This window comes from Oncorhynchus mykiss, chromosome 4 (assembly GCF_057628025.1).
Source record: "Oncorhynchus mykiss isolate SJ-2025 chromosome 4, ASM5762802v1, whole genome shotgun sequence".
NCBI lineage: Eukaryota > Metazoa > Chordata > Actinopteri > Salmoniformes > Salmonidae > Oncorhynchus > Oncorhynchus mykiss.
In genome coordinates, this window is record NC_143025.1 from 15,928,304 (window position 1) to 15,989,251 (window position 60,948).

Genomic DNA, 60,948 nt, shown 5'->3' on the forward strand with positions numbered 1-60,948 from the left:
GTGAGAAACATAAATATTAGGACGAGCAATGTCAGTGGCATTGACTAGAACACAGTATATACATATGAAATGAGTAAAACAGTATGTAAACATTATTAAAGTGACCAGTGTTCCATTATGAAAGTGACCAGTGATTCCATGTCTATGTACATTGAATAGAACATATCGAGAGAACAGGTTCAGAATTTTAGGGATCAAAGAAAGACATCTAAATATATGTCTCAGTTTCAGCACCAATTGGTAGATTTAAAAAAAATACTCTGATCTTGTAGGTTTAGAAAAGTAAAAAAAACAGGTATGGAGAGCCTCAACGCACGAAAGAAAGAAAACGGTGGTTTGATTCATTCTAAAAATTTCCACATTCAGTTATTCAACCCATGTTAATCTTGGAAGATTAGTGCACATAGAATTATAATAGGGAGAACAGTGTAAAATAGTAGGCTATACACTCGTCTATTGCCTGCACTAACCATGGAACTGTGTGATGACACAGCCAAGTATTGTGCCATGCATGGTTCAAACTGTTAAGACACTGTCTGCACTCCACTCCAAAATGATTGAATTAGCCTACATGTCTTTTTTTATATTATCAACTGTAACTAATGATCCTCAGGAACAACCATATGTCCCTGGCGGCATTTACAAAGGAAACAAATTAAGGTAAATGAAACAATGTATTTAAATGGAATGATAATGTAGGCTATACCAACTGAAGGTAGCCTAGTGGTTAGACCGTTGGCCCAGTAACTGAAAAGTTGCTGGATCAAATCCCTGAGCTGCCCAGGTAAAAATCTGTAGTTCTGCCCCTGAACAAGGCAGTTAACCCACTGTTCCCCGGGCGCCGAAGACGTGGATGTCGATTATGGTAGACCCCTGCACCTCCGATTCAGAAGGGATGGGTTAAATGTGGAAGACACGTTTCAGTTGAAGGCATTCTGTTGTTCAACTGACTAGGTATCTCCCTTTCTAACAGTAAATTGGCAGTTTATATGTTGTTTTTAGGCCTACTGACATTCTATACAGACAGTGGCTAATATTTAACATGGTATTAATACGAATCAGAGAATGTTGAGGTAACCTATATAATTAAGACATTCGAGAGTGCCCATTGCTGCAAGTTAAAAGGCAATTACAATAAATTCTGCATAATGGCACAGCATTTCATAAACTTTACAGTGGGAAATATGTTGATAGGCTTCAGTTTGCTGCCATATGACTGGTTGTACATTTGTCTCCAGCGATTATCTAAAACAAGTGTAATTTATGTTTACAATTCCCTTATCCAAACGGATTACTCATTTACCTAGCTCTTATCAAAATCTCTTATCAAGTTGTACATTACATGTTGCATGGTGAATGTAGAAAGTAGATGCTTTTTCCACTTGGAACCCTAAGGTCTATGTCCGCGCGGAAATCTAATGAGCATAATAAAGTCCCCATCAAAATCAATCAGTTTAAACTAGAGATATTACTTATTTTTAAATGGTCTGTAGCGTCCGAACGGTTTGGCATACAAACTATTTTGGAAATATGAGACTCTCATGGTGTTCTCGTTTTTCTCTATGACCCCCACAAGTGTCTTGGGACTTGTCTGAAGTCGGTACAGCTGATCTGCCAACTGTTTGGTCTACACACTAATAATGTTTTGCTATAAAACGAACACAGGCCTCACAATAATCATCTGATGGTCCCCCGGTACCAGTTGAAAAAATGAATGGAAGTATATAAGGAAAGTGTTTACTGCCAAAAATAAGGGGCTAAATACATACCTCTAAAATATAGGACCAAAAAATTACCAGATTATTCTTTGGAGATTATTTGTTGTTTCATATAGTGACTGTGTTATTCAATGTGTTTGTGTGGGCTAATATCAGTATGGCCAAATAAAATGTTTCATCAAATATTATTATTATTTTTATTTTTTTATCGTTCAAGGGTTCTTAATAAATTCAAAATGAAAAAACTAAATAATCCTTGGTATGACTTTAAACAATTCCATATAGTTTAGTAGAACCTCCCCTCCCCTGGCTTAGACAGGGCTTAGACGATTATGGGCTACTAGACCTTATTCACGGTTTCCTCGTGCTTAAAGGTGGTGGAATTATTAGGGAATTAAATCAAGGTCAGAATACGGAGCATCTATAGACCTATCTCCGCCACACCTTAATTTATTCAATCTCCACCTAAAATGAATAGCAGGTGAACATCACGCTATTTTCATGCTTAAATTCAAGGTCAGAATATGCTAGAGAGAAAAGTAAGGAAAAGTAAGGAGTCTTAGCATTCTGTGAACTCCCCTTGTCCTAAGGGTCAAAAATGACCCGCCTTCACTAAACCCCTAAAATGAAGCAGCTTAATTGAATATTAAACCCCAAATCTATTTTGCATGAAGAAACAACCTGTCATTCATCACAAACTTTGTGAATATCTGGGTTTTCCCTCTTCACAATGCAGAAAGACTGCATTTAATCAGTGGACACCACACGTTTTTATTACAACACACCTGTCATAATTGATTTCTTTACTAAAATAGAGGTTTATTATTATTATTGCTAAAGGTACCATTTCCCCCACCCAGAAGGTGTATAAACAACAATAAATAATAATAAAATAAGATAATAGATACAAAACAAAAACGTGAAAAACATAAATCAATCAACTCTAATTAGCACATGTAGGACAGTATGCAAGTGTTGTGTTGATGGACTTTGCAGATGTATTTCTCACATGTGCAGCACATAGTATTTATTTTACAGTCCTTCTTTGGGGGGCAGAATTGTCATCTCCTCCTCTTGCCTGCCCCAGCAGCAGCTTCAGGTGGATCAGGACAAGATTCAGCCCCCTGAACAGCTTTCACAAGCGCTGCAGAGGTTGCTGTGCGGGGAGGCACTCCCTTCTTTGAATGTGTGGGGTTACAAGGGCCTTTCCCAGCTGCTCCAGGAATACCATTCTCTTGTTCCGCTTATCAGGCATCCAGGTAGGGTTGATATTGTTCCATATCACAAAGGAATTGTATGAGGACACGTCAATGATGTTATGGAAGATGACCAGGGGCCAGCGGGCAGTCTTCCTGCAGCTGTAAGTTCCAATCACCTTGATCAGTTTGTCCACACCTCCTTTGTTGTGGTTGTAGTCCAGGATGAAAGCTGGCATCCTGTCCTCACGATCACTGATTTCAGCCATTTTGTGCAGTGTGCTCAGGAGGACCACGTTTTTGTTCCTCTTTGGGAGGTAAGAAACTAGAGTGGTGGTGGGGGTGAAGGCAAACTTTGATGAGAAGGCCTCTCTCCCCCTTGTTGCGAGGAGTGCAGGGGGAGCTCAGGCTTGTTCTTTCTAACTGTGCCAACCATGGTGATCCTCCTCTTCAGGAGCTGCTGGCTGAGTTCAATCAGTAGCTCACATAATCAACATTTCTTGTGTGTGTGTGTGTCTTTGTGGCTTTTGTGGTGTGTAAACTATTTTATAACTGCCAGGTCAATAATGACCCTAAGACAATCTTTGTACCCTGGAGGTGTACAGCTTTCATGTAAATACGAATAAAGGCAATGTTTCGCTTTTTCTAATGTTGGGGTCACTCTAGGAAAAGTCATTACATTTCAAGTTGAAAAAGTAACATTTAGGGGGTTTTCTCTACTGTTAAACATAGTGGTGGGTCATTTTTTATCCTTAAGACAACACAAGGGTTAACTCAGATCGCAATCAGGCCCTATGTGCTCACCAACAGCAAATCCAACAGTGTTCCCAGTGTTTCCAAAACACTTCCAAAATCTATGAGGACTGCTTGTTATTTATGCATTAGCATCCAAAATAAGTAATATACTGTACAGTGCCTTCAGATAGTATTCACACACTTTGACTTTTTCCACATTTTGTTGTGTTACAGCCTGAATTTAAAATGTATTATACTGAGATGTTTTGTCACTGACCTACACACAATAACCCATAATGTCAAAGTGGAATTATGTTTTTTTGAATGTTTACAAATTAATTACAAATTAAAAGCTGAACTGTCTTGAATCAATAAGTATTGCACCCCTTTGTTATGGCAAGCCTAAATAAGTTCAGGAGTACACATTTGCTTAACAAGTCACATAATAAGTTGCTTGGACTCACTCTGTGTGCAATAATAGTGTTTAAGATGATTTTTGAATGACTACATCATCTCTCTACCCCAAACATCCAATTATCTGTAAGGTCCCTCAGTTGAGCAGTGACCTTCAAACACAGATTCAACCACAAAGACCAGGGAGGGTTTCCAATGCCTCGCAAAGAAGGGCACCTATAGGTATATGGGTAAAAAAAATATCCCTTTGAGTATGGTGAAATTATTAATTACACTTTGGATGATATATCAATACACAGTCACTAAAAAGATACAGGCATCCTTTCTAACTAATTTGCCAGAAATGAAGGCAATGATGACTTTAAAACAATTACAGAGTTGAATGGCTGTGATAGGAGAAAACTGATGATGGATCAACAACATTGCAGTTACTCCACAATACTAACCCAATTGACAGAGTGAAAAGAAGGAAACTTCCAAAACATACATCCTGTTTGCAACAAGGCACTGAAGTAATAGGCGAGAAATGTGGCAAAGGAATACACTTTTTGTCCAGAATACCAAGTGTTATATTTGTGGAAAATCCAATACAACACATTACTGAGTAGCACTCTTCATATTTTCAAGCATAGAGGTGGCTGTATCATGTTATGGGTGTACTTGTAATCATTAAGGACTGGGGAGTTTTTCAGGATAAAAAGAAACGTAATAGAGCTAAGCACGGACAAAATCCTAGAGGAAAACCTGGTTCAGTCTGCTTTCCACCAGACACTGGGAGATGAATTCACCTTTCAGCAGGACAATAACCTAAAACACAAGGGCCAAATATACACTGGAGGTGCATACCAAGAAGACAGTGAATGTTCCTGAGTGGCCGAGTTACAGTTTGGACTTAAATCTACGTGAAAATCTATGGAAATACCTTAAAACATGTTTTCACTTTGTCATTACGGGGTATTGTTTGTAGATGGATGAGGAAAATAATTAATTTAACCCATTTTGAATTCAGACTGCAACACAACTAAATGTGGAATAAGTCAAGGGGTATGAATACTTTCTGAAGGCACTGTACATCATCTTTCATAAAATCAACACGCTGTGTTGCAATTATTTTATAGACAGCTCTTGTTCTATGTGGGCAAATTGTTAAATGTCTCCAAATTCATATGAGTACTTAACACATGTTGAGCACTCTGAATGGCCTAGGTGTGAAGTTATTGATGGCAGAAACTTGGCTGCTCTCAATGGAAGGCAGCCTGGGCCTGGAGGTTCACCTCACAATGCAGGACAGACGGAGGCCATATTACTTGTCACATCAGTCCTCCACCGGTCCACCAGTCCGGCTGTGTCAATGACACAACCACCAGGAACACATCTGGATTCACTTCACTTCTTTATTTCTCTCAGCATCTTGAACACGGGCCAGATCACAGCTGAGACGGATGAATAGAAGCCTTTAGGTTTATACTGACAGACATGTCAGACCAGACAGACAACCATGTGAGAAAATAATCAATGTCATTCTATTCCACACAGGTATCCACTACCTGGCTAATTTAGTAGACATTTAAATTCTAGACCGTAAAACTGTTTCTGGTAGTCACATAGAATTTATGTCTGATTTGAGTTATTGTTCAGTTTACACGGATCACTGGGGTGCCAGAGTCATAATTCTCTCTATGTTTCTCTCTTGCCCACTCTCTCGCTCTCTTTCTCTCTCTCACTCTCTCTCGCCTGCTCTCTTTCTCTCTCTCTCGCCCTCTCTCTTTCTCTTGCTCTCTCGTCCGCTCTCTCTCTCTCAGGTAATAATAATATGAAGGGGACATAATAATGGAAGGACTGGTCCCTCAAGGATTGTGAATTGTTCTGTATAAACACCAGGATATTAGACACCTGGTCCTTTTCACTAGACTAATCGATTTCTGTCTATCTACCTATACGGCCGTGAGGTGAGAAAATATTAAACGGGATAAATCTACTGCAAGGTTACTTACTGTAAAGTAGAAATAATCTGCTGCGATAATATAGACTTGGTCAAAGGTATCAGACAATTTAAATCTGCTGTTATATTGCAATAAATATGAACTGTATGAAAAATGGGTGAGAAATAGATCATGCTTTCAGGGTTTGCAATAAAATCTCCCCCAGATTGGCCAAGAGCCTGGTTCTAACATGCAGTCATTATCCTGAACACATTCTGATTGTGCCCACATTTCTAGACAAGTGTAGACGATTAATAGACACATTGTGATCTGATTGTGATTAGATATTATAAGTGTAAACAGACAAGTTCAGGTCAAGATCAGGACAAGATCAGGGCGAAGGACGCATGTTTAACAGCAGTTATAAACAGCGCTAAGGTGTCAAGATTGTGTAAGGTTGGGATTCAATCTGTGTTGTAGGCCATTTCAGACTAAACTGACGTATGCAGCGTTCACTGTGAATGCGATCAGATCCTCAAATGCTGGAACATTGCCTTTTAAAGGTCCATTGTCAACAATGCACGATCGGATTGAATCCTGGCCTTAGTATCCAGTGGCGATTTAAGCATGTAAATCTTGGTGAGCTAAACTCCCCCAAAACATTTTTTGATGCATGCCAGCAAAGCCACTACATGACCCAACACTAAACAATACATTAATTGCACTATAACGGTGACAAACCGTGCCCATAAACTGTTAGGGCCTACATAAAGCTGTCCCAACAGCAGAGTCCCAGCAGCAGTCCCAACACCTGGCTATCAGCAGAGCCTTGTCTTGCAGCAAATCAGTTCATTCAGCCTAATTTAATTCCTTTAAAAAAACATAGCTGATATGGCTGACTTGCTTTAACAAATATGGTTTATGAGTTCCCAGTTGTCTTGAACTCACTTAAGTCAGATTTCCCAGTTCCGAGTTTACAATTGTTTTGAGAGCGGCAGAAGTCATGCTGGATTGACAGCATGGCCAATGTTGAATGTTTATCCTTTTAAGCGTGGGACCACACACCCACTCCACTGAATAGCAGGCTAGTGATTGCTTTGCAATGTTTGCCGTTAGCCACTGATTCATTCCAAACCCCTCATTGTTGAATTTGCGATTTCCAACTTGTTGTGTAATGTTTATGTCCAATGGCCGATGAGCACTGATACTTTTATCTATAATTTCTCCTCATTATTTCTCTTCATATGACAAGGATTGCAAATGATTGCCTGTAGATTGTCAACTTGATTCATGATGATGACTGCTAGCTAAGATTTTGAAAGTATGATGTTGACCAGTCCAATCAAAGATACTGTAGATATAACGTCATTTGATGTCATTTTATCTGTGGCCAGTGACCTTGAGCCTTCTTGGATGGGTACTTCTAATGTAACTCTATGGCAGCACCCAAGGGACTTGAATTTTCGAGCTCTACCCTTAGATTTTGTGATGACGTAGTGTCCCCATGAGTGACAGAATACTGAGCCAATCACGGCGCAACTAGAGAACATTACCAACCCTTACGCTCCGTATTTTCCATTGGCTGCCCCACCACCACAGAAAGCACTGAGCTAGGCTGAAACACCTGCATTTTAGAACTGCCTTACTCAAGAAAGCAAAAAAATAACAAGTTTGTATGCGGCTTTATTAGCTCAATTATTTTATTTTTATTTTTTACATTTGCAAACTAATACGTATTAATGCCAAAATAACATGCAAAACTGTCCCCCCCCCCCAAAAAAAAAGGTTGTACACAGCTACTCATTGTAGAATAATAGTGAAGACATCAAAACTATGAAATAACACATATGGAATCATGTAGTAACCAAAAAAGTTTTAAACAAATCAAAATATATTTTAGATTTTAGATTCTTCAAAGTAGCCACTCTTTGCCTCGATGACAGCTTTGCACACTCTTGGCATTCTCTCAACCAGCGTCATGAGGTAGTCACCTGGAATGCATTTCAATTAACAGGTGTGCCTTGTTAACAGTTCATTTGTGGAATTTATTTCCTTAATGCATTTGAGCCAATCAGTTGTGTTGTGACAAGGTAGGGGTTGTATACGTAAGATAGCCCTATTTGGTAAAAGACCACATCCATATTATGGAAAGAACAGCTCAAATAAGCAAAGAGAAATGACAGTCCATCATTACTTTAAGACATGAAGGTCGGTCAATCTGGAAAATGTCAAGAACTTTGAAAGTTTCTTCAGGTGCAGTCGCAAAAACCATGATACATTTTATTTGCTTAACAGGTGGGGCTCAAAACAGGTGGGACTCTGCCCCACTCTTGGCCCACTCTGCCCCACTCCCCACCTGATGTTTCAGCAGCTGTCAGCTCTCCCACAGAGATTTATTTCTATGTTTGATAAAAAGAGATAACTGCCAGAGACAGGTTAGTAAACATTACATCAATAAGACAGGTGTTTGCCTGCAGCTAATTCTTCATACCTTGCCATTAATACTGGTTTCTATCATAGGAGATATCTTAGTCACTTTCTGTAAACATGATCTTTTTCCAACCCCTAAACCTTTTGGCTGCGTGACCTTTTCCCAACCCCTAAACCTTTTGGCTGCGTGACCTTTTCCCAACCCCTAAACCTTTTGGCTGCGTAAACCCCAACCAGGTTGAGGCTTGATCATTCTGCTCATGTTCTTCTCTTGAAGGGGACAGGAAGAATGGAGGATGACTTCTGCTGGAAAAACAGGTGTACTTTTGTGCCCTCTTAACTCAACGAGTGTGTGTTCAAACTGTAGGCTACTGTACTGTATGTGTGTTGGTGGGGTTGGTCTCTATAGAAATGGAAGTGCCACTGATAAGTTAAAAAGGGTTCTAATATATTACTTTGACAAAGAGTCCCGATAACGCACACAACCTGTAATAACAATGTAGTCAAGGCCCATATTAATATACATTTAAATGTGATATTTCAGTTATTATTATTTGTTATAAATTTGCACAAATTTCTAAAAACCTGTTTTTGCTTTGTCATTATAGAGTATTGTGTCTATATTGATGGGGGGATAAAACGTTTTAACACATTTTAGAATAAGGATGTAAGGTAACAAAATGTGTAAAAAGTCCAGCGGTCTGAAGACTTTCCGAATGCACTGTATGACGTTCAAATAAAATTGTATTTGTAACTTATCATTCAAAATGGTGATGGACATCCACAAATTAAAATATACCATACAAAAGTTAACAGATCTCTGTACAGATATGAGTGATTTTACGTACAGAATCATATGAAATGCTCTGAGACCAGGTTGTTTCACAACCTGTCTCTGTCCCTCTCCTCACTGTGTTAGGTAAGCAACATTCCTCTCTCATACAGTCTATGCGGTCGGTGCGCATCTAACCTAATAAGCCCATAGAAGTAGAAATGCACAATACATATAACTAGGAATAAAGTGGCAGATAATAAACATAAGCAGCAGCATATGTGATGAGACAAAAAAAATTGTGCAAAAAGGGTCAATGCAGATAATCCAGGTAGCTATTTGGTTAACTATTTACCTAACTATAAAGCTGAGCGATTAGTGCTTTTTAGGTCGGTTCGGTTTCGGGATCCATTACTAAAAAATAATCACAATTTTCAAATGTATTATGAAATATTGATCTTACAATGATTTTTGAGCTTTTTAATGGACATTTCAAAGCCAAAATAGTGTCCATTCAATTGCCAATACATAAAAAATATGCCATTGTCAGGTCCACATTGGGTAGAAATCAATAGGAAAATAGGAAATTACTATGAAATTATAAAATATTTCAGTTGTGTATATGAATTAGTTTTAAACTGATGACATGATTATTTTTAATTCCTTATTGTAATCATCTAATTTCTGCTCAGGCAGTAGCAGTCAGCCAGCCAGACCATCTAACATTATTTGCTCCCCATACTGTACTGTCTTTAGTCATCCTATTAAATAGCTATCCTGCCTAAGTATGCTGCAGAGCTTTCTGACACAATCATTTCACTAGCTCTTCAAAGAAGATAAGGTATACTTCCACGCAGCCTGGTCTCATAGACTAGACATCACATAGTAAACGTAAATCCGGAAAGCTCAAATTTGTATGATATGTTACTTTTGGTATGTTCACTTAAGACAACCTTTTTAGCTAACCTTTCCCCTAACCATAACCATAACACTAACCTTAACCCTTTAACCTAACTCCTAAACTTAACCCTAACCTTAACCATAACCCCTGGCCTAGCTAAAGTTGGTGCAGCAGTCTAAAGCCCTACATCTCCATGCAAGAGGCACCACTATAGTCCCTGGTTCAAATCCAGGCTGTATCACATCTGGCTGTGATTGGGAGTGCCATAGGGTGGTGCACAATTGGCTGTCATTGTAAATAAGAATTTGCTCTGACTTGCCTAGTTAAATAAAGGTTTGATTTTAAAGGTTGGATTTTTTTATTAATTAAATTAAATGTAAAAAATCTAGTTTGTCCTCCGGTGATTGTACTTTCGCCAATAGAACAGAGGCCGTTTATGTACTTCCCGACATAGTTTAGGCCCACACGTCAGCCTCTATTATGCTGCCTTTTTCCTTTTCGTGTCTCGGGATTAGGACTTGGTCCGGGGTGAGGGCTTGTCCTGCGCCTTCTACTCGTTGAAGTAGAAATATTCATCCAAATTGATGTTAGTGATCGCTGTTCTGATGTTTAGAAGCTCTTTCCAGTCAGAGGAAACGATGGTGGAAACATTATATACAAAAAAAGCTAAGATCGGCACAAAAAAACACACAAAAGAGAAGAATTGGTCAGGAGCCCGTAAAATCGCTGATTGTTATTGTTGCATTGTAAAATTGTTGTTAATAAAAAATATATTTAAAAAATCTAATAAATAAAAAAGTACACTATTTCATGATACACCTGCGACTGAGCTGCTACCAATGTTGGAAGTAACAGCTTTCCTCGCCAGGGATTCATCCTAAAACCCCAGTTGGATCGAGTTGGGATTTAAGAGCTGAGAGAAAATCCATTGCACTGTGTTGAACTTATGCCTCTTCTGTCACGTCCTCTGGCACTTCAGTTCAGACATGTGGGGGAGAGCGTTGAGAAAGTTCCATTGCCTCAAGCATTCTTTCGTTAAAAAGATTTAACATAGTCCTTACAAGTCTTCTCTAATAAACCTTTAAACATGAAAACCATTTAGAACATTAATCTCAGAGGAATATATAAAGTCGATGCTAATAGAAGTTGAAAAAATAACTTTGGGTTACTCTGAGACATAAACTATTATTGACATTTCACTCCAAGATGAATAACCATATGTGTGGTTTATCAGAATCCGCCCAACATGCTGCCAATGGAAAACTTTGAACAGGTCGAAAGGCATTTGTGTTTAACTCCCCCAGCATTTGGTTTGGCACCTGTGAAGACATCAAGTAAGGCTGCTTGGCATTCCCAGTGCTTTCAGAGAAGTAAATTACGACACAGTCAGAGATGTTCATCAAGCCAGATTTGCTGATTGCAGTTAGCCATAAATCAAGTTCCATTCATTCTAGTCAGAGAGACAATGTGCTTCCCAAATGGCACCCTATTCTTAAATAGTGCATTACTTTTGACTAGATCCCTATGGACCCTGATTAAAAGTAGTGCACTATAATAGGGAATAAGGTGCCATTTGGGATGCAGACCCACGTTTCTAGTCAGAGAGGCAGTGAGCTATGAGATAGCTCTACAGTACTGCTCTGTCTGCCATCAGGGAAAGAACGTGACTTCATCGACCACATACCAGACAGGTCAGATGTAAGCTGGGCGCCTTAACATACACTTAACATACACAATTCACCATGGGGATAAAACTGTCGATATATCAGGGATTGACTATAGGTAGCAAACAAATCAGACTCCCCTCAGAGAGGACATATATCAAATATGTTTGCTATGGGTCATGGATGTGTCAGAATGGCAAATGCTCAGAGTTCTATTGCTATGTCTATCTAAACTTTTCCATTTGCTCTCAGGAGTCTATTAGAGAGTCTACCTCTGATATGAGATACATTTCATTATTAAATTATTAAATCAATTATTATTGTCATTATAACATTATTGTTCTATTTCATTTTATGGCTTGATCCTCTTCAGACTGGCTAGGGTACATAACAACAAATCATGTTTGTGATGGATCATGTGGCTGTTAGAGAGAGACCACATCCTCTTATCATGTTTTCACCCTCAGGCTGAATAAAGATGAACAACAGCTTGTTTTCACAACTCCCAGGACCTGTATTGATCTTCCATTCCCCTTTCAACATCTCTCATTCAGCTGGTCTTCTATTTGGTAGACTAACTATGTTGCGCTCACCAGACCTTCTCCTATGGTGCACTATGCAGCATTAGCCCCATAGGTATTGATACTATGTCCATCCATTTTTAGGGTCATTTTTAGGGTCAGAGTGAGTGCAATCAGGGACAGTTCAAGGAAGGGGATATTTCTTAGAAGTGCAGTCTCATCCTCAGCCCTGGTGTCCCTTGATCCTTCACTGTCTCACTGTTGACCATAGCCCTGTTTATAGCTGGTTAACATGCGTCCTTTGTCCTGATCTTGTCCACATTCTAATTGTGCCCAAATCTTTAGACAGGTGTAGGCGATTAAAAGACACATTGTGATTTGATTGTGATCAGATATTCCTGCCCACCTCCGGAGGTAGTCAGACACGCATTGTGTCTGGATATCTTACAAGTGTAGACAGATTTGGACAGTGAAACCATTTAAATCATCATTATTCTGACCACTAAAATCATTGACAGGTGATTTTGACAGGTGACTTATGGCATCAATTTATGTCTTAAAATAAATAATTACACTACCATTCAAAAGTTTGGGGTCACTTAGAAATGTCCTTGTCTTTGAAAGAAAAACACATTTTTTTGTCCATTAAAATAACATACAATTGATCAGTGTAGACAATGTTAATGTTGTAAATGACTATTGTAGCTGGAGACGGCTGATTTTTTATGGAATATCTACATAGGCGTACAGAGGCCCGTCATCAGCAACCATCCTCCTGTGTTCCAGTGGCACGTTGTGTTAGCTAATCCAAGTTTATAATTTCAAAAGGCAAATTTATCATTAAAAACCTCTTTTTCAATTATGTTAGCACAGCTGAAAACTGTTGTGCCGATTAAAGAAGTTCCCGACAATATCCAGCAACTTCGCACAGCCATTGAAGATGAGTGGGACAACATTCCACAGACCACAATCAACAGCTTGATCACCTCTATGTGAAGAACATGTGTCACGCTGCATGAGGCAAATGGTGGTCAAACCACATACTGAAAGGTTTTCTGATCCTCACCCATGCTTTTGTTTTGTTTTACATATCTGTGACCAACAGATGCATATCTGTATTCCCAGTCGTGAAATCCATAGATTATGGACTAATTTATTTATTTCAATTGACTGGTTTACTATTATGAACTGTAACTCAATGAAATCTGAAATGTTGCATGTTGCGTTTATATTTTTGTTCAGCATCGTCAAAGAATCCTCCATTTGCAGCAATTACAGCCTTGCAGACCTTTCGCATTCTAGTAGTCAGTTTGTTGAGGTAATCTGAAGAGATTTCACCCCATGCTTCCTGAAGCACCTCCCACAAGTTGGATTGGCTTGATAGGCACTTCTTACATACCATACGGTCAAGCTGCTCCCACCACAGCTAAACAGGGTTGAGATCCGGTGACTGTGCTGGCCATTTCATTAGAGACAGAATACCAGCTGACTGCTTCTTCCCTAAATAGCTATTGCATAGTATGGAGCTGTGCTTTGGGTCATTGTCCTGTTGTAGGAGGGAATTGGCTCCAATTAAGCAGCGTCCACAGGGTATGTCATGGCGTTGCAAAATGGAGTTATAGTCTTCCTTCTTCAAGATCCCTTTTACCCTAAACAAATCTCCCACTTTACCACCACCAAAGCACACCCAGACCATCACATTGCCTCCACTATGCTTGACAGATGGCGTCAAGCACTCCTTCAGCATCTTTTCATTTTTTCTGCATCTCACGAATGTTCTTCTTTGTGATTCAAACACCTTGAACTTAGATTTGTCTGTCCATATTTTTTTCTAATCTTCCTCTGTCCAGTGTCTGTGTTCTTTGCCCATCTTAATCTTTTCTTTTTAATGGCCAGTCTGAGATATGGCTTTTTCTTAGCAACTTTGCCTAGAAGGCCAGTTTCCCGGAGTTGCCTCTTCACTGTTGACGTTGAGACGGGTGTTTTGGGTACTATTTAATGAAGCTGCCAGTTGAGGACTTGTGAGGCGTCTGTTTCTCAAACTAGACACTTTAATATACTTGTCCTCATGCTCAGTTGTGCACCGGGGCCTCCCACTCCTTTTTCAATTCTGGTTAGAGCCAGTTTGCGCTGTTCTGTGAAGGGAGTAGTACACAGCGCTGTACGAGATCATCAGTTTCTTGGAAATTTCTCACATGGAATAGCCTTCATTTCTCAGAACAAGAATAGACTGACTGGTTTCAGAAGAAAGTGCTTTGTTTCTGGTCATTTTAAGCCTGTAAATGAACCCACAAATGCTGATGCTCCAGATACTCTAAGGAAGGCCAGTTGTATTGCTTCAAAAATCATCACAACTGTTTTTAGCTGTGCTAACATAATTGAAAAAGGATTTTCCAATGATCAATCAGCCTTTTAAAATGATACACTTGGATTAGCTAACACTACGTGCCATTGGAACACAGGAGTGATGGTTGCTGGTAATGGGTCTCTGTATGCCTATGTAAATAGGTCAGCAGCATACCACCCTGCATACCACTGCTGGCCTGCTTCTGAAGCTAAGCAGGGTTGGTTCTGGTCAGTCCCTGGATGGGAGACCAGATTCTGTTGGAAGTGGTGTTGGAGGGCCAGTAGGAAGCACTCTTTCTTCTGGTCTTAAAAATATCAGTGATTGGGGACACTGCCCTGTGTAGGGTAATATCTTTTGGATGGGACAGGACTTGGTCTTCATGAGGAATACTTTTCCAACGGTCTTGAATGGGTGTCCTGGCTCTCTTAGGTCATTAAAGATCCCATGGCACTTATCATAAGAGTAGGGGTGTTAACCCTGGTGTCCTGGCTAAATTCCCAATCTGGCCCCCAAACCATCATGGTCACCTAATAATCCCCAGTTTACAATTGGCTCATTCATCCCCTTCCTCTCCCCTGTAACTATTCCCCAGGTCGTTGCTGTAAATGAGAACGTGTTCTCAGTCAACTTACCTGGTAAAATAACGAATAAAAAAATATTCCATTAAAAAAGCTACAATAGTCATTTACAACATTAACAATGTCAAAAGTTTGTACACACCTACTCACTCCAGGGTTTTTCTTTATTTGTACTATTTTCTACATTGCAGAATAATAGTGAAGACATCAAAACTATGAAATAAGACACATGGAATTATGTAGTAACCATAAGTGTAAAACAAATCAAAATATATTTCATATTTTAGATTTTTCAAAGTAGCCACCCTTTGCCTTGATGACAGCTTTGCACACTCTTGGCATTCTCTCAACCAGCTTAATGAGGAATACTTTTCCAACTGTCTTGAAGGAGTTCCCACATATGCTGGGCATTTGTTAGTTGCTTTTCCTTCACTCCGCGGTCCAACTCATCCCTAACCATCTCAATTGGTTTGAGGTCGAGTGATTGTGGAGGCCAGGTCATCTGATGCAGAAATCCATCCTTCTTGGCCAAGTAGCCCTTACACAGTCTGGAAGTGTGTTTTGGGTCATTGTCCTGTTGAAAAACACATGATAGTCCCACTAAACACAAACCAGATGGGATGGTGTATCGCTGCATAATGCTATGGAGTGTCACGTCCTGACCTTAGTTCCTTTTCCTAGTTCTATTTTGGTTTGGTCAGGGCGTGAGATGGGGTGGGCATTCTCTGTGTTTTTTCTATGTTTTCTATTTCTATGTGTTTGGCCTGGTATGGTTCCCAATCAGAGGCAGCTGTCAATCGTTGTCTACGATTGAGAAGCATACTTAGGTAGCCATTTCCCACCTGTGTTTTGTGGGTAATTATTTTTCCGTGTGTGTTTGTGTGCACCTCTGTTGCGTCACAGTCTTTGCCTGTTTGTTTTTTGGTTATTTCGGTTTCACTTTCATTAAAAGATGTGGAACCAAATGCACGCTGCGCCTTGGTTGATTTATGACAGGGAGTTTGAGAATAGCGAGCGTGACAGGTAGCCATGCTGGTTAAGTGTGCCTTGAATTCTAAATAAATCACAGACATTGTCACCAGAAATGCACCCCCACACCATCACAAGGTGGGAACCACACATGCAGAGATCATCCATTCACCTTCTCTGCGTCTCACTGTTATGGGATTTTGATGAATAATGACTAAATGATGTATACATTTAACTTAAAACTATAACTAAACACAATACTACTATGTTACTGTATGGATGTATGAATCTTATTATAATCATAATACTGAATATAATGTGTGTATTTTTAGTCAAGAATTAGAACAAGGACTTTCTGTTCCTTGTTAGAAACGAACGGAGCTATCGTCAGACCGGCTGGAATGCTGTGTTCCTTACAGGACATTCTGTCTCTACCTAGGGAGGGGAGAGACCTTGGGCTAGTAGTAGATTGAGCTACCCCCTACTTTTTTCAATTTCCGCCTGAAGACATACCCAAATCTAACAGCCTGTAGTTTAGGCACAGAACCAAGGATATGCATATTCTTGGTACCATTTGAAAGAAAACACTCTGAAGTTTGTGTAAATGTGAATTGAATGTAGGAGAATATAACACAATAAATTTGGTTTAGATAATACAATGAAAAAAAACATATGTTTTTTATTTTTATTTTTGTATCAACTTTAAAATGAACTGTGAAAGAAAATGTTCAGTTAGAATAGTTTCACATATGAGCCCTGTATCAACAGGTATAATAAACATATATATATATATATATAGAGTACAGGGAACATAAGGTTGAATATATTATGACAGACCAGCTAGATCTACTGTCTTTATTATATTACAACAGACCAGCTGTATCTACTGTCTCCATTTCACTTTGGCCATTGTTGTGGGACTGCCCTCCCCTCAACAGCTTCAAATAGGCTATTTCATGTGGGTTGGGGTGGAACGGCAGACACACGCATCTCACATTTCATGACATTACATGTTTATATATTGCTTCTAAAATTAAAAAAAAATCACAAGTAATATTTTATATTATTAATTTCAAACAAGGGCATTAGCATGAGAAGAACTTACCAGTCCAAAACGATGTCCTCTCCCGTTCAAAAAATATTCCTCCACTTGGGAATCGCTAAATGAATCGTCCAACAACAATCTCTGTTTCACTTTCCCAATCAATTTATTCTAAAATTGCGTGTACATCTGTATATCTAGACTTAGATTTAGCTTTCCCTGACTTAGTTGCCATAATGATTGATATATAAACAGCTGAATATGCGAAACAATGCTGTGCGTAATATGTGTTGCTCCTTCCGGTATGAAACTTCAATAGCGAATTACTCTCTTTATGCCGGAGCTTACTACATGGGTTGGTCTTGCAACAGATAAACATGACCTATTGCCGTTTACCTCAGCTCATTGTCTATCTACCCAGCTAGATTTCAAGACGATCAGTGGTCATTGGGTTAAAATACAGTCAATCAACGAAACAGCGGGCAAATCATTGGTGCACAATGATGTCATTACTTGTTGTCTTCAAATCGGTTTCTTTCAGTCAATACGTCCCGCGAAATGACCCATCAGGTTTGATTGTGTTACAAACAAACCAGTTGATTGCAGTGAAACCAAACATGACTGGAAAAGTCACGTTCTGTGTGGGTTATTTACCTGGAATGTGTTGTCGAAAATGGAATTCACGACACAAGCGGTTCACAAACTGTTTCGTGTTAGGCTATAAAAACGGATTTGATTAAACAAAGGATCATTCATTGTGTAACAATGAACATTGGGATTGCAAACAGACGAAGATCGTCAAAGGTAAACAATTTATTTTAATGCAGTTTGTGATTATGTTACGCCTGTGCTGGTTGAAAGTTTTGTTTTTTATGGGGCTCCATACTCAGATAATCGCATCGTATTCTTTCGCAGTAAATCCTTTTTTAAATCTGACAACACAGTTGGATTAGCAAGATTCTAGGCTTTCGATACATGTGAGACACTTGTATTTTCATGAATTTTTAATATGACTATTTATGTAGCGATCACTGTATGTTGTGGAATTTCAGCCCGCTACCGGGTTCCGTGCTCAGAGAGGTTAACAGGTGGCAGACAATGTGGGAAGGCTTGTGAACTATATTGCCATTGTATCTGAGAGGAGGAGAGACATTTATGACGAAATGTGAGGTATATAAACTAATGTACATGGTATTATGACCAGAGCTCTCTCAAATAAACGCTACTGATTAATTATGAGACTGGTCTCTGTCCATTTTATGCAAATAAGTATCTTACAAATTCTTAGAAAGGGACAGAGTGTTTTAATTGAACATATAGGAAATAAATTCCTCTAACACTCACAAAGACACAGCGGTTGGAACCAAAAATCTCAAATTTGGACTCATCAGGCCAAAGGACAGGTAGCCACCGGTCTAATGTCAATTGTTTGTGTTTCTTGGCCCAAGCAAGTCTCTTGTTATTATTTGAGTCCTTTAGTAGTGGTTTCTTTGCAGCAATTCAACCATGAAGGTCTATGTGTCCTCTGAACAGTTGATGTTGAGATGTGTCTGTTACTTGAACTCTGTTACTCATTTATATCCTTTGCAGCAGAGGTAACTCTGGGTCTTCCTTTCCTGTGGCGGTCCTCATGTGAGCCAATTTCATCATAGCGCTTGATGGTTTTCGCGACTGCACTTGAAGAAACATTCAAAGTTCTTGACATTTTCTGGATTGACTGACAAAGTAATGATGGACTGTCATTTCTCTTTGCTTATTTGAGCTGTTCTTGCCATAATATGGACTTAGTCTTTTACCAAATAGGGCTATCTTCTTTTTACCACCCCTACCTTGTCACAACAAAAACTTCTTCGGGATCGGTGTCCCTTCCACAGGACGGTTGATCTAACGTTGGCTAATGCGATTAGCATGAGGTTGTAAGTAACAAGAAAATTTCCCAGGACATATACATATCTGATATTGGCAGAAAGCTTAAATTCTTGTTAATCTAACTGCACTGTCCAATTTACAGTAGCTAGTACAGTGAAATAATACCATGCTATTGTTTGAGGAGAGTGCACAATTTTGAAGATGAAAAGTTATTAATAAACAAATTATGCACATTTGGGCAGTCTTGATACAAAAGTTTGAACAGAAATGCAATGGTTCATTGGATCAGTTTAAAACTTTGCACATACACTGACGCCATCTACTGGCCAAAATCTAAATTGCACCTGGGCTGGAATAATGCATTGTGGCCTTTCTCTTGCATTTCAAAGATAATGGTACAAAAAAAATACAAAAGAACGGTTGTTTTTTTCTTTGTATTTCTTTGTATTTCTTTTACCAGATCTATTGTGTTATATTCTACCACATTCCTTTCACATTTCCAGTGTGTTTCCTTTGAAATGGTACCAATAATATGCATATCCTTGCTTCAGGGCCAGAGCTACAGGCAGTTAGATATGGGCATGTAATTTTTAGGCAAAAAAAATGTTTAAAAAATGGACTAATCCTTAATTTAAAAGGAAAGAAATTCCACTAATTAACTTTAACAAGGCACACCTGTTAATTGAAATGCATTCCAGGTGACTACTTCATGAAGCTGGTTGAAAGAATGCCAAGCGTGTACAAAGCTGTCATCAAGGCAAAGGGTGGCTACTTTGAAGATTCTCAAATATAAGATATATTTTGATTTGTTTGACACTTTTTGTTTAATACATGATTCCATATGTGTTATTTCATAGTTTTGATGTCTTCACTATTATTCTACAATGTAGAAAATAGTAAAAATAAAGAAACACCCGTGAATGAGTAGGTGTGTCCAAACTTTTGACTGGTACTTTATTAAAAAGTAGTGCACTAGGCAACAATATTAGTCCAACCCCCTGGGCATGCCCCTGTGCAGGAAGATAAAAACATTCAACTGCTGTGAGAGAGGTGAGTGTAAATGATCAGTGAGAGAGCACGTTAATTGCCTGAAGGGGCATGTTGGAGGGCCCTTGTTACTGTTGTCGCTTACATGCTCCCCAACCACAGACGCTTATATTTCGGGTTCCTCTCCACCTCTCAGCGAGGCATTGTGGTCTCTCCAACTATGCATCGGATTGGTCGCAACATGAGAAAAACAGGCAGCAGTCCCCTGCGAGGTCACATAGCCCTGTTAGAGAATGATGAAGGGTTTTTAATATAATGTATTTTTAATGTACATAGCCACACGTGGGTTTGGCGGGACATCAGTGTGTGGGGGGGAGGGGGGTTGGGTGAAAGCATAACTTATAGATCCATTGAGAAACCAATAACACACAGATCTATTTATCTGGGTTAGTTAGCTGGCTGGTCGCAGGGATACAACCTGTTAGTCAAGCTCCATTTCAGAGCTACTGCAGAGTGAGGAACCCTTCAGCCCAATCTGTCAGTGGTGGCTCAAGCCAACTTGGCCAGATGTGTGTGTGTGTGCGTGTGCGTGCATGTGTGCGTGCATGTCTGGCCAGATGCATCTGTTGTGGATGTGTGTAATGTATTTACATCAACAGTTGTTCCTGCATAATGTGTATGCATCTGTATCCTGGGGCTGTGCGATAAGGACGTAAACAGACATGGTGTACTGGAGTGTTTAGCATTGGAGCGGAGGAGTTCCGGTCCAAGATGACAGTGGGATCAGAGGGCTGGCCGTCCCTTTCCTGTCCCCTTGGAGAGGAGAAGGGTATGGGGTAAGTGTGGGGGGTTGACCAATGAGGATATTAAACTAGTACTCTGTATTCTCCTGATAAATGATCCGATGTGTTGATGACCCATACATTCCCATGAGTGATAAACAATCCAGTTCACTTGACACATTCACACAGACTTTCCAAAAGAAGACTTTCCATTCAGCAATCAATCTTCATTCAAATAACTGTCTCGTGATGTCGGCGTAGTGGGCTTTTACGGTTTGTCTTAGATGTAACTTGTCTCATTATCTGTGACCACTGACGGTAACATATATCAGTTAAATGTGTATTGTAGTGATTACAACAGTAAGCTCTATATGTGAACGCTGGACAACCAACATCCTATTACACAATCAATAAACTGTTTATACCCAAACGGTAACTCTGGAATCAGATCATTTCCCGTGAAGCAAATGACGTACATTTTTATCCCGCTTCAGGATTAGATTATCATCCTAGAAGGATGATGGAAATTGTGCTTTGTTCAGTGAACAGCTATTTCTCAATTTAGTAACATTTCAAAGAGCAAACAGTTAGTTGGTTGAGTAACGCTGATCATAGCTCCAAGCAACAGCAGCTCAGACTTCAACTTATTTTACCAAGGAAATCACTTCAATCATTTTTGGAGCACACTGTACAGAGCCTTCAAAGATTTAGCTGTAACACTTCCCTTGACAGCCAGCGTTATAACACGTTATCACATGGTCATAACCAATGTTCCCTCGTTTTCTTTCGCAACTGAGCAAATTTCAGGTCTGCTGTGTGCAAACTTGCACTTTGTGAAATTCTGTGCAACTTCAGACAAGGAAGTGACTGAAAATGTTGTGTTGTTTGATGCAAGAAACCACTTTACAAAATCAAATGCATTATTATGCCCATACCATTATTACAGAAAATCAGACAAATTATGCTACCCTCTGCCTATTGGCTACTTAGCTTTGTCATGTCTTTTGCATCATTAAAGTGAAGACTTATTTTATCAAATCACTTCTCTGTAATTATTATTACGTGATTAAACTAATCATGTAAATGTAATTAACTAGGAAGTCGGGGCACCAAGGAAAATCTACAGATTACAAAGTTAGAATTTTCCTAATATAACTTTTCAGATATTTTAATATCTGATCAATTAGTCTTCTAATTAATGAATCATTCTTTACCTCACGTTTGTCTCATTCCGAACGTCGTAAATCCTTGGTTATCTGCACGAACCCAGTCTTTACTATAAATCATCCATACATCAATTGTCTTAATCATTTATTTACTAATTAACTAAATAATCACAGAAATGCACAAACAAACAGAGTAGATGGTTACAAGGAAATAATAGGAAATGTTCCCTAGTGGGCTAAACCAATATGGCGGCTTGGTTGGTCAAGGGAAGTGGGTGTGGACTGAGAAGGCCGGGAAAGACCAGTCACTACACAGTTGCTAATTATTATATTTGAAATGCTAATCCTTTGCACATGAATGCTCACTCATTCGGGAATAATTGCAATCAATATATACTGTATATTTACGCTCAGTGTGTCGTCGGGATCTCTGTTGCAATCGTCTGTCTTTCTGTTGGAAAGTTCAAAGTCTCTCGCTCTCCCATGAAGTCTTTCATTGTTAGAATGGATACTTCAGTCTCATTCAGAAATGTTCTTATCGAATAGATGTTTCGGCTGTTGTCGGTCTTTGCATTCAGTCGACATAAATTCTAGCTGCAGACTAGTAATTAGTATCGAAGATTTGCTCTTATTATGTCGGTATCGATAGTCTCAGAGTTTAACCATTTCCACCAGTGTAGCCAATGCTCCACGTGGTTTGTTTAGGAATTCAACAACCGAGGAATGCATGGTCTCTAATCAAACCTTAGCCCTCTGGGTCATCGAGGTATGCTTGGTCTGAAGTGGGCTTCTCCAAGTGGGGTTTATATTCGGAACAGCAGAAAAGGGCTGTTTCATGATGCCAGATCAATGTCTGTGCTCATGGGGCGGGCCAATGACTTAGTTACATTTTAAAGGGAATTGGATTCTCTTTCATTAAACAGTTTAAAATCACATTTCATAATTTCACAAATAGTTTAATCTTTATTCATTCATTTTATACAATAATTAGATGCAAATGTCATAATGGAGACTCTTGTATAAACAGAGTTATGGTAATGTGGCTGTATTGTCTCTCATGCGGTCACAAACATTAGACAAAATGGACCGGTCGTAGCTGGATTCTCTACACATTCTCCAAAACATGGATATTATTTCGTTCTCAAGTTCTGTGAGGTAGAAGAAGTTCCTTTGTTCTACTGTGAACCCTCTCTCTATACTGCATGGCCGTGGGGGAAGAGAGTCTCCTCCAGGAATTTACAACCTGAGATAACAGACTGGGTGTAGGGGGAAGAGAGATGTGGTGGGAGAGTTGGTGCTGGCTATATCCAAAGAGATCCACGTCTTGACAGCTTCTCAAGCCTGTCTTAAAATACAACACTGACCCTTTACGACAAAAAAAAGCTCTTTACCTGACTCGCTTTTCAAAGATCTAGAAATGTACACATTCTGTGCTCTTGTAGGAAGCAATCACTCCCCTATTGCTGACTACAAATGACTAATAACTCACTAACTAGCAAAGGATATGAACAAAATTTGTGCACGTGACTACATGCAGCTCTCGCTTTGATCTAAAAACAAGTGCATCTACTCACGACCGCGCATGCTGTAAGCACAGTCCAGTTCAAAGTAAATGTCACAGATCCATATATGGCAATGGTTAATTTGCATATAGGCCTACTGCAGCTCTGATTGGTTATGCCGCACCGGTTTAAAGATCTAACAGACAGTGGTGGTCACCAATGGTGATGGCCTCCAAAATGTCTACCTCTAATTTAAATGTATGGGCGATTTCTTTGACAAGCTATTTTTTGTGACCAGAGTTAGTTATGGCACAGAGAGATGTTTTCAAAGCAGTATATTCTCCTGTGTTTTGTTATTTGTCTGTTATAAAAAACGGATATGAATAACTACATGTCCACATCTACCGTGGCATAATCAATGGTTTGACACATCATAAGTTTCCATAACATATTGAGTACAGTTCAGTGGTTTGACCCATCATAAGTTTCCATAACATATTGAATACAGTTCAGTGGTTTGACCCATCATAAGGTTCCTTAACATATTGAATACAGTTCAGTGGTTTGACCCATCATAAGGTTCCCATAACATATACAGTTCAGTGGTTTGACCCATCATAAGGTTCCCATAACATATACAGTTCAGTGGTTTGACCCATCATAAGGTTCCCATAACATATACAGTTCAGTGGTTTGACCCATCATAAGTTTCCATAACATATTGAATACAGTTCAGTGGTTTGACCCATCATAAGTTTCCATAGCATATTGAATACAGTTCAGTGGTTTGACCCATCATAAGGTTCCATAACATATACAGTTCAGTGGTTTGACCCATCATAAGTTTCCATAACATATACAGTTCAGTGGTTTGACCCATCATAAGTTTCCATAACATATACAGTTCAGTGGCTTGACCCATCATAAGTTTCCATAACATATACAGTTCAGTGGTTTGACCCATCATAAGGTTCCATAACATATACAGTTCAGTGGTTTGACCCATCATAAGTTTCCATAACATATTGAATACAGTTCAGTGGTTTGACCCATCATAAGTTTCCATAACATATTGAATACAGTTCAGTGGTTTGACCCATCATAAGGTTCCATAACATATACAGTTCAGTGGTTTGACCCATCATAAGTTTCCATAACATATACAGTTCAGTGGTTTGACCCATCATAAGGTTCCATAACATATACAGTTCAGTGGTTTGACCCATCATAAGGTTCCATAACATATACAGTTCAGTGGTTTGACCCATCATAAGGTTCCCATAACATATACAGTTCAGTGGTTTGACCCATCATAAGGTTCCATAACATATACAGTTCAGTGGTTTGACCCATCATAAGGTTCCATAACATATACAGTTCAGTGGTTTGACCCATCATAAGGTTCCCATAACATATACAGTTCAGTGGTTTGACCCATCATAAGGTTCCATAGCATATTGAATACAGTTCAGTGGCTTGACCCATCATAAGTTTCCATAACATATACAGTTCAGTGGTTTGACCCATCATAAGTTTCCATAAAATATACAGTTCAGTGGTTTGACCCATCATAAGGTTCCCATAACATATACAGTTCAGTGGTTTGACCCATCATAAGTTTCCATAACATATACAGTTCAGTGGTTTGACCCATCATAAGGTTCCCATAACATATACAGTTCAGTGGTTTGACCCATCATAAGGTTCCATAACATATACAGTTCAGTGGTTTGACCCATCATAAGGTTCCCATAACATATACAGTTCAGTGGTTTGACCCATCATAAGGTTCCCATAACATATACAGTTCAGTGGTTTGACCCATCATAAGGTTCCATAACATATACAGTTCAGTGGTTTGACCCATCATAAGGTTCCCATAACATATACAGTTCAGTGGTTTGACCCATCATAAGGTTCCCATAACATATACAGTTCAGTGGTTTGACCCATCATAAGTTTCCATAACATATTGAATACAGTTCAGTGGTTTGACCCATCATAAGTTTCCATAACATATTGAATACAGTTCAGTGGTTTGACCCATCATAAGGTTCCATGACATATACAGTTCAGTGGTTTGACCCATCATAAGTTTCCATAACATATACAGTTCAGTGGTTTGACCCATCATAAGTTTCCATAACATATACAGTTCAGTGGTTTGACCCATCATAAGGTTCCCATAACATATACAGTTCAGTGGTTTGACCCATCATAAGTTTCCATAACATATACAGTTCAGTGGTTTGACCCATCATAAGTTTCCATAACATATACAGTTCAGTGGTTTGATTTTTTTCTTTTTTTTTCTCAATCAAGTTGAAAATTGCATGGAAAACCAAGTGGACAGAATTATTTAGAATTTATAGTGAATTATTTAGTGGAACGAAATTAAGGAGCTATTCTTAAACACAACTTCTAGTAAGAACTGGTGGAAATTACTCCAAATGACTCAATCCCCTGGAGCACAATGAAAAGAGATGTTGTATATAAGAAGTGATTTAGATAGAAGATGACCTATTTTGGTCAGGATAAGCAATAAAAACACAGTAAATTCATCAATCCATGTAAACAGAACATACCCTGGCAGAGCTGCTATTATTTTAGGGTGTAAATATGTTTACTTTGTTCAGAACTTTCTCTTATTATTAACTTTAAAACTAGACAACCACAATCGATGATTTATTATTTATGGTGAATTATTTAGTAGAACAAAATTAAGGAGCTATTCTTTAACACAACTATTGGTAAATACTGGTGGAAATGACTCCATATGACTTTATCTTACATCCCCTGAGCACAAGGAAAGGGGATGTGATACATGAGAAGTGATTTAGATCAACAACAAAAACCCAGAAAGTTCATCAACCCATGTAAACAGAACATACCCTGGGAGAGCTCTTATCTTAGTGTACAGTCGGTATACTTAAAAAAAAAAGTATACCGACTGTACAGCAAATGAAAGCTGTCCAGCCCAGGTGTTGTCTAGCACAGATGTCGTCTAGCCCAGGTGTTGTCTAGCCCAGGTGTTGTCTAGCCCAGGTGTTGTCTAGCCCAGGCATTGTCCAGTCCAGGTGTTGTCTAGCCCAGGTGTTGTCTAGCCTAGCCCAGGTGTTGTCTAACCTAGCCCAGCTGTTGTTTAGCCTAGCCCAGGTGTTGTCTAGTCCAGGTGTTGTCTAGCCCAGGTATTGTCTAGCCCAGGTGTTGTCTAGCCTAGGTGTTGTCCAGCCCAGATGTTGTCCAGCCCAGGTGTTGTCTAGCCCAGGTGTTGTTTAGCCCAGGTGTTGTCTAGCCCAAATGTTGTCCAACCCAGGTGTTGTCCAGCCCGGGTGTTGTTTAGCCCGGGTGTTGTTTAGCCCAGATGTTGTCCAGCCCAGATGTTGTCCAGCCCAGGTGTTGTTTAGCCTAGCCCAGGTGTTGTCTAGCCCAAATGTTGTCCAACCCAGGTGTTGTCCAGCCCAGGTGTTGTTTAGCCCAGGTCTGTCATGTCTCAGTTATGTAACTATTTGCAGTTATTAAACACGTTGTGTACATACTTTGACGGCCACTGTGGCCTGTATAAATCTTAAACATACAGAGAAGCCGGTTGATTCAGATAAAAGCGTCTGTTCTCATGATACTGGAGTCTTCCTGATGTCATTGCACTAAATGTTGCGTAACGTGTCAGGCAGCAGGTATATCTTCCCATGGTTATAAAACCTAATACAATGTTTGCTGAGGCATCCATATACTGTGTCATGACTGTCCTGATCAGGTCAGGTTTTCAGGAGACCACAACCCTGCAGATTATCTCCCAACCCCAAGGAGGAGAGATCTAGGGGTCTGAAGGTGTGGGGTTTTTATGACGCCTCACACCCCTGGTAAATCTTAGGCCACAGACAAATTCCTTTTGTCCTGTAGTAACAGGAGTACTATGGAGAACCAGCCTCAGAACATTAAACATGAAATAAAGGGACTTTGGAACAATGGTTTCCGTCAGCCACAATAGTGGTCATGACGGTAGATGGAATATGAAAATGTATGTCATTTTTGTTTTGTTATTAAAGGTTAATAGATGACATTATTACGAAAACATTGTAACATCAACAGTTTACCTAGTATATGTTTGATGTTTATACATTCAACGTTGTATGGAAAATGTCCAAATCAAAGAGAATGTTTTGGTAAAGATGAAATGTGAAGTTAGTTGTCTAAAATTGGATTTGAGTAAAATCTAGACCTTGCCTCTTAACTACTAACTAGGTACGCCCAGAGAATTGCCCTAAAGGCAGTTACGCCCACTTCTGACACGAGGGTATAAAACCTGTGAGTTAAGAATTTACAGATAAGACTACGTGACCCAAGCTGCAGCCGAGGTCTAAAAAGTCAACGAACTCAAAACGCAACACAAGTTTGAAGACAAATAAATATTTTTCTACCCAAGCTACAGATGAGTAGCTGAGTCTAAGCGGGTGAATTGAAGTCAAACCACCTAGCTTCCACTTTCCATCGAATCATGGTATCTACACTGTTTCAGTCCTACGCTGTGAGCTCTGAGCTACAGAGCTGTCTGTCCTCAGAAGAGCCCTTCCAGAACAAGGGCGAGGGAACAGACTCCTAAGCCAAAAGGACACTGACATCGTGAGGACGAACAGAGAGGTGCGCCAGAGAAGTGCGTCATTGAGCAGCCTGAACGGTCCACACGGAGAATCCACAGAGACCTTCCCCCATCAATATTCTAGAATGTGTTTTTGTGTATGTGTATCTTTTATCATCATTTTAGCTTTCTAGTAAATAAATACTCAACTAAGATTGGTGTGTTACGAACTCATTGGTGAGACCCGGGTCCGAACTCATTGGTGAGACCCGGGTCCGAACTCATTGGTAAGACCCGGGTCCGTGCAGATTCCCGGATTATACGACGTTCAGAATGAGACTGTAGAGGTAACTGATTAATTAGCAGCTGTTGTAAAATCGATATTCTGATATTCTTTGAGTTAATTTGGGAAATAAAAACTCAATAAAAAATGATTTTCCCATGGTGCCCCAGGTTAATGACTTAATAATTGCTTGATTCAGTTAATCACGCAATTAGAAACTTTTAACCATTCGATGAGCAACAGTCGTCACATTAACTAATACAACGTCACGACAACTGTAACACCTGGAGTGGAAAATAGAACACGTACTGCCTGGTTGGCCCTGTCCGGGGGTATCGTCGGACGGGGCCAGAGTGTCCCCCGACCCTCCCTGTCTCAGCCTTCAGTATATATGCTGCAATCGTTTATGTGCCAGGGAGCTAGGGTCAGTCTGTTATATCTGGTGTAATCTTATCTGGTGTCCTGTGTGAATTTAAGTAGACTCCATCTAATTCTCTCTCTCTCCCTCCCTCCCCTCCTGGGGGACCTGAGCCCTAGGACCATGCCTCAGGACTATCTGGCCTGATGACTCCTGGCTGTCTCCAGTCCACCTGGTTGTGCTGCTGCTCCAGTTTCAACTGTTCTGACTGCGGCTATGACCTGTTCCCCGGACGTGCTACCTTGTCCCGGACCTGCTGTTTTTGAATCTCTCTCTCTCTATAAATAAGCCAACTGATATTTTGCCTTGATGACAGCTTTGCACACTCTTGGCATTCTCTCAACCAGCTTCATGAGGTAGTCACCTGGAATGCATTTCAATTAACAAAAGTGCCTTGTTAAAAGTTACTTTGTAGAATGTCTTTCCTTCTTAATCTTAATACTTTTGAGCCAATCAGTTGTGTTGTGACAAGGTAGGGAACATATACAGATGGGAGGGAGGGAGCATATACATTACCTATTTGGTAAAAGACCAAGTCCATATTATGGCATAAACAGCTCAAATAAGCAAAGAGAAACGACAGTCCGTCATTACTTTAATGCATGATGGTCAGTCAATACTGAACATTTCAAGAACTTTTGAAGTTTCTTCAAGTGCAGTCACAAAAATCATCAAGAGCTATGATGAAACTGACTACCATTAGGACCGCCACAGGAAAGGAAGACCCATGTGTGGTTCCCACCGTGAACCTTGGAGGTGTGATGGTGTGGGGTGCTTTGCTGGTTACACTGTCAGTGATTTATTTAGAATTCAAGGCACAGTTAACCAGCATGGCTACCACCGCATTCTGCAGCGATACGCCATCCCATCTGGTTTGCTCTTAGTGGGACAATCATTTGTTTTTCAACAGGAAAATAACTCAACACACCTCCAGGCTGTGTAAGGGCTATTTGACCAAGGAGAGTGATAGAGTGCTGCATCAAATGACCTGGCCTCCACAATCACCCGGCCTTAATCCAATTGAGATGGGTTGGGATGAGTTGGACTGCAGAGTGAAGGAAAAGCAGCTAACAAGTGCTCAGCATATGTGGGAGCTCCTTCAAGACTGTTGGAAAAGCATTCCAGGTGAAGCTGGTTGAGAGAATGCCAAGAGTGTGCAAAGCTGTCATCAAGGCAAAGGGTGGCTACTGAATAATCTCAAATATAAATATATTTTGATTTGTTTAACACTTTTTCGGTTACTACATGAGTCCATATGTGTCATTTCATAGTTTTGATGTCTTCACTATTTTTCTACAAAGTAGAAAATAGTACAAATAAAGAAAAACCCTTGCATGAGTAGATGTGTTCAAACTTTTACTGGTATTGTATATAAAACGTACAGAACCCATTATTTATAGCTGGCAGCATCAACAAAAGCCCTGCTCGGTCAATCCACTAACTCTACTTCTGTGAACTTTGTCTTAATCTATAAAAACCTAGATTAAATGTCCTATTTGATTTAGGCTTTGAGTAGAAGACAAATATTCACTTGTAGACATATAATTGCTGATTTTATGTATAATTGTAATTTAATTTGATGGACAGATATACACACACTGCTCAAAAAAACACTTAAACAACACAATGTAACTCCAAGTCAATCACACTTCTGTGAAATCAAACTGTCCATTTAGGAAGCAACACTGATTGACAATACATTTCACATGCTGTTGTGCAAATGGAATAGACAACAGGTGGAAATTATAGGCAATTAGCAAGACACCCCCAATAAAGGAGTGGTTCTGCAGGTGATTACCACAGACCACTTCTCAGTTCCTATGCTTCCTGGCTGATGTTTTGGTCACTTTTGAATGCTGGCGGTGCTTTCACTCTAGTGGTAGCATGAGACGGAGTCTACAACCCACACAAGTGGCTCAGGTAGTGCAGCTCATCCAGGAGGGCACATCAATGTGAGATGTGGCAAGAAGGTTTGCTGTGTCTGTCAGCGTAGTGTCGAGAGCATGGAGGCGCTACCAGGAGACAGGCCAGTACATCAGGAGACGTGGAGGAGGCCGTAGGAGGGCAACAACCCAGCAGCAGGACCGCTACCTCCGCCTTTGTGCAAGTAGGAGCAGGAGGAGCACTGACAGAGTCTGGAGACGCCGTGGAAAATGTTCTGCTGCCTGCCACATCCTCCAGCATGACCGGTTTGGGGGTGGGTCAGTCATGGTGTGGGGTGGCATTTCTTTGGGGGGCCGCACAGGTCTTGATGTGCTCGCCAGAGGTAGCCTGACTGCCATTAGGTACCGAGATGAGATCCGCAGACCCCTTGTGAGACCATATGCTGGTGCGGTTGGCCCTGGGTTCCTCCTAATGCAAGACAAAGCCACCTCATGTGGCTGGAGTGTGTCAGCAGTTCCTGCAAGAGGAAGGCATTGATGCTATGGACTGGCCCGCCCGTTCCCCAGACCTCAATCCAATTGAGCACATCTGGGACATCATGTCTCGCTCCATCCACCAACGCCACGTTGCACCACAGACTGTCCAGGAGTTGGCGGATGCTTTAGTCCAGGTCTGGGAGGAGATCCTTCAGGAGACCATCCGCCACCTCATCAGGAGCATGCCCAGGTGTTGTAGGAAGGTCATACAGGCACGTGGAGGCCACACACACTACTGAGCCTCATTTTGACTTGTTTTAAGGACATTACATCAAAGTTGGATCAGCCTGTAGTGTGGTTTTCCACTTTAATTTTGAGTGTGACTCCAAATCCAGACCTCCATGGGTTGATAAATTTGATTTCCATTGATAATTTTTGTGTGATTTTGTTGTCAGCACATTCAACTATGTAAAGAAAAAAGTATTTAATAAGAATATTTCATTCATTCAGATCTAGGATGTGTTATTTTAGTGTTCCCTTTATTTTTTTGAGCAGTGTATATTTCTCCAGGGATTGAAGTAAGGGGCCCAGTCTGGCCTTTCAGGGTGCAGCTCTTTTCCTTCACTTTGTTTATTGAGTTATTGTTGTTTTGACACATTTCTGAGAGCGTGGGTGTCATATGTAACTCTAATTGAACTCCATGGGGTTGCCTTGTGGAGAAACCATTGTGTAGCCTACCTCTCAGTAGGAGTTTGGGTTACCCCTTCAGTACACGGCCGTCACAGATACAAGCCTCCAAGCCAGAGGAAACAAACTCATTTTAACTAAACAATGAGCCAGTGAGAGGAATCCCAGAATCGCAAGGCTTTTTTGCACAACTACAAGTTTTAGTTCATCATATATAGGTCAGTGGTTAGAGCCAGTACAATCACCTACATCCACAGGTCAAGTGTCCATCTGAAGCTAAAGAGAAGACTGTTTACTGTAAATAACATGTTTGCCTTGTGAGTGTTATACTTGGTAACCGAGACATGGTGAGACTGATCCTTGTGTGACTCTTTATTTTATGAAATCCTGAAATGGAGAAGTTTGAATAGGCGAGTTTTGACATTGACTAAAAACCTTTTCATCCTGCCCAGTATTTCCTGGCGCTTTCTGCATATAAATAGAAAATTAGCCATTCTTAGTAAAGCAAAAAGATGGATTATATTTTTCATCATTCAAAGCCAATTTGAAACTGTTATGGCATTAATCACATTAGTGACATAAATAAAAGAACAAAAAACAATAGACTCATTTTTAGGAATATTCTATTATACATGAGTATTCCATACAAGGTATGATTGCTAAGAAAGGAGGTCGACAAAGAATCCACAACGTTGCAAGTATAAGCAGAGCCCTAATGAACTCTAAGCCAAGGAGCGATGCCTGCTGTCATTAAGGTGATTTAGAATGTCCGTTCAGGCTGTAGACATAATACACATTCTCTCGGTTCTCTCGGTTCTCTGTTCTTCGGAATGAGAGAGGGAGGGACACACGGTCTGGATGGAGGATGTTGAGCAGACAGCCAGACACAACAGGTTCCATTGCTAATCAAACACAGAGAGCCCGAGGCATAATAACAGATCAGCCTCTCCCCTATGAACCCCCAGAAACAGCCCAAGCAGGAGAGGGCAGCCCAAGCAGGAGAGGGCAGCCAACGCAGGAGAGGGCAGCCCAGGCAGGAAATGGCAGCCCAGGCAGGAGAGGGCAGCCCAGGCAGGGGCAGTTATCCCAGGCAGGGGAGGTTAGACCAGACAGGGGAGGGCCGGGCAGGGGAGGGCAGCCCAGGCAGGGGAGGTTAGCCCAGACAGGGGAGGGCCGGGCAGGGGAGGGCAGCCCAGGCAGGGGAGGTTAGCCCAGGCAGGGGAGGGCCGGGCAGGGGAGGGCGGCCCAGACAGGGGAGGTTAGCCCAGGTATGGGAGGATTGTCCAGGCAGGGGAGGGTTACAGCTACAGCAGACAGTGGCTTAACTTACTAACCCATCCGCTGGCCAAGCCTCAGGCAGCAAACAGAACACAGCGAACCAGAGTTATCCAGAATGGTCTGGGAGGACAACACAGACCGTTTAGCAGGGAGACCACAACAAGAGGAACTCCCACTGGGAGTTTGTGGTACAGAGATGTTGTATGTCTATGAGACTGTGGTCTGCAACCCTGTGGCATCAGGGCTGGTCCTCTCAGTGGTTCTGATGCATGAGAATATTAGTGCACTATGACAGAGGATTAGTGGGAACACTTGAGGATTCCAGTAAGCCAATTTAACTGAGACGCAATTCAGACGAGGTTCCTGTGTGAACTGGAGAATCAGCTTACATCACTGACCACAGCCAGAGTCCTTTCAACTGAGACATTGGTAAAACTACAGTGTCGTGTGGTAGGATGCCAATAGAGGCACATGGCTAGTATCATCACCATGACCAAATGGTTTTGACAGTTGAATGACCACAGCAGTTTTTGTAATCGCCTTTTTGGAGGGAGCTATAGTTATTGTGATGAACGTTTTCAGGGGTCACTTCAAAACCACACTGGCGTCGTTATAATTGTTGGACAAAGAGGAGCTCTAACCAACCGCACAATGACGAGACTCCCTGACCAAACAAGGCCACAGGAGAGGGAGGAAGGGGGTGGCACAGAGGGAGGTAGAGTGAGTGCAAAAGATTGCGCTGTTGTGAGAATACGGGAATGTTCAATGGGGGCAGCAGAGAGAGAAATGAGAGTGACAGAGAAGGGAAAAGAAGACAAACATGGTTAAACAATACATTAGCTGGACCCTGTTGTAGTGATAGGGACGGATGATGATTATTGCAGAGTGTGAGGAACACTCCGTCATGTCTTCATCACAGGGAGGAGAGATCTGCAGAACATGGCATGCAGAATGACAGGAATCTAATCTCTAACACAACATTTTTCTTAAATTTGTATTCCTTCTTTCTTCCTCTTCACCCAGACTGGGAGGGGAGAATATACACTACATGATCAAAAGTGCATGGACACCTGCTCTTAGAACATCTCATTCCAAAATCATGGGCATTAATATGGAGTTGGTCACCCTTTTGCTGCTATAACAGCCTCCACTCTTCTGGGAAGGCTTTCCACTAGATGGTGAAGCACGATTATTCACTACAGAGAACACATTTCCACACTACAAAGTCCAATGGTGGCGAGCTTTACACCCCTCCAGTTGACGCTTGGCATTGCGCATGGTGATCTTAGGCTTGTGTGAGGCTGCTCGGCCATGGAAACCTCCGTTGTTACTCCTAAACGTTTCCACTTTACAATAACAGCACTCACAGTTGACCGGGGAAGCTCTAGCAGGGCAGAAATTTGACAAACTGACTTGTTGGAAAGGTGGCATCCTATGACGGTGGCACGTTGAAAGTCACTGAACCCTTCACTAAGGCATTCTACTGCCAATGTTTGTCTATGGAGATTGCATGGCTGTGTGCTCGATTTTCAGCAACGGGTGTGGCTGAAGTAGGCAAATCTACTAATTTGAAGGGGTGTTCACATACTTTTGTATATACAGTGTATTTTGGAAAAATGTGATTTCTGTCTGATCATTTCATTCTCACATATCTGATACTGTGAGATAACTGGTGTGTTTGGACCTTGTCTGTGATGTGGCAGAAAGGCAAGCCCTGTCAGTGAGCTTTATACAGCAGAGGAGCATTGGACTTTACAGCACCATTCACTGTGGATCAGACTTATTATGAAATATCTGACCCTGAAATATTATGCCTCTCTTTTGTTTTGTACAGTTGAGAACCTTATTTGGTCTTTGAAGTTGATTTCTCTGGCACACTATGCATTTAGATATTAATCTAAAGAAGTATGTACACAGGTTACATCAACAAATTTCAAGAGCACCGATTTTTACATCAAAGTGTAAACATAGCCAATATAACAGCATTTCAAGAGCACCGATTTTAACATCAAAGTTGAAACAGTTCATCAGTGTCTTGATTATAAAGCTGCCACAGCTAAGGTGAACTGAGCTGTGCACAAGCTGCATCAAAGCCAACATTCCAGCTTCCATTTCAACTAATGTCTATCTGTTAACAGCACCAAGAGAAAGGCTTTTGGAGTGTATATTCCATTTCTAACTGATGTTCCACATCTAACCAAATAGGCCTACATATGGATATGCATACTATTGCATACACAGTATATTGTTCTTTTTTGTAAATAGTTGTTTTTAAGGGTTGGTTTATAAAAATAAAAAAATTCAGCCAGCCTCTCAGTAGCCTTGATGGAAAATAAACAGTTTATAATGGTATTATTTTCATTTTGTTTGAGGCGATTTTCTTGATTTCATTCTGTATTCAAATTGCAAAATTGTGTATCTCAATTATTTAGGCCTAGATTCAATCAGATCAAGTGTAACCCATAGCTGAAGTGTTGGCGATGTCAGAGGTGTAAACTGCGTTGGAGCTTCATTTCAAATCGTTGAGTTCAGAACGAAAAAGTGTAGGCTGTATAGAAATAATTATAATAAACTAAATACAAATCTAGGACTTGATTCCAGTCAGAGGTGTTCATAATAGTCTAAGGGGCGGCAGGTAGCATCGTGGTTAGCGCGTTGGGCTAGTAACAGAAAGGTTGCTGGATCGAATCTCCGAGCAGACAATGTAAAAATCTCTCGTTCCTCCCCTGAACAAGGAGACTGTTCCCCGGTAGGCCGTCGTTGTAAATAAGAGTTGCCTAGTTACATTTTAAATGGAATGCATCAAGCATTCCGCAATTGTTCACCGTATTATATGGAACGGGATTCCTGTAAGAGGTTTCAAACAATTGTATATGTTAATTTAAACTGTATATTAGCAACCGAATCTTTTACATTACCGAATATTTTACATTTCGAATTGATTTAACATACAGCATTTACATGATTTGTTTGTGTAATTACAGTTCCAATGCGCTAATGTTTTGTCACACATACACAAAACATACATTTTCAAAGATGGACTTCAAACTATTATGTTAAGAGGAGGAGGGCATGCGGTTTGGTGATGTGGGGGGGTTGTGTCCAGCTTTGCGCAACATGACTGGCTGCATGCCATTGGATACACAAGTGGGTATGGCTACAACAGCACAAGGCGTGGTGGCCGAAATTTGATTCGCGCTTAAAAGGCCCAGCAGCTCAGAAACCAAGAAGAGTCCTTTCCCTTTAGAGTCAGGTAGCTCCATATTTGGCATACGGAGATTCACACAACTCTGCCCCTCTAGAACTGTAACTAGGGCCAAAGCGCGCACAGAGGGTTTGTGCAATGCACACTCCCGTCCATGGGCTCCTCTTCAACGGAGTCAACCAGTCTCTGGTTTTCAGTCCTACGAATGATCCGATCATGGGGAACCTTGGCAATAGCACCGTCCTCCCGAACGGGAGCGATCCTTTTGGAAGAAACGAAGAGGTCGCCAAAATAGAGATAGCGGTCCTCAGCATCACCTTTGTGGTGGCTGTGATTGGGAACGTCAGTGTCTTGCTGGCCATGTTCAACACTAAGAAAAAGAAGTCGAGAATGCACCTCTTCATCCGGCACCTCAGCATAGCTGACCTGGTGGTCGCTTTCTTCCAGGTCCTGCCGCAGCTCTGCTGGAAGATCACCTTTCGCTTCTACGGGCCAGATGTCCTGTGCAGGATAGTGAAGCACCTCCAGGTGATGGGCATGTTCGCCTCCACCTACATGATGGTGATGATGACCGTGGACCGTTACATCGCCATCTGCCACCCTCTGAAGACCCTTCAGCAGCCCACCCAGCGGTCCTATATTATGATCATCAGCACCTGGATGTGTAGTCTGGTCCTCAGCATGCCGCAGTACTTTATCTTCTCTCTGAGTGAGATCAAGAACGGTTCGGTTATCTACGACTGTTGGGGCCACTTCATAGAACCGTGGGGCGTAAAGGCGTACATCACTTGGATAACCGTCAGTATATTCGTAATCCCAGTGTTCATTCTGATGATATGCTACGGGTTCATCTGCCACAGCATATGGAAGAACATAAAGTATAAAACCAGAAACACACACGCGGGTGTTGCGTCTAAAAACGGTCTGATCGGAATTAACTCTGTTAGCAACGTTACTACTATATCCAGAGCGAAGTTGAGAACTGTCAAAATGACTTTTGTGATTGTCCTGGTTTACATAATATGCTGGTCACCTTTTTTCATCGTGCAGATGTGGTCGGTGTGGGATGAGAATTTCGCATGGGACGGTAAGTGACTTCTCTGTATTGTGAAAAGTATTGCGCACACAAAGGATTGCGCACACAAATCAAAAGGTGAACCTTGATATACAATTAATAACATGAGCTATCTTCACTCAATTATGTTTATCTCCCTCTACTAATAAACTAATGTTAAAGCCACAGTCTACATAGGGGATTACGCAAAGTGTTTGGTGATGTATATCCATCCATGCCCCGCAAAATATTGTTTTTACTAAGTAACTGTGATGAATATCCACATACGTGGAATATGTATACTGTTGAAGCAGAATAGAAATGTATCCATATTGTAATGAAACAACAAGAAGCAGGTCTCGAACCCTCATTCTTCGAGCCCAAGGTCCGGCGCACTATCGACTGTGCCACATAAGCATGCTCGTGCGGCACGGTCGATTTCCGCGGCAGGGTCGTTACAAAACTCCCTCCTTTCAGAGAGCGAGTCCTCGCGCTAGTTTGCGGCTCTACGTTTTACAGGAACGCGCTCACCGGTCAAGCACACGCACTCTCGTGTATGCAAGGTCCGATCACTTCTGACACCGATGTAATGAAACAGCAGGAAGCAGGACTCGCACCCTCGACCTTCTAGCCCGAAGTCCGGCGCGCTATCGTCTGTGCCGCAAAAGCATGCTCGTGCAGCAAAGTCGATTTCCGCGCTTATAAACCCAGGATCGTTACACTATGTATCATGGTAAAAAAAAATATCATACTCAATTCGTGCAAATATTTACAAAATCGTGCGTAATCATGCGTTTTTGTGAGTTTTTGGTTGGCTTAATTCGCGTGAAAATACATATATTGTTGTGCGACTTCATTCATAGGAAAATACATTTTATGGGGGCAAACTTCGGAACAATCTTTTGAACGTTATTAGCGCAATGCATGATGGGCAGTGGTGTTCTACACTGCCTTGTTTTGCGTCTCACATTTATTTATATAAAAACAAATGTTTTAACAACCCAATATTTTTAATCAACCAGGTTGTCACCAAAGTAATTGTAATATATTAGTAGCACTACGTTGTTTTTTAAATGAATGCTAATACTGTTTTCTATGCTTGTTTTCGCTTAATACTTTGGGGTACTGGTGCACTTGTAGTCACAAACGCTCTTTTTCGTATAGACAACAGTAGGCCTACACAAGTTCGTGGACTCTACATTACATTTTCCTCATAATTTAATACAGGGCTCCACTTTTTCGTGTACATTACACAATTTCTTTCATAATGCATTTTCAACAAGGCTACGTCCAATTTTATTGGAGAAAAAAACATGTTTTTTTTGTGGGATAGATGGGGGTATTTGATTGGGGAATGGGGATACATTTGTATGATGGGAAACTATAATACACACCATAATGCACACACACACAAACACTTACATACACACTCACTTTGTTTATACTCATGTTATAGCCAACTCTTGAAATTTGTATGAATAATTTTTTATAAAATATTTGTATCTACTTGTCATATTCATTATCTTTAACTGGTTACATGTTTGTAGTTTGCATGTTTCAGTAATGATTAACATGGTTAAATTATCGTAAATCTCTGCTTGATTTAGCTGTTGGTATATTTGACATTTTCCTACATGTTCTTTATTTCCAATTAAGAAAGCAATAGTTAATCAACACACTACTGTAAATAATGACCTAAGAATCCCCAGTTTACAATTGGCTCATTCATCCCCCCCTCTCCCCTGTAACTATTCCCCAGGTCGTTGCTGTAAATGAGAACGTGTTCTCAGTCAACTTACCTGGTAAAATAATGGAAAAATAAAAAATGGAAATTGCTATCTGTAAATAAACGGTGAGAAATGCTCAGTCTGAAGCTATTCGGCTATGGGTTTCACAGCCCTATAATAATGATTCAATATATATCAGCTTAAAAAGGGTTTATGTACAACCTATGGAGTATAAGATGTTAGGAAAATTGGTATAAGAGAGTCTGACCTGAATGAAATACCCAAACCCTAAGCTATGTTTAATGTCAGCAGCAATTTCCAGTGAGAAATGCTCAGTCTGAAGCCATTCAGCTATGGGTTTCACACTCCTATAATAATGATACAAGTTATATCACCTTAGAAATAGTTCATTTACAACCTCTGGGGCATAACATGTTGGGCAAAGTAGCATAGGAGAGTCTGACATATAACCCCTAACTTGACTTCAGTCTTCGCCAATTAGAACCAAGAGAGGCCTAGCTTCGTTCTTCATGACTGGGAAAGGCTTTGATTCTAGCTGGTAGAGAATTCTGCATCCATCTCATTAGATCAGAACAGGATAGATCAACAGTGATTCAACTGGTTTGCATCCCAAAAAAAAGGCTAGCTGTGTTTTGCTGCATAACACACATTATTTGTCTACGCATATGGTGTGGATCATTGTCAGGTTTTTAGATATATAAGCTTCAGTAACAAAATAATACCATGGTTGTAATAACACTTTAAACAGTTTGTTTGTCATTTTTTAAATATTTTTTATTTAACCTTTATTTAACTAGGCAAGACAGTTAAAAACACATTCTTATTTACAATGACGGCCTACGAAAAGGCAAAAGACCTCTTGCGGGTACGGGGTTTGGAATTAAAAATAAAAATAAATAAAATAGAAATATAGGACAAAACACACATCACGGCAAGAGAGACAACACAACACTACATGAAGAGAGACCTAAGACAACAACATAGCAAGGTAGCAACACATGACACAGCATGGTTGCAACACAACATGACAACAACATGGTAGCAACACAACATGGCAGCAGCACAGGGTACAAACATTATTGGGCACAGACAACTGCACAAAGGGCAAGAAGGTAGAGACAACAATACATCACGCAAAGCAGCCACAACTGTAAGTAAGAGCGTCCATGATTGAGTCTTTGAATGAAGAGATTGAGATAAAACTGTCCAGTTTGAGTGTTTGTTGCAACTCTTTCCAGTCGCTAGCTGCAGCGAACTGAAAAGACGACCGACCCAGTGATGTGTGTGCTTTGGGGACCTTTAACAGAATGTGACTGGCAGAACAGGTGTTGTATCTGGATGATGAGGGCTGCAGTAGATATCTCATATAGGGGGGAGTGAGGCCTAAGAGGGTTTTAGAAATAAGCATCAACCCGTGGGTCTTGCGACTGGTATACAGAGATGACCAGGTTACGGAAGAGCATAGAGTGCAGTGATGTGTCCTATAAGGAGCATTGGTGGCAAATCTGATGGCCAATGGTAAAGAACATCTAGCCAATCGAGAGCACCCTTACCTGCCGATCTATAAATTACATCTCCTTAATCTAGCATTGGTAGGATGGCCATCTGAATCAGGGTTAGTTTGGCAGCTGGGGTGAAAGAGGAGCAATTATGATAGAGGAAACCACGTCTAGATTTAACTTCAGCCTGCAGCTTTGATATATGCTGAGAGAAGGACAGTGTACCATCTAGCCATAATCCCAAGTACTTGTATGAGGTGACTACCTCAAGCTCCAAACCCTCAGAGGTAGTAATCACACCTGTTGGGAGAGGGGCGTTCTTCTTACCAAACCACATTACCTTTTGTTTTGGAGCTGTTCAGAACAAGGTTAACGGCAGAGAAAGCTTGTTAGACATTTAAGAAAACTTTGTCGTAAAAAACAAAATCCGGGGAGTGGCCAGTTAAGTATAAGACTGTATCATCTGCATATAAATGGATGAGAGAGCTTCCTCCTGCATGAGCTATGTCGTTGATGTAAATTGAGAAGAGCATGGGGCCTAGGATCAAGCCTTGGGGTACACCCTTGGTGACAGGCAGTGGCTGAGACAGCAGATGTTCTGACTTTATATACTGCACTCTTTGAGAGACGTAGTTAGCAAACCAGGCCAAAGACCCGTCAGAGATACCAATACTCCTTAGCCGGCTCACAAGAATGGAATGGTTTACAATATCAAAAGCTTTGGCCAAGTCAATAAAAATAGCAGCACAACATTGCTTAAAATCAAGGGCAATGGTGACATCATTGAGGACCTTTAATGACACATCCATAACCTGAGCGGAAACCAGAGAGAATACTATAGACATCAAGATTGACAAGTTTTTCCAACACTTTTGATGAACAAGGCAAAATAGAAATAGGCCTATAACAGTTAGGATCAGCTTGATTTCCCCCTTTAAATAAAGGATGAACTGTGGCTGCCTTCCAAGCAATGGGAACCTCCCCAAAGAGGAGAGACAGGTTAAAAAGCTCAGAGATAGGCTTGGCAATTATAGGGGCAGAAACCTAAAAGAAGAAAGGATCTAAACCATCTGACCGAGATGTTTTTTGGGGGTCAAGTTTTAAGGACCTCCTTTAGCACCTCAGACTCAGTGACCACCTGCAGGGAGAAACTTTGTAGTGGGCAGGGGGAAAAGAGGGAGGAGCATCGGGGCTAGTCGCATTAGAAGGGGTGGGAGATAAGGAAATGTTGGATGGGCAAGGGGGCATGGCTGATTCAAATAGGAATCCTGACTTAATAAGTGGTGATTAAAGAGCTCAGCCATGTGCTTCTTGTCAGTAACAACCACATCATCAACTTTAAGGGACATGGGTAACTGAAAGGAGGGTTTATTCACCAGGTCTTTAACCGTTTTCCAGAACTTCTTGGGGTTAGACCTACAGAGAGAGAACTGCTCCTTAAAGTAACTAACTTACTTCTAATTGCACTTACTTCTAATTTGCCTGAATGAGAGCCAGTCAGCCTGAGTATGGGTGTGCCGAGCCTTTCGCCAAATGTAATTCTTGAGGTGGAGTAACTCTGCAAGAATTCTAACTTTCTTTATGGGGGCGTGTTTGATAACAATATCACAGAAAATATTAAAAAAGAAGGTCCAAGTGTTTTTGACAGAGGGAATCAAGCTGATTCTGTACCAATTTACAGAGGCCAGGTCATGAAGGAGGTTCTTAAGCAAGCATCTATGACAAGTCAAAACTAATGACTCAGTTTCACTGAGCAGCCATTACGAACACAGGCTGTAAAACAGTGATCACTAAAGTCATTACAGAAAACACCAGACTGATACCCATCAGGATTATTTCAATGGTAACGCTTGATCACACCTGTAGTGACTACTTCCATCTGTCATGCCCATTGTTGCTCATCCATTGTTCTCTAGATATATCAATGTAATTACACCCAACACAATGTTGAAAAACAGAATGCTTCCCACCACTCGATCACTAACTAGACATTATCTGGACATGATCCCAACACTTCCACCAATACAGTGGAAGAAAGTGAAAGCTGCAACAGGGAGTCTAACCGGGCTCAAATGTGGCAAAGTGAGCTCTAACGGCCATTGCCATGAAAGCTTAGTATTCCTTTGGGCAGAGGCAGTAGGCCTATAATGCTGGCATATGCCCTGTTAAAATAGCCTAAGTATATAACATGATTGACACGACCGTAATAATCATCATGAAACGCCCTTGGAAGTGTCATAAGTGTAAGCCAACATAATTCATTATTTTACATTAACCTGTTTAACTGCATTGATATGTTTTAATTGATCATAGTCCAGATTTATTATAGTGGCAAATACCATGCAGTTGCACCAGGGGAATTTAAAACAAACAGATTTTTTTTCCCCAGGTCTTCTCTTTCCCCACATTTATTGGTGAATTAATTTCCCATCTTGAAAATGTATCCCCATTCCCCAATCAAATACCTTCATCAATACTAAAAACAATAAAACAAATAAAGATTTTTACTCTAATCTGTCAACCATCATATAATCTGACATGGCACCAGTATCCCCAAATTATTGTTGCGAAAACGAGCATAGAAAACAGCATTGGCATTAATAAAAAATAAGTATACTATACTATTATAAGTATTTCGGTGACAACCTGGTTGATTACAAATATTTTGTTGTTAACACGTTTTTTTATATAAATAAACAAATGAGGGAAGCAAAAATGCAGTGTAGAACACCATTGACCAAAATGCATTGCTCCAATAACTTTCAAAAGATTGTTCCGATGTTTGCCCCCCGAAAATGTATTTTCCTATATATGAAGTCGCAAACAAATGTGTGTTTTCACACGAATTAGGCCACACAAAAATTTACGAAATCTTCTGAAATACTTGTTGTACATATTTGCACAAACTGAGTGTGAGATCGTGTTGATATAATTGTGCATAATCCATTTTTTGAGCACCAGGCACACTGCACAATTCCGTTACGAAATTTAAACACAGAAAACTCGAAATAATAATAACATCGTTTAAGTGGAAATGTAGCTAAATAGGCATAACATGTATGGTGTCCTGACATCATAGGCAAAATCGTTTTAATCCTGTACCATAACGTGCACTATATGGAGATGTCAGGTGTTTAAATATAGATCAGCATGTAAGCGATTGTGTTTAGTGATTGTGATTTCACGGCACCGTTGATTTATACCACAGCTGTTGGACAAATTAGTTATTTTTGGTAATTTCCTTTTTTCCGTTTCCTTCCAGAATCTGAGAACACCGCTGTCACACTGTCCGCGCTCCTCGCGAGTCTAAACAGCTGCTGTAACCCGTGGATATACATGATCTTCAGCGGGCATCTTCTGCACGACTTTACTCTCTGTTTCCCGTGCTGCAATAAATTACGCTACAAGTTCAAGAAAGAGGACTCGGACAGCAGTCTCCGGAGAAATACGGTATTAACTAAAATGACCAACCGAAGCCCAACGTGCAGTTCAGGCACTTGGAAAGACAGTGACAACTCCCCCTAGTTCTCCATTCAATCTAGTCAAACAGAGACCTAACACAACGTGTTAAACGCACAAACACAAGCTAGTGGTTATTTATTGATTGACTCTTATTGACTTGACAATTCTAAGACTTTCAAGGTACCACTTTAAAACGGGTGGGATACTGACACTGATTGATTGATGTGTCCCTAAAATAGATGAGTATTACACAGTTGTTTTGGGATATATTGTCTGGATTGTCTGTCAGAAAAACATCTCAAGAATGAAGTCTTGAGAAGTCAGAGTGATAAACCAAAATCACAAAGTGATAAACTATTTCCTCTGGTAAAACATGTTATAAATTTAAGATTATATTTTATGTGCCATATAGTCTACAGGCCAGTGTTTCAACAGGTTCCAAACCTGATTCTCTGGAGTCTAAGACAGTTTATAATGGGTGAAATACATCAGATCTGAATTTGAAAATGTAAAGTAGAAAAGAAACTGATCATCTGAACTATCTAAATACCAACAGCTATATCAGTTGAGTAAAAAAATAAAAATAATAATAATTTCTAAAACATTCCACACTCCCAGGGTCCTCTTTCCAATGCACTAATGATTTTCTGGTCTAGGAATTTCTACAGCAAAGCCTAGACTAATTCAGATGAGGACAGATCTCAGTGACTAAGGACCCTGGATTAGATCACAGATTGCCGTCTGTGTTGGCCATATTTCCCCAGTGAGCCACTCTCTCAGTGTGAATTAAAAAACAAATATGGCCTGGATGGTTTACAAAGCAACAGAGATGTCTGCCTGCCTGTTGGATTTCTACACAGACACACCAGGCCAGGGGCGCAACTTTGTTTTTAGAAGTGTGTGTGTGTGGGGGAGGGGATTTTGTTTATTTAATCCAGTGGGATAAACACTCAAAATAGCCTACCCGACTGATCGGAGGCATCCGCATGGTCCTAAAGCACACGAGCCTCATTTTGTATCACATTCCAATTATACAACTGGGGGGGGGACAAAAATGCAATTTCAGAATGTGGAGGGGGGGGGCATGTCTCCCTGTCCGTCCGCAGTGAAATTTGCACCCCTGCCCCAGGCAATGTTCCCTCTAAACTGTGGAGAAATATCAGTCCACGGAGAGGAGCGCGAGATTGAACTTAACCTAACTTTCTAGAGCAGTGGTCACCAACGGATCAATCGCAATCAACTGATCGATCTCCAAGGCTATGAACATTCCTCTAAAAAACAACAATGATGTTCCTTTTTTGGGTTATTTTTTTTGCATTTCGGGCTGTTGGCAGTAGGTGCACCCGATTCAGCTACCCTGCGCAAACTGTTGCCATTTTGAACCATTTCATGTGTCTGAAGGTAAAAACTCTGCCTTCCCAGTGTGCACAGAGAGCAAATCAAGAGCAAATACAAACCTACTACTGGCCAATCTGATGTTTATCATGTCTGCAGTGTCATAGCTACAGTAACATAGCTACAGCAAAATTGATACTGTGAGATTTTGAAACATTTAAAACCATGACTAGAGAGAGACTGTCAATGAATACAGCAAAGAACTGCTGTTTTTATGATTGAGTTCATGTTTAAGTTCTTACTCAGCACTGTAAACACTTTGTATTCAACAGTTTTATAAGACATAAAATGTGCTTTCTTCCTATTTCCACCCAGCGCTACAACAAGCACTGAAGCAATAATGAATGAGAAGGAAAGTGTATCTATAGGCTTGCATTGTTGTTATTGTTAGTGGCTTGGGTCTTTTTTAATATTGAAGAATAGTTCCCTTTCTTTGTTCATAGGAGTAACAACATTAATTTGTGCATGAGGCAGAAATAAAGTTTCAGCAACACTGTGTCAGTAAAGGAAAGGGAGAATGGCGGGATGTTGAGAGGCGGACCCTCAGCCTGCAGCTCTCTCCCACCGCTGAGAGTGTAACATTTTGTTACGTTACAGCTTTATTCCAAAAATTTATTAAATTAAATATTTTCCTCATCAATACCCCATAATGACAAAGCAAAAACAGTTATATAGAATAAAAAACAGAAATACCTTATTTACATAAGTATTGCTTTGCTATGAGACTCGAAAATGAGCTCAGGTGCATCCTGTTTCCATTGATCATCCTTTAGATGTTTCTACAACTTGATTGGAGTCCACCTGTGGTAAATTCAATTGATTGGACATCATTTGGAAAGGTACACACTTGTCTATATAAGGTCCTACAGTTTACAACGCATGTCAGAGTAAAAACCAAGCCAATGAGGTAGAAGGAATTGTCCATGGAGCTCTGAGACAGGATTGTGTTGAGGCATAGATCTCGAGACACAGATCCCAAAGGACACAGTGGCCTCCATCATTCTTAAATTAAATAAGTTTGGAACCACCAAGCCTCTTTCTAGAGCTGGCCACCCGGCCAAACTGAGCAATCGGGGGAGAAGGGCCTTGGTCATGGAGGTGACCCAGAACCAGATGGTCACTCTGACAGAGCTCCAGAGTTCCTCTGTGGAGATGGGAGAACCTTCCAGAAGGACAACCATCTCTGAAGCATTCCACCAATCAACACGATTCTCTGGTCTGATGAAACAAAGATTGAAATCTTTGGCCTTAATTGTCTGGATGAAACCTGGTACCATCCCTATGGTGAAGCATGGTGGTGGAAGCATCATGTTGTGGGGATATTTTTCAGCGGCAGGGACTGGGAGACTAGTCAGGATCAAGGGAAAGATGAAGGGAGCAAAGTACAGAGAGATCCTTGATGAAAACCTGCTCCAGAGTGCTCAGGACCTCAGACTGGGGCGAAGGTTCACCTTCCAACAGGACAATGACCCTAAGCACACAGCCAAGACAACGCAGGAGTGGCTTCAAGACAAGTCTCTGAATGTCCTTGAGTGGCCCAGCAAAATCTCTGGAGAGACTTGAAAATAGCTGTGCAGCAATGCTCCCCATCCAACCTGACAGAGCTGAGAGGATCTGCAGAGAAGAATGGGAGAAACTCCTCAAATACAGGTGGGCCAAGCTTGTGGCGTCATACCCAAGAAGACTTGAGGCTGTAGTGCCAGAGGTGCTTCAACAAAGTACTGAGTAAAGGGTCTGAATACTTATGTTAATGTGACATTTATTTTTTTAATGTTTTATACATTTACAAAAATTTCTACAAACCTGTTTTTGCTTTGTCATTATGGGGTATTGTGTGTAGATTGATGAGGGGGAAAAAAAAACATTTAATCGAATTTAAAATAAGGCTGTAAGGTAATAAATTATGGAAAAAGTCAAGGGGTCTGAATACTTTCCAAATGCACTGTATATACTGTGTATACACAGCCTCCACAGCATAGCAACATTTGAAAAAATACACATTCTACAGCAGGGCTACGTGGGGAATAAACTCACACAAACACTTCCTGACTTCCTGCCTGGGGAAATCATATGTGCTGTGTTTTGGAAATAGCACGCATACTAAACAAAAATATCACCAGGCTACACATTTTGCTGTACATACATACCTATGTATTCTATAGGATGTGACTGACAATACAAACTTATTTTTTTCAATGATTTCATTGTGCCAAACAAAAGTGTATCAAAAGAAAATACTGATGTAAAATAAAGTATAGGTTTTCCAATGTATATATTTGTATAGAACACCCATGTTGAAGATATCTATATGAATAATTTATGCAAAGTTGTGTAATGTGACTTTATATCTATTTCCCCTTGCTTGCACACATTGTAAAGACAATACATATCGCAGAAAATATAAAGAAAATATGCTATACAAAATAAAAACTTTACATTGTAATGCCTCTGTCTCTTTTTGAAATAAGTAGCAAAGGAGCCACTACTGGTAAGAAGACCACTGTGATGTGTCTGAAATGGCACCCCATTCCCTATATAGTGCACTGCTTTTTACCAGAGCCTACAGGGCCCAAAAGTAAGTAAAAGTAGTGCCCTATTTTATTTATTTTATTTCACCTTTATTTAACCAGGTAGGCAAGTTGAGAACAAGTTCTCATTTACAACTGCGACCTGACCAAGATAAAGCAAAGCAGTTCGACAGATACAACGTCACAGAGTTACACATGGAGTAAAACAAATATACAGTCAATAATACAGTATAAACAAGTCTATATACAATGTGAGCAAATGAGGTGAGAAGGGAGGTAAAGGCAAAAAAGGCCATGGTGGCAAAGTAAATACAATATAGCAAGTAAAACACTGGAATGGTAGTTTTGCAATGGAAGAATGTGCAAAGTAGAAATAAAAATAATGGGGTGCAAAGGAGCAAAATAAATAAAATACAGTTGGGAAAGGGGTAGTTGTTTGGGCTAAATTATAGGTGGGCTATGTACAGGTAGACATGTAGTGATGAATTTGGAAATACAGTGTAAGTAAGACTGAAAAGTAATGTATTGAGAAAGAAAAGTGTACTGTACACACTCCAAGTGGTACAGTAGAAAAACAGTGTTCATTCAGTACACCAACTACCATTATTTTGAAATCATATTGGCTCTGATATTAGGTTTCTGTGAGTGTGAATGATATTAACTTTTATAACAATAATTACATACAATACTGTTACGCACACACCTCTTGGAGGGAACGCAACACCCTGCTACACGCAACTCCCTGTGGAGTGAAAAGGTATGCGAGGGTAGGGATGACAGAGGCAGAGAATATGACAATTTCCTGGGAATTTATTTCTTTAACATGTTAATATGGGGAAAAGTGGCTGGACAGAATCAAACCAAAAAAAGTAAAAGTTAGAGTCCCCTCTCCTACCTACCTGCCTACCCACCCATTACCACCTGGCACACTAACCTAAATACAGGGGGTGGTCTGCCCAGGTCTTACCTCCTGTGCAGACAGAGTACATACTACGGGTATATGTATTCCCACACGCCTCTTGCCTAAGCACTCCCAATGTTCCTCCCACTCCCCCCCCTGGGAACAAATGAAACAGAATAATACAAACTTAAAGTTAACTATTTCAATAATCACAAACACTAAGTCCTATTGGCACACACATACCTCAGAAGTAGCAGCTACAAAATACTTTCAACAACTCTGTCTCTGCTCAACAACCAACACAGGATATCCAAGAAGCTCTCTCTCCTAACAAAGGAACACTGGCTTTTATCCAGCTTCAGAAGGAGTTTGTAATTGCCGACAGCTGTATCCCCTAACGAGAGGGCGGGATCAGAGCTCCTATCTGCAATGGGGCCGACCAATCAGCTGCTTGGGGGAATCCAGGAAGCCATTTCCTGAAATACACACATACATATACACAAACCCACAACACAGAAATTGGGGAACGTAACAAATACTTTTATTGAATAAAGATCAATGCAGCTGACGGGCTGTGAAGTGTGTACATTTCTTCATCAACAAAGGCTGTTGTACCTCTGTGTGGTGTTTGATTCATCTACACCTCCAGCAGAGGGGAAAGTAGGTTGCTAAAGAAGGCAAAACAGTGAGTGATCTCTGATTGATTGATAACATGCAGGTCACAGATACACTGGAAACAGTGTTCTCTCCTGGAGACAGAGGGATACACTATACAGTATCATATCTGAAACTTACCTCGCTATGATGGTGTGATACACATGTTTCTGTCTCGATTCCATCCTGCATGCTTCAATTGCTAAGAGAGTGAGAAGGGAATAAACTATCGATATCATAATCTTAGATAAGATGTAACATATGATCCTCAAATTAGTCCGCTAAGACTTTTGCGTTATCTTCAAGGCCCAGTGCAGTTAAAAACCTCAGTGTTTTATGTACTTCTATTTCCACTCTGAGGTTGGAATAATACTATGAATTGTGAAATGATGATGCCCTTTTAGTGTAAGCTCTGTTTCTGCCTGTTTTGATGGGATGGAGCTTTGGCCTTCCATGGTGAATTCACCATGTGATAAATTAGTTAATACACCAATAGGAATGAGAGTTCCAAACCTTCAAAACCAGCAAACTCTCAGTTTCCCCTTCCCCACTCAGACCACTCCCAGGCAGTCCAAGCAACATTCTTGTTTGAGAAATGGCTCTTTGGTAAGAGAGCACTTTTTTCAATGAAAATAGTCCAAAAATTAACACAATCACAGTAAGGTAAGTAAGGTACTTAATTGTTAGCCAGGAATGATTTGATATTGGGATGAAAACATCTGCATTGGAACTGTAATAGGGTAGTTTTTGGGTCCCTCAGATTAAGAGCCCTTTTGATCATCATGTTCTATGTAGTGATAGCTCCACAGCAGATTCTTGCCAATTTGGCTGTTACATTACCAAGGGAAGTAAACAACCTCCATCCTACAATGGCAGGAAACATGTCCCATTCTCTTACACTATCTGGTCTATCTCCTGCCCCCCCCCCCCCCCCCTCACACAGTAATATAATAACTTTGTACTTTTACAAGCATATTCATTTTACATTTTATTTGAGATGACTGTACAACCATCAAGATTAATGGTCAGATCCAACAGAATTTTTTTTTTTTATTGGGACCTAGAACTATCATCTCTGATTTGTCTGAGTTTAAAAGTAAAGAATTTGCCGCCATCCACTTCCTTATGTCTGAAACACAGGCTTCCATGGAGGGCAATTTTGGGGCTTCACCATGTTTCATTGAATTGTACAGCGGTGTATCGTCCGCATAGCAGTGAAAGTTAACATTATGTTTCTGAATGACATCACCAAAAGGTAAAATATATAGTCAAAACAATAGTGGTCCCAAAACTCAACCTTGAGGAACACCGAAACTTACAGTTGATATGTCAGAGGCCAAACCATCCACAGAGACAAACTGATATCTTTCGGACAGATAAGATCTAAACCAGGCCAGGACTTGTCCGTGTCGACCAATTTGCGTTTCCAATCTCACATTCCAAAGAATGTGGTGATCGATGATGTCAAAAGCAGCACTAAGGTCTAGGAGCACGAGGACAGATGCAGCGCCTTGGTCTGATGCCATTAAAAAAGGTCATTTACCACCTTCAATAGTGCAGTCTCAGTGCTATGATGGGATCTAAAACCATACTGAAGCGATTCGTATAAATTGTTTGTCTTCAGGAAGGCAGTGAGTTGCTGTGCAACAGCTTTTTCTAAAATTTGAGAGGATTGGGAGATTCGATATAGGCCGATAGAAGAAAAAAAAAAAAAACTAGGTCAAGGTTTGGCTTTTTCAAGAGAGGCTTTATTACTGCCACTTCTAGTGAGTTTGGTACACATCCAGGGGATAGAGAGCCATTTATTATGTTCAACATAGGAGGGTCAAGCACAGGAAGCAGCTCTTTCAGTAGTTTAGTTGGAATAGGGTCCAGTATGCAGCTTGAAAGTTTTAGAGGCCATTACTATTTTCATGAATGTGTCAAGAGATATAGGATTAAAAAACTTGAATGTCTCCCTTGATCCTAGGTGCTGGCAGTGTTGTGCAGACTCAGGACAACTGAGATTTGGAGAAATACGCAGATTTATAGAGGAGTCCGTAACTAGCTTTCTAATAATCATGATCTTTTCGTCATAGAAGTTCATGAATTTATCACTGCTGAAATGAAAGCCATCCTCTCTTGGTGAATGCTGCTTTTTCATTAGCTTTGCGATAGTATCAAAAATAAATTTTGGATTGTTTTTATTCTCCTCAATTAAGTTGGAAAAATAGGATGATCGAGCAGCAGTGAGGGCTCTTTGATACTGCACGGTACTGTCTTTCCAAGCTTGTTTGAAGACTTCCAGTTTGGTGTGGCGTATTTCCATTCCAATTTTCTGGAAGCTTGCTTCAGGGCTCGGGTATTTTCTGTATGCCAGGGAGCTAGTTTCTTATGACAAATGTTTCTTGTTTTTAGGGGTGCGACTGCATCTAGGGTTTTACGCAAGGTTACACTTAGTTCCTCAGTTAGGTGGTTAACCGATTTTTGTACTCTGACGTCTTTGGGTAGGTGGAGGGAGTCTGGAAGGGCATCTAGGAATCTTTGGGTTGTCCGGGAAACCATCTCAATTGGGTTGAGGTCAGGTGGTTGTGGAGGCCAGGTCATCTGATGCAGCACTCCATCACTCCTTCTTGGTCAAATAGCCCTTACACAGCCTGGAGGTGTGTTGGGTCATTGTCCTGTTGAAAAACAAATGATAGTCCCACTAAACGCAAACCAGATGGGATGGCATATCGCTGCCGAATGCTGTGGTAGCCATGCTGGTTGTGTTCCTTGAATTCTAAATAAATTACAGATAGTGTCATCAGCAAAGCACCCTCACACCTCCTCCTCTATGCTTCACGGTGGGAACCACACATGCTGAGATCATCCGTTCACCTACTCTGCGTCTTACAAAGACACGGCGGTTGGAACCAAGAATCTCAAATTTGGATTCATCAGAACAAAGGAGAGATTTCCACCCGTCTAATGTCTATTGCTCATGTTTCTTGGCCCAAGCAAGTCTCTTATTATTATTGGTATCCTTTAGTAGTGGTTTCATTGCAGCAATTCAACCATAAAGGCCTGATTCACACAGTCTCCGCTGAACAGTTGATGTTGAGATGTATCTGTTACTTGAACTCTGTGAAGCATTTATTTGGGCCGCAATCTGAGGTGCAATTAACTCTAATGAACTTATCCTCTGCAGTAGAGGTAATTCTGGGTCTTCCTTTCTGGTGATGGTCCTCATGAGAGCCAGTTTCATCATAGCACTTGATGGTTTTTGCACCTGCACTTGAAGAAACTTTCAAAGTTCTTGACATTTTCCTGATAGACTGATCTTCATGTCTTAAAGTAATGATGGACTGTTGTTTCTCTTTGTTTATTTGAGTTGTTCATGCCATAATATGGACTTGGTCTTTTACCAAATAGGGCTATCTTCTGTATACCACCCCTACCTTGTCACAACACAACGGATTGGCTCAAACGCATTAAGAAGGAAATAAATTACACAAATTAACTTAACAAGGCACACTTGTTAATTGAAATGCATTCCAGACTCCCTCCAGCTCATGAAGCTGGTTGAGAGAATGCCAAGAGTGTGCAAAGCTGTCATCAAGGCTAAGGGTGGCTACTTTGAAGAATCTCAAATATATTTTGATTTGTTTAACACTTTTTTGGTTACTACATGATTCCATATGTGTTATTTCATATTTTTGATGTCTTGACTATTATTCTACAATGTAGATAATAGCAAAAATAAAGAAAATGTCATGTATTGTCATGTTGTGTGTTTCTGTCCTTTCCCTTCACCCTGTCTCCCTCTGCTGGTCGTTGTTAGGTTACCTTTTCTCCCCCTCTTTCCCCCAGCTGTGCCTTGTCTCCTCCTAACTACCCATTCACCCCGTTTCCCACCTGTTCCCTTTTTCCCTCTGATTAGGTCCCTATATCTCTCTCTGTTTTTGTTCCTGTCCTTGTCGGATTCTTGTTTGTTGTGTTTCATGCCTGAACCAGACTATCGTCCTGTTTGCTGTAACCTTGTCCTGTCCTGTCGGAATCTGCCGGTCTATCTGAGCCTACCTACGTTTGGTTATTAAAGAAGCTCTGTTTAAGTTAGTTCGCTTTTGGGTCCTCCTTCACTCACCATAACAGAAGAATCCGACCAAGAATGGACCCAGCGACTTCGGATCCTCTCCACTCAGCCGTCGAGATCCAGGGAGCGATGCTAGGCAGACACGAGCAGGAATTGTCTGCTGCTCGACATGCCGTTGAGACCCTGGCCACCCAAGTCTCCAACCTCACAGAACAGGTTCACCATCTCCGCCTCGATCCACCGGCCACTTCCAGGGCTTTCGAATCTCCGGAGCCCAGAATCAATAACCCGCCGTGTTACTCTGGGGAGCCCACTGAATGCCGCTCGTTCCTCACCCAGTGTGATATTGTGTTTTCTCTCCAGCCCAACACTTACGCCAGGAGCACTGCTCGTGTCGCCTACGTCATATCTCTCCTTACTGGACGGGCTCGTGAGTGGGGCACGGCAATCTGGGAGGCAAGGGCTGAGTGTACTAACCAGTATCAGGACTTTAAGGAGGAGATGATACGGGTTTTTGATCGATCTGTTTTTGGGGAGGAGGCTTCCAGGGCCCTGTCTTCCCTATGTCAAGGCAATCGATCCATAACTGACTACTCTATTGAGTTTCGCACTCTTGCTGCCTCCAGTGGCTGGAACGAGCCGGCTTTGCTCGCTCGTCTTCTGGAGGGTCTCCGCGCAGAGGTAAAGGATGAGATTCTCTCCCGGGAGGTTCCTTCCAGCGTGGATTCCTTGATTGAACTCGCTATTCGCATTGAGCGACGGGTTGATCTTCGTCACCGAGCTCGTGGAAAGGAGCTCGCGTTCTCCGTTGCCCCCCTCTCCGCATCACTACCATCTTCCTCTGCCGGCTCGGGAGCTGAGCCTATGCAGCTGGGAGGTATCCGCATCTCGACTAAGGAGAGGGAACGGAGAATCACCAACCGCCTCTGTCTCTATTGCGGTTCTGCTGGCCATTTTGTCACTTCATGTCCAGTAAAAGCCAGAGCTCATCAGTAAGCGGAGGGCTACTGGTGAGCGCTACTACTCCTGTCTCTCCTTCAAGATCCTGCACTACCTTGTCGGTCCATCTACGCTGGACCGGTTCGTCAGCTTCCTGCAGTGCCTTAATAGACTCTGGGGCCGAGGGCTGTTTTATGGACGAGACCTGGGCTCGGGAACATGACATTCCTCTCAGACAGTTAAGGGAGTCCACGGCCTTGTTCGCCCTGGATGGTAGTCCTCTCCCCAGGATTCAGCGTGAGACGCTACCCTTAACCCTCACTGTTTCTGGTAATCATAGCGAAACCATTTCTTTTTTGATTTTTCGTTCACCTTTTACACCTGTTGTTTTGGGCCATCCCTGGCTAGTTTGTCATAATCCTTCCATTAATTGGTCTAGTAATTCTATCCTCTCCTGGAACGTCTCTTGTCATGTGAAATGTTTAATGTCTGCTATCCCTCCTGTTTCCTCTGTCTCTTCTTCACAGGAGGAGCCTGGTGATTTGACAGGGGTGCCGGAGGAATATCACGATCTGCGCACGGTGTTCAGTCGGTCCAGGGCCACCTCTCTTCCTCCACACCGGTCGTATGATTGTAGTATTGATCTCCTTCCGGGAACCACTCCCCCCCGGGGTAGACTATACTCTCTGTCGGCTCCCGAACGTAAGGCTCTCGAGGATTATTTGTCTGTAGCTCTTGACGCCGGTACCATAGTCCCCTCCTCCTCTCCCGCCGGAGCGGGGTTTTTTTTTGTCAAGAAGAAGGACGGGTCTCTGCGCCCCTGCATAGATTATCGAGGGCTGAATGACATAACAGTTAAGAATCGTTATCCGCTTCCTCTTATGTCCTCAGCCTTCGAGATCCTGCAGGGAGCCAGGTTTTTCACTAAGTTGGACCTTCGTAACGCTTACCATCTCGTGCGCATCAGGGAGGGGGACGAGTGGAAGACGGCGTTTAACACTCCGTTAGGGCACTTTGAATACCGGGTTCTTCCTTTCGGCCTCGCTAACGCTCCAGCTGTCTTTCAGGCATTAGTCAATGATGTCCTGAGAGACATGCTGAACATCTTTGTTTTCGTTTACCTTGACGATATCCTGATTTTTTCACCGTCACTCCAGATTCATCTTCAGCACGTTCGACGTGTCCTCCAGCGCCTTTTAGAGAATTGTCTTTTTGTGAAGGCTGAGAAGTGCACTTTTCATGCCTCCTCCGTCACATTTCTCGGTTCTGTTATTTCCGCTGAAGGCATTAAGATGGATCCCGCTAAGGTCCAAGCTGTCATTGATTGGCCCGCCCCTAAGTCACGCGTCGAGCTGCAGCGCTTTCTCGGCTTCGCGAACTTCTATCGTCGTTTCATCCGTAATTTCGGTCAGGTGGCAGCTCCTCTCACAGCCCTTACTTCTGTCAAGACGTGCTTTAAGTGGTCCGTTTCCGCCCAGGGAGCTTTTGATCTCCTCAAGAATCGTTTTACATCCGCTCCTATCCTTGTTACACCTGACGTCTCTAGACAGTTCGTTGTCGAGGTTGACGCGTCAGAGGTGGGCGTGGGAGCCATTCTTTCTCAGCGCTCCCTCTCTGACGACAAGGTCCACCCATGCGCGTATTTTTCTCATCGCCTGTCCCCGTCGGAACGTAACTATGATGTGGGAAACCGCAAACTGCTCGCCATCCGGTTAGCCCTAGGCGAATGGCGACAGTGGTTGGAGGGGGCGACCGTTCCTTTTGTCGTTTGGACTGACCATAGGAACCTTGAGTACATCCGTTCTGCCAAACGACTTAATGCGCGTCAGGCGCGTTGGGCGCTGTTTTTCGCTCGTTTCGAGTTCGTGATTTCTTATCGTCCGGGTTCTAAGAACACCAAGCCTGATGCTTTATCTCGTCTCTTCAGTTCTTCAGTAGCCTCCACTGACCCCGAGGGGATTCTCCCTGAGGGGCGTGTTGTCGGGTTGACTGTCTGGGGAATTGAGAGGCAGGTAAAGCAAGCGCTCACTCACACTCCGTCGCCGCGCGCTTGTCCTAGGAACCTTCTTTTCGTTCCCGTTCCTACTCGTCTGGCCGTTCTTCAGTGGGCTCACTCTGCCAAGTTAGCCGGCCACCCTGGCGTTCGGGGTACGCTTGCTTCCATTCGCCAGCGTTTTTGGTGGCCCACCCGGGAGCATGACACGCGTCGTTTCGTGGCTGCTTGTTCGGTCTGCGCGCAGACTAAGTCCGGTAACTCCCCTCCTGCCGGCCGTCTCAGGCCGCTTCCCATTCCCTCTCGACCGTGGTCTCACATCGCCTTAGATTTTGTCACCGGACTGCCTTCGTCAGCGGGGAAGACTGTTATTCTTACGGTTGTCGATAGGTTCTCTAAGGCGGCTCATTTCATTCCCCTTGCTAAGCTTCCTTCTGCTAAAGAGACGGCACAAATCATCATCGAGAATGTTTTCAGAATTCATGGCCTTCCGTCAGACGTCGTTTCGGACAGAGGGCCGCAATTCACGTCTCAATTTTGGAGGGAGTTTTGCCGTTTGATTGGGGCTTCCGTCAGTCTCTCTTCCGGCTTTCACCCCCAGTCTAACGGTCAAGCAGAACGGGCCAATCAGACTATTGGTCGCATCTTACGCAGTCTTTCTTTTCGCAACCCTGCGTCTTGGTCAGAACAGCTCCCCTGGGCAGAATACGCCCACAACTCGCTTCCTTCGTCTGCGACCGGGCTATCTCCTTTTCAGAGTAGCCTCGGGTACCAGCCTCCGCTGTTCTCATCTCAGTTCGCCGAGTCCAGCGTCCCCTCCGCTCAGGCTTTTGTCCAACGTTGCGAGCGCACCTGGAAGAGGGTCAGGTCTGCACTTTGCCGTTATAGGACGCAGACTGTGAGGGCTGCTAATAAGCGTAGAACTAAGAGTCCTAGATATTGTCGCGGTCAGAGAGTTTGGCTCTCCACTCAGAACCTTCCCCTTAAGACGGCTTCTCGCAAGTTGACCCCGCGGTTCATTGGTCCGTTCCGTATTTCTCGGGTCATTAATCCTGTCGCAGTTCGACTTCTTCTTCCGCGATACCTTCGTCGCGTCCACCCGGTCTTCCATGTCTCCTGTATTAAGCCCGTTCTTCGCGCCCCCGCTCGTCTTCCCCCCCCCCCCCCCCCATCCTTGTCGAGGGCGCACCCATCTACAGGGTCCGCAGGATTTTGGACATGCGTCCTCGGGGCCGTGGTCACCAGTACCTCGTTGATTGGGAGGGGTACGGTCCTGAGGAGAGGAGTTGGGTTCCCTCTCGGGACGTGCTGGACCGTGCGCTGATCGAGGATTTCCTCCGTTGCCGCCAGGTTTCCTCCTCGAGTGCGCCAGGAGGCGCTCGGTGAGTGGGGGGGTACTGTCATGTATTGTCATGTTGTGTGTTTCTGTCCTTTCCCTTCACCCTGTCTCCCTCTGCTGGTCGTTGTTAGGTTACCTTTTCTCCCCCTCTTTCCCCCAGCTGTGCCTTGTCTCCTCCTAACTACCCATTCACCCCGTTTCCCACCTGTTCCCTTTTTCCCTCTGATTAGGTCCCTATATCTCTCTCTGTTTTTGTTCCTGTCCTTGTCGGATTCTTGTTTGTTGTGTTTCATGCCTGAACCAGACTATCGTCCTGTTTGCTGTAACCTTGTCCTGTCCTGTCGGAATCTGCCGGTCTATCTGAGCCTACCTACGTTTGGTTATTAAAGAAGCTCTGTTTAAGTTAGTTCGCTTTTGGGTCCTCCTTCACTCACCATAACAGAAAAACCCTGGAATCAATAGGTTTGTCAAAACCTTTGACTGGTACTGTATATCAAATCACATTGTATTTGTCACATACACATATTTAGCAGATGTTATTGCGGGTGTCGCGAAATGCTTGTGTTCCTAGCTCCAACAGTGCAGTAGTATCTAACAATTCACAAATCTAAAAGAAAAATAATGGTATTAAGAATATATAAATTAGAACGAGCAATGTCGGAGTGGCATTGACAAAGATACTTTAGAATAGAATACAGTAAAAACATATGAGATGAGTAAAGCAGTACGTAAACATTATTAATTAAAGTGACTAGTGTTGCATTATTAAAGTGGCCAGTGTTTCATTATTAAAGTGGCCAGTGATTCCATGTCTATGTATATAGGGCAGCAGCCTCTAAGGTGCAGGGTTGAGTAGCCGGCTAGTGATGGCTATTTGACAGTCTGATGGCCTGGAATGAGTAGAGTCTGTCCAAAATTTTGACTGGTACTGTAATTTAAATAGATTTTATATAATGGACATACACAAAATAGTCGAAATTGGTGAAGTGAAATGAAAAAAATAATTTGTAAAAAAATGTTCTAAGAAATACAAAACGGAAAACTGGTGTGTGCACATGTATTCACCCGCTTAGCTATGAAGCCCCTAAATAAGATCTGGTGCAACCGATTACCTTCAGAAGTCACATAATTAGTTAAATAAAGTCCACCTGTGTGCAATATAAGTGTCACATGATCTGTCACATGATCTCAGTATATATACACCTGTTCTAAAAGGCCCCGGAGTCTGCAACACCACTAAGCAAGGGGCACCACCAAGCAAGCAGCACTATGAAGACCAAGGAGCTCTCCAAACAGGTCAGGGACAAAGTTGTGGAGAAGTACAGATCAGGGTTGGGTTTAAAAAAATATCAGAAACTTTGAACATCCCACGGAGCACTAATAAATCCATTATTTAAAAATGAAAAGAATATGGCACCACAACAAACCTGCCAAGAGAGGGCCGCCCACCAAAACTCTCAGACTCGGCAAGGAGGGCATTAATCAGAGAGGCAACAAAGAGACCAAAGATAACACTGAAGGAGCTGCAAAGCTTCACAGCGGAGATTGGAGTAACTGTCCATAGGGCCACATTAAGCCGTACACTACACAGAGCTGGGCTTTATTAAGGAAGAGTGTCCAGAAAAAAATAAGCAACAACGTTTGGTGTTTGCCAAAAGGCATGTGGGAGACTCCCCAAACATATGGAAGAAGGCACTCTGGTCAGATGAGACTGAAATTGAGCTTTTTGACCAAGGAAAATGATATGTCTTGCGCAAACCCAACACCTCATCACTCCGAGAACATCATCCCCACAGTGAAGCATGGTGGTGGCAGCATCATGCTGTGGGGATGTTTTTCATCGACAGGGAAACTGGTCAGAATTGAAGGAATGATGGATGGTGCTAAATACAGGGAAATTCTTGAGGGGAAACCGTTTTGTCTTCAAGAGATTTGAGACTGGGACAGAGGTTCACAGTCCAGCAGGACAATGACCCTAAAGCAACACTTGAGTGGTTTAGCGGGAAACATTTAAATGCCTTGGAATGGCCTAGTCAAAGCCCAGACCTCAATACAATTGAGAATCAGGGGTGACTTAAAGATTGCTGTACACCAGCGGAACTGATCCAACTTGAAGGAACTGGAGCAGAGTTGCCTTGAAGAATGGGCATAAATCCCAGTGGCTAGATGTGCCAAGCTTATAGAGACATACCCCAAGAGACTTGCAGCTGTAATTGTTGCAAAAGGTGGATCTACAAAGTATTACCATGGGGGGGGGGGGGGGGGGGGGGGGGGGGGGTGTGTGAATAGTTATGCACGCTCAAGTTTGTTGTTGTTGTGTTGTTTCAAATATTTTTGCATCTTCAAAATGGTAGGCATGTTGTGTAAATCAAATGATACAAACACCCTGAAAAATATATTTTAATTCCAGGTTGTAAGGCAACAAAATAGGAAAAATGCCAAGGGGGGTGAATACTTTCACAAGCCACTGTATGTGTATATACACTGCTCCAAAAAATAAAGGGAACACTTAAACAACACAATGTAACTCCAAGTCAATCACACTTCTGTGAAATCAAACTGTCCACTTAGGAAGCAACACTGGTTGACAAATTTCACATGCTATTGTGCAAATGGAATAGACAACAGGTGGAAATTATAGGCATTTAGCAAGACACCCCCAATAAAGGAGTGGTTCTGCAGGTGGGGACCACATACCACTTCTCAGTTCCTATGCTTCCTGGCTGATGTTTTGGTCACTTTTGAATGCTGGCGGTGCTTTCACTCTAGTGGTAGCATGAGACGGAGTCTACAACCCACACAAGTGGCTCAGGTAGTGCAGCTCATCCAGGAGGGCACATCAATGCGAGATGTGGCAAGAAGGTTTGCTGTGTCTGTCAGCGTACTGTCCAGAGCATGGAGGCGCTACCAGGAGACAGGCCAGTACATCAGGAGACGTGGAGGAGGCCGTAGGAGGTCAACAACCCAGCAGCAGGACCGCTACCTCCGCCTTTGTGCAAGTAGGAGCAGGAGGAGCACTGCCAGAGCCCTGCAAAATGACCTCCAGCAGGCCACAAA

The 60,948-nt window shown here is 41.7% G+C and overlaps 1 protein-coding gene across 1 annotated transcript; it reads left to right on the forward strand.

The window, feature by feature from the left end:
- Window positions 1–36,261: 36,261 nt before the first annotated feature.
- LOC110521386 (arg8-vasotocin receptor) lies at window positions 36,262–47,921 on the forward strand. The gene is made up of 2 exons (XM_021598916.3): window positions 36,262–37,412; window positions 43,889–47,921. Exons 1-2 carry the CDS (start codon window positions 36,464–36,466, stop codon window positions 44,149–44,151), a joined length of 1,212 nt encoding a protein of 403 aa, XP_021454591.2. The 5' UTR covers window positions 36,262–36,463; the 3' UTR covers window positions 44,152–47,921.
- The last annotated feature ends 13,027 nt before the right edge of the window (window positions 47,922–60,948 follow it).

Bases quoted from the DNA above. Each gene is read 5' to 3' on its own strand.
- LOC110521386 (XM_021598916.3), top strand. From the start codon at position 36,464: ATGCACACTCCCGTCCATGGGCTCCTCTTCAACGGAGTCAACCAGTCT. The intron at 37,413-43,888 runs GTAAGTGACTTC...GTTTCCTTCCAG, and splicing joins TGAGAATTTCGCATGGGACG to AATCTGAGAACACCGCTGTC.